The sequence below is a fragment of the Mustelus asterias genome, chromosome 6 (assembly GCF_964213995.1).
Source record: "Mustelus asterias chromosome 6, sMusAst1.hap1.1, whole genome shotgun sequence".
NCBI classification, from domain to species: domain Eukaryota; kingdom Metazoa; phylum Chordata; class Chondrichthyes; order Carcharhiniformes; family Triakidae; genus Mustelus; species Mustelus asterias.
In genome coordinates, this window is record NC_135806.1 from 141,925,475 (window position 1) to 141,986,422 (window position 60,948).

At 45.1% G+C, this 60,948-nt stretch overlaps 1 protein-coding gene across 1 annotated transcript; it reads right to left on the minus strand.

Moving 5' to 3' along the window:
- Positions 1 to 3,984: 3,984 nt before the first annotated feature.
- Positions 3,985 to 49,150, minus strand: paip1 (poly(A) binding protein interacting protein 1). Its single transcript, XM_078215264.1, has 11 exons — positions 48,776 to 49,150; positions 31,403 to 31,572; positions 29,212 to 29,415; positions 27,119 to 27,231; positions 26,265 to 26,376; positions 24,135 to 24,260; positions 23,758 to 23,864; positions 22,809 to 22,926; positions 18,829 to 18,883; positions 10,941 to 11,016; positions 3,985 to 5,419 (listed from the first exon to the last, which is right to left on the minus strand). Exons 1-11 carry the CDS (start codon positions 49,089 to 49,091, stop codon positions 5,329 to 5,331), a joined length of 1,488 nt encoding a protein of 495 aa, XP_078071390.1. The 5' UTR covers positions 49,092 to 49,150; the 3' UTR covers positions 3,985 to 5,328.
- Positions 49,151 to 60,948: the final 11,798 nt, after the last annotated feature.

The following is a 60,948-nucleotide window of genomic DNA, read 5'->3' on the forward strand; positions in this document are numbered from 1 at the left end:
TCCTTTGGGCAATAAGAAGTGTAACAACACCAGGTTAAAGTCCAACAGGTTTATTTGGTAGCAAAAGCCACACAAGCTTTCGGAGCTCTAAGCCCCTTCTTCAGGTGAGTGGGAATTCTGTTTGTGAACAGAATTCCCACTCACCTGAAGAAGGGGCTTAGAGCTCCGAAAGCTTGTGTGGCTTTTGCTACCAAATAAACCTGTTGGACTTTAACCTGGTGTTGTTAAACTTCTTACTGTGTTTACCCCAGTCCAACGCCGGCATCTCCACATTCTTTGGGCAAGCTAGTTCTGGATCCACAGGGCAGCAGCCCCTTGGATCCCATGCCCGCTCACTTTTTCTCGAAGCCTTGCATGGGGAACCTTATCGAATGCCTTGCTAAAATCCATATAAACCACATCTACCGCTTTCCCTTCGTCAATGTGTTTAGTCACATTTTCGAAGAACTCCACCAGGCTCATAAGGCACGATCTGCCTTTGACAAAGCTATGCTGAGTATTCTGGAGCATACTAAACCTCTCTAAATGCTCATAAATCTTGTCCCTCAGGATCTTCTCCATCAGTTTACCAACCACTGAGGTTAGACTCACCGGTCGGTAATTTCCTGGGCTATCCCTATTCCCCTTCTTGAAAATAGGAACCACATCCGCAATCCTCCAATCCTCCGCCACCTCTCCCGTCTCCATCGATGACGCAAAGATCATCGCCAGAGACTCTGCAATCTCTTCCCTCGCCTCCCACAGTAACCTGGGGTACATCCCATCCGGACCCAGCGACTTATCTATCTTGTTGCCAATCAAAGATTCCAGCACAACCTCTTTGTTAAAGTCCACATACTCAATCTTTTCAGTCCACCACAAGCCCGCAGTACCTCCACCCAGGTCCTTCTCCTCTGTGAAAACCGAGGCAAAATACTCATTAAGTACCTCTGCCATTTCTACTGGTTCCGTACAGTCTTCCGCCTTCTATCCCCGTCACTCAGCACTTCGCTGCAGGTTCTATTCCTCCCTCACTGGCCATCATCTCAAGTTGGCACCAACTGCTTTGGCATCAGCATGGTATTTGATCCCAGGCTTAGCTCTCCATCACCAAAACTGCATCCTTCTGACACATCACCTATCTGCTTCCTATTCCCAATGCTTTCCAGACCAACCACCCAAATCAGAAACTTCTCTCATTCTTGGGCGTCAACATCATGGGGGACCTCTCATGGTCCCTCAACTCCTCCTCCCTAGTGAAGAAGGCTCAGCAGCGCCTATACGTCCTGAGGCTAAAGAGAGCCAACCTGTCCCCCCAGCTTCTCTCAAACTTCTACCAGTGCACAATAGAGAGCATCTTGTTGAACTGCATTACGGTGTGGTACGGCAGTTGCCCCATTTCTGACCAGAAAGCTCTGCAGCGGGTAGTCAAAACTGCCCAATACATCATCGACACCTAGCGACAAGCCATCCAGTACATTTATAGAGTCATAGAGGTTTACAGCATGGAAACAGGCCCTTCTGCCCAACTTGTCCATGCCGCCCTTTCTTTTTTAAAACCCATAAGTTAATCCCAATTGCCCGCATTTGGCCCATGTCCCTCTATACCCATCGTACCCATGTAACTATCTAAATGCTTTTTAAAAGACAAAATTGTACCCACCTCTACTACTACCTCTGGCAGCTCGTTCCAGACACTCACCACCCTCTGTGTGAAAAAATTGCCCCTCTGGACACTTTTGTATCTCTCCCCTCTCACCTTAAACCTACACCCTCTAGGTTTAGACTCCTCCTACCTTTGGGAAAAGATATTGACTATCCAGCTGATCTGTGCCCCTCATTATTTTATAGACCTCTATAAGATCACCCCTCAGCCTCCTGCGCTCCAGAGAAAAAAGTCCCAGTCTATCCAGCCTCTCCTTATAACTCAATCCATCAAGACCCAGTAGCATCCCAGTAAATCTTTTCTGCACTCTTTCTAGTTTAGTAATATCCTTTCTATAATAGGGATTATATGAACGGTGTACATGAATTCCTTGGTGTGTCTACATTCTACCCAATTATATCATATCGACATTCTGCCATTATGTTCACTTTGGGGGTGAAATGTTAGCAGTATGGTTGAATAAAGTGCAATGGATGAAGTGAAATATTCCCTCAAGTCTCAATTCAGTGGGCAGCGTTCTCCCCTCTCAACAGGAAGGCCACAAGTCCAAATAAAAACAAAACAAAACTGCAAATACTCAGCAGGTCCAGCAGCATTCAGGTGGCGGGATTATCACAAATCCTGCTGCAGAGAGCATAGACTCCCTACAGTACAGAAGGAGGCCATTCGGCCCAACGACTATGTACTGAACCACAATCTCACCCAAGCCCTATCCCCATCACCCCACATTAATCTTGCTAATCCCCCAGACACTAGTGGTCAATTTAGCATAGCCAATCAACCTAACCTGTACATCTTTGGATTGTGGGAGGAAACCCATGCAGACACGGGGAGAAAGTGCAAACTCCAAACAGACAGTAACCCGAGGCCAGAATTGAACCTAGGTCCCTGGCGCTGTGAGGCCATGATATGGAGATGGTGTTGGACTCACCTGATGAAGGAGCAGCGCTCCGAAAGCTCGTGCTACCAAAGTCCTGTTTGACTTAACCTGGTGTTGTGAGACTTCTCGCTGTGAGGCAGCAGTGCTAACCACTGTGCCACCGTGCCGCCCATCCCCCAGCATTACTAGAGATCCCAGCCACAGACTGTTTGCCCCCTGCCATCTGGGAGGCGCTACAGATGCATTCGAGCCCGTAGGACCAGGCTCAGTAACAACTCTTCCCCAGAGCCGTACACAGCTGAACTCTGTCCTTTAATATATTAAGAAGTCTAACAACACCAGGTTAAAGCCTTTTGGCTACCAAATAAACCTGTTGGACTTTAACCTGGTATTGTTAGACTTCTTACTGTGTTTACCCCAGTCCAACGCCGGCATCTCCACATATTTAATATATTCCCAGATGATGAGCATTGTGCAATACTATTGGAACTATTTTATAATGACTACTTGCAGTTGCTTTTTTATTTGTACCTTGAGAGCCACAAACTCACTTTTCATTGTATTTGTGCACTATACAATGACAAAGTTGAAGTGCAATTGAGTGCTGTGATCAACATCACAGATGTGCAAATATATTTTTAATTCATTGGAACCACATTTCCTTTCAGCCACACCTGAACCATTCTTATTTCCTGTGCCCATATTCTTTTCTCCCTTGGAGAATGGTGTGCAGTGTTGCTCAGGTTTCACACGCTGATTAACAGACAGCTTTAAGTCGCATGAACGCTCCCTGTGCCGAAGGAGTCCCCCGAGTGGGAGTTGAACCTGGGTCTTCCGGGCTCAGAGGCAGGAGTGTTGCCACAGGGGCTCACGTGACACGTTAAATATATTTAAAAATATCAATATAGCATGAAAACACAAGCCAAGGATTACAAACACATCAAAATTTATTTACCAGCAATAGGGGGAAGGGAAAAAACCCACAAGGTTCTCTCATGCATTGTTATATACAATTTAGGAACAGTGTAAACATCTACAATTCAAGTAAATAAGACTGAAAAACGAAGGCACTGCTCAGATGCTGGGACTGCCGCTTGGAGGCTACGCTTTGACCGTACTGGAGGGTGCAACCCAGCTTGGAACTCCTGCCGAGTTCAGATGCGGTTTGGGCTCTGGGCTTTTGATATTACAGTAACTCCGACTACACGCAGGGACTACGCTTTGGAGGCTCGCCTCCGGCTGTACTGAAACTACCGATTTCCCCCAGGCAAGAAGTTACTGGTGGATAGTGCAGTTCAGAGACTCCTTGCTGAGAGGGAATGGGGATTCGTGGGGAGACTGCAGTCACGGGTATCTTGTACTGGGGCGGGGACGTGCAAGTCAGTGGATCAGTTTATTGCCACCGACTTTAAACCATGAGAAAAGAAGCCTTACTACTCTTCGCTCTGAAAGAGCCGGGTTGAGACAAATTAAAACATTTATTCTTTAGTTACAGCCAGGTTTTGCTCCAATCAAAACAGGAAGTACACACATACAGAAGCCAGATACTATATAAACAAATTCCTGAGAAACAGAGACACGACTGAGGCAGAGGGGCTATTGAAAATTCCTGTGCAACCAACCTGGATTTAAGAGCCTACCTACCAGTCCCAAAATGGCCATGAACCCTCACTGCACCGGATGCATCCCTTAGAAATCTGTTACTCCACATAATATATACAACATGCCATATTCACACTTTCTTCCTCCCCAACAACTCAAATTAAAATTGGCAGCACAACATTCTGATGAACTGATTGTTAGGTACGGTATGATTAGTTAGGCAAGGATTTGATGGTCTCCACCTCCCTTTTGGTGGTCTTTACGTCCCTCCCTGCCTGCCGTTCCCACCTGAAGAACTTGCACTTTGTAATAGGGAGCAAGAGTCATGGAAACAACAGGCGTCTGGCAGTGCAAGGTGGTAGTAACTAATAAGCAGGTTTTGGAGCGGAGGGATTTTCAGGAATACATAAAGGAGCAACTAAAATATTACATTATACGAATAAATTTAAGCATATCACATATTCAATTGCTGACTAGTTCCTAATCAGTTAGAAATGTAGTATGGGTCATTAAAGTGCAACTTATTTTGTGGCAAATTGCCAATCTGTATACATGTCCTTTGTCAATTGTGTGTGGACGCAAACATTTCTCCCTCCCCACCACCCTCCATCCCACATCAATGTGCTGTAATTCTCATTGCCTCTCTTGTAACTACCACTTTTGTGTACATGCGTACACCTCTCTATGCTAACCAGCTTGTGTGTGGGGCATGCATCTCTTCCCTCTGTTAACGTATATAACTCGCTCTGAGAGTCTCCTTTCTTCAAGTTACGTATATTAGTTAGGCAAGTAGAAATATTTAGTGTGCTTCACGAAGCAATGCAGCCCATTACAAAGAATTTGTTTTATTTTAGTTTTGAACTTGCAACTTTTACATAAAAATAAAACTATAACAAACTATATTACAAAAGAGTCTCATTAAAAGTACAGCACGTATTAATCGGCAGATTCTGCTTGGGATATTTTTTGCGGTGTATTCGCCATCAACAGTTTTAGGTGTACTCCAACAGAATTTTTCCTGCAATGCTTTCTCAATGGCACAAGAAAAATGAAAATGTTTCTTCGGTTTGTCTTTAAATTACTTGCACATCTTTTGAAATTCAAAAGTTTTTTTTGTTCTTTTTCTTCAAATAAACACTCAAAAACGCAAATTTTTTTTGTCTTTTTTTGATTTCTAACGAATCTCTTGCTCGCCTCTGCACTATTTCCTCTTTTTTTCTGTTTCGGCGCAAAACTTTTCAAACGCTTCCTCCATCTCTGGATCCATTTCGTTTTCCGAGTCGTCCAGATACCTGTTGAGAGAATGTTGGGGACATGACATAACTGTACAAAATGAATCAAAATGCAAATCTCTTCAAATCACCCTGATTTGGAACTATCACCGTCGCTAGGTCAAACTCCAAGAGCCCCCTCCTTAACAGCACTGTGGGGCATACCTACATCAGCTTTATAGAACCTTAGTTAGGCCGCACTCGGAATATAGTGTTCGATTCTGGTCGCCACACTACCAGAAGGATGTGAAGACTTTGGAGAGGGTACAGAAAAGATTTACCAGGATGTTGCCTGGTATGGAGGGCATTAGCTATGGGGAGAGGTTGGAAAAACTTGGTTTGTTCTCACTGGAGTGATGGAGGTTGAGGGGAGACCTGATAGAAGTTTACAAGATTATGAGGGGCATAGACAGAGTGGATAGTCAGAAGCTTTTCCCCCAGGGTGGAAGAGCCAATTACTAGGGGGCACAGGTTTAAGATGCGAGGGGCAAGGTTTAAAGGAGATGTACGAGGCAAGTGTCTTTTTTTTTTTACACGGAGGGTGGTGAGTGCCTGGAACTCGCTGCTGGGGGCGGTAGTGGAAGCAGATACAATCATGACATTTAAGGGGCATCTTGACAAATACATGAATAGAATGGGAATAGAGGGATATGGTCCCCAGAAGGGTAGGGGGTTTTAGTTCAGTTGGGCAGCATAGTTGGTACAGGCTTGGAGGGCCGAAGGGCCTGTTCCTGTGCTGTAATTTTCTTTGTTCTCTTTTGTTCAGATGGACTGCAGCAATTCAAGAAGGTAGTTCAACACCACCTTTGAGGGCAATTAGGGATATGCAATAAATTCTGAAACTGAATGCTGGGCAGCACGGTGGCACAGAGGTTAGCACTGCTGCCTCAGTGTCAGGGACTCGGGTTCAATTCCGGCCTCAAGCCACTGTCTTTGTGGAGTTTGCACGTTCTCCCGTGTCTGTGTGGGTTTCCCCCGGGTGCTCCGGTTTCCTCCCACAGTCCAAAGATGTGCAAGTTAGATTGATTGGCCACGCTAAATTGACCCAAGTGTCAGGGGAATTGGCAGGGTAAATGAGTGGGGTTGCGGGTGTAGGATGTGGGTGGGATTGTGATTGGTACAGACTCGATGGGCCAAATGGCCTCCTTCTGTACTGTAGGAATTCTATGCCGAAGTGCAATTTAGCCAAGCACTCATTTCACACAGGAAATTTGCAGCCAGCGGCTGGATTTGTTCCTTGTCCCTCCCCATCTCTGTAATCTTCCCCAGTTCGATAACCCCACATATCTGTGCTCTTCTAATTCTGGCCTTGAGCATCCCCCATTTTAATCACTTCACTATTGGTCACTGTGCAATCTGTTGCTTTGTCCTCAAGCTCTGGAATTCCCTCCTTCAAGAGGCTCCTGAAACTCCACCCGAGACCAAGCCCATGGTCACTTGCTCTTTATATCAATTGACCATCACCTTCTCAAAGGCAACTAGGGATGAGCAATAAATGCTGGCCAGCCAGAGACACCCATATCCCACAAATGAATTTTTAAAAATGGCTTGGTGTCAAATTTCATGATGCCGTTGCAAAACAGCCCAGCCCCTTTCATTTCCTCTACCTTGCCCGAGGCAGTGATTCACTCTTCCACTCCCACTCCCCTGGCCTCAAGTCCCTCTATCTCTTCAACAGATCAGGAGCAACAAGACTGTTGCTTTGGGAACTATAGCTTATCCATTCTGTGTCACATAGTTCTGTACTAGATATAGTTTTAATTGTATTGAAGTTAAATTATATATAGCATGGAACTAACCCTAGCTTTCAGCACAGATGGTGGCCATGTATCCCATCTGGTCAGTGCTTATACTAGGTTCAATACCATAGCTACCTACTCCCACTTTCCATGCTACTTCCCCAAATCCTCCAAATTGTTTATTTAATTAAGCATCAAGTTAGAATTCCCTCTTTCCCCAAACAACCAAGCCTCGAACCTTGATCCTCTGTAACCTATCACCAGAAATTATTTGGGAGTTCACAATACGAATTGCAGAACCTCAGAACTTTGACTTCATAAACACGGAATCCTGAACAGAAGTTAACCATTATGATGCAAGTTTGGACGAAAAGGCCTTTTGGTCCATTTGGTCTCATTTTTGCAAAAGACCGACTTCTCATCCAATCAAACACCCAGTCTTTCCTCAAGAAACCTTGGCCTTTGCCACTATCCCAGCAGTTGATCATCCTTTGTACAGGAAAGTACATTGGGAGTGTCCCCTGTCAATAGCTTGAATAAAGATTTAAGAATTGGATACAATAAAGTTTAGATAAAATAAAGTTTGAAGAATGGGATGGAAGAGAAATTGATAAAGAGTCAGATGGCTGAAGGGGTTTTAATGTGCAAATGAGCTGAGGGAGAACAATAGAAATAAAATTCTATTATAGGTGTTTTAGAATTTTAGGTGTTAAAACTGCATAAGAGATGAGTTCAAAGTGGAGATGTGAGGATACAGTTCACATGTGCGCTAAAAGCCTAGGTTCTAAATTGAATTGTTTGGATAGGAGATCAAAAGGGAAATGTGATAAAGCAGTAGCTGGAAGCTCTGTAGTGACAGGAGAGGCGGAGAGGGGGAAAAAGAGAAGCAGCTGGAAAAACAATTACAGCCATATCCAGATGGAAAGCAGAACTCCCCCAGAAAACAGAATTCTAGGCTAGAAGCTGCTGTTTGAAAACCTCAGAGACAAACTACACTGAACCGAAGAAAGTTTCCTAAACCTAAAGATCATGTGTGGTGGTAACCATGTGCTGGATTTAGCTCATGGAGTTCTGTACGAAATCACTGTTTTGGGCCAAAGGACATTTCACAGAGTTCAGGGGTATAGGTAGGTGGAACAAGGTTGAGTCTAGAATATTGCGTGTGTGCATAGCCATTATTGTAGTTAAGTGTTTTGTATTGTGGTCTTTCTTTAGTGTGTTTTACTTATTCGTAAACCTTTTATTTGAGTGGTTACAACAAGACTTTTCCTCACTGGTCTGCATATCTGTCCTCACATTATACTAAACTGACATTCCAAGTAACTCGCATCCTGACTCGACCTAAGCCTGTCTAACGTCTACATGGCTCAAGTCAGGAGTGTAATGAAATATTCTCAACTTATCTTGATGTGTACTGTTCCAACAACATTTGAGTAGCTCAACACCATCCAAAACAAAGCTGCCTGCTTAATAGTCCATCAAACATGTTCAGGGTTCACTCCCTCCACCTTCACTCTGGATCCTTACATCTAAAATCAATGGCATTCTGAACACTCCTAACTTTAGAACTTTGAGTACTCTGTCCTCAACAATGAAATATGATAAAAGCGAGTTAGTCAGATTACCAAATATATTCATTTCACAAAGCCAAGTGTAACTTTTACACGCTTAACTCCATCAAAAGAAAGAGTTTGAAATTCACGCAACCAACATTTTACTCCACATTCTAAATCGAATTTCCACAAGAATCAGAATTTTAAAAAATATTCTTTCCAGTTGTGGGTGTTGATAGTTAAGCCACAATTAATTGTGCATCCCCAATTGCCCTTTAGAAGGTGGCGGTGAGCTGCTTTCCTGGACCCCCGGCAGTCCATGTGGTGGAGGTACACCCACAGTGCTTTTTCACAAGTTTCAGGATTTAGACCCAGCGACAGAGAAGGAATGGCAATATAGCTCCAAGTCAGGACAGTAAGTGATTTTGAGGGGAACCTGCAGGTGGTCGTAGTGTTCCTTATGCATCTGCTGCACTTGTCCTTCTAGGTGGTAGAGGTTGCAGGTTTGGAAGGTGCTGTCAGAGGAGTTTTGGAGAGTTGCTGCAGTGTAGCTTGTATATAGTACAGACTGCTGTGGCTGTGCCTTGCTGGTGGAGGGAGTGAACCCTGAACATGTTTGATGGACTATTAAGCAGGCTGTTTTGTCCTGGATGGTGTGGAGCTACTCAAATGTTGTTGGAACGGTACACATCAAGATAAATAGAAACATAGAAAACTACAGCACAAAACAGGCCCTTCGGCCCCACAAGTTGTGCCGAACATATCCCTACCTTTTAGGCCTACCTATAACCCTCCATCCTATTAAGTCCCATGTACTCATCGAGGAGTCTCTTAAAGGACCCTATTGAGTTTGCCTCCACCACCACTGACGGCAGCCGATTCCACTCGCCCACCACCCTCTGTGTGAAAAACTTCCCCCTAACATTTCCCCTGTACCTACCCCCCAGCACCTTAAACCTGTGTCCTCTCGTAGCAGCCATTTCCACCTTGGGAAAAAGCCTCTGAGAGTCCACCCGATCTATGCCTCTCAACATCTTATACACCTCTATCAGGTCTCCTCTCATCCTACGTCTCTCCAAGGAGAAAAGACCGAGCTCCCTCAGCCTATCCTCATAAGGCATGCCACTCAATCCAGGGAACATCCTTGTAAATTGAGAATATTTCATTACCACTCCTGACTCGAGCCATGTAGATGTTGGACAGGCTTTGGTCGAGTTAGGATGCGAGTTACTTGCCTCAGAATTCTCAGTCTCTGACCTGCTCTTGCAACCTCAGCATGGTTCAGTTCAATGTTTGGTAAATGGTAACCCCCCAGGATGTTGGAAATTCAGTGATGCAATGCCATTGAATGGCATGGAGAGATGGTTAGAGTCTCTCTTGTTGGAGATGGTCATTGCCTGGCACACATGTGGCACACATGTTACTTGCCACTGATCAGCCCATGTCTGATTGTCCAGGTCTTGCTGCATTTGGACATGAACTGCTTCAGTATCTGATGAGTCATCAATGGTGAACATTGTACAATCATTTGCGAACACCCCCAATTCTGACCTCATGATGGAGGGAAGGTCATTCATGAAGCAGCTGAAGATGGTTGGGCCTAGGACACTCCCCTGAGGGACTCCTGCAGTGATGTCCTGGAGCTGAGATGATTGACCTCAAACCACCACAACCATCATCCATTGCGCCAAGTATAACTCCAACCAGTGAAGAGTTTTCACCCTGATTCTCATTGATTTCAATTTTGCTAGGGCTCCTTGATGTCACGCTCGATCAAATGCTACCTCGATGTCAAAGGCAGTCCTCTTACCTCACCATTTCAGCTCTTTCATCCATATTTGTATGAAGGTTATAATGTTGACAGACAAGTGACCCTGACAGAACCCAACTGAGTGTCAATGAGTAGATTACAGCTGAATTAGTGCCACTTGATCGCAGCTGAATACTGGCATCAGTGATGCCGAGGACCTTTGGAAGAGACAGAGGTGGATCTCATCCACTCAGCATTCTGGTTGAAGATGGTTGCAATGTTTCACCCTCGCCTTTCACCATCATTGAAGAAATTTGATACAATTGTTAAAATCATTCAACCCCTTGAGACTGCTCTGGCCCCAGACAAATCATGGACTGATCTGTACCTCAACCGAATCTCCCAGCTTTTGCTCCGTATTCCTTGATGCCACTACCTCAGAAAAATCTACCAAAGGCTGAGAGAAGTGCATAGAGGAGGAAAAAATAAATCAAACTTACGCATCTCCATCTTCATCAGAATAACCCTGAAACAGCTCTTCACGATCAATCATTTCCTGGTACTTTTCCAGGTAATCTGAAATCCAAACAGAAAATATCATTGGCAAACTCAAACACATGCTCTCTACTTTGTGTTTAATAAATAGTTTTGCAAAATCTACAATGAAGGTGTTTTAACAGGCTGGGTATTTGGAAAGCTCCCACCCTGAAGGTATAGTACATGAGTAATTTGAGAGAACACTTGTGGTAGTCTAGCGTGCTTGTAAGAGGCAGGTGAATTTCAGACATAATTCCTAAACTTCACCAGTAATGGCAGCTTTCCTCACTTCATGTCTGGGCCTGTTGTAGACTAATTAATAGAGACTGGTTGCTGTGATTAGTCAATCACTTGACTATCAGGATGATAGGTCTAAGAATTTCTATATCACACGTGTAACAGCAGCAAACTTAATACATTTTATACTCTGTGCTCGTAGCACACATACTTTCAAATTCACCATACAAAACTAATCTTATCATCACTAAATTAAATGGTCAAATGCAATGCTTGGAACTATCAAAAGCTCACATGGATACATATTTAATTAGAATTTTATTTAGAATTTATTGACAGAATCAAAGAACACCATTTCCCTCCTCTCAATTTCAATTGTATCATGTTTCATCACTCCTAAAGACTGTTAAAGCATCAGGTTGGGAAAGGTTGAGAGAGGTTTAATCAAACACTTGGAATTCAGTGATCAAACCATGCAGTAAACAGGAGCATGAGCTTCCTTGCAGCCTTTCAGTTAGAGTTGATGCAGATCAAAAGGACAAGAAAGGTAAGTGAAGGGTTAGAATAAGATATGAGAGTAGGAGAGATGAAGAAGCTTCTTATACTGCTAATAATTGGAGCAATAATCGGTTGTCTGAGGTGTTATAAAAGTAGATTTACACAGCCCTTGCAATACCTTTGGCTCCCTTCAGGAATGTTATAAAACAATGCTTAACTTGCAAATCTTAGTGACTGTCACTGTCTACCACTTTCCATACACATACCTCCAAGTGGCCTTCAAATTTACAGAGGTCAAAGTTAAACAGGGCAAGAGATATAGCAGCAGAGTGGATGAAGGTTTTACAGAATCTGTACAGATTCTGTGTAGATTCAATCTGGCTCCGTGAAAGACCATTCAACCTAGTCCCACTCCCCTTGCCTTATCCCCATAACCTCGCACATTCTATTTTCAGATAGCAATTCAATTCCCTTTTGAATATCTCGATCGATCCTGTCTCCATCACCCTCTCAGGAAGTTTGCTTCAGACTTGAACCACCCTCTCTGGGTAAAAATGTTTTTCCTCCCACCATTTTACTCCTTTTGCCAATTATTTTGAATGTGTCCTCTAATTCTTGATGCTGTGATTATGTTATGACTGGATCCAAAGGCAAAGAAACACAGAAAATAGCAGTAGGCCTTTTGACCCAGCTTCTTTTTATTCATTCATGGGACATGGGCGTCGCTGGCTGGCCAGTATTTATTGCCCATCCCAGGTTGCCCTTGAGAAGGTGGAGGTGAGCTGCCTTCTTGAATCGCTGCAGTCCCTGTGCTGCGGGTTGACCCACAATGCCGTTAGGGAGTGAATTCCAGGATTTTGACCCAGCGACTGTAAAGGAACCGGGATGCATTTCTAAGTCAGGACGATGAGTGGCTTGGAGGTGGTGGTGCTCCCATGTATCTGCTGCCCTTGTCCTTCTGGATGGAAGTGGTTGATGGTTTGGAAGGTACTGTCCAAGGATCTTTGGTGAATCGCTTCTCTGTTCAACATGATCATGGCTGATCCTCTATCTCAACATCGTACTTCGTTCTCTGCCCATACCCCGTGCGTCCTCCTTAAATATATTCAATGACTTGCCCTCCACAGCATTCTGTGGTAGAGACCTCCACTGGTTTCACCACCCTAAGTGAAGTAGTTTCTTCTCATCTCAGTCCTAAATGGCCTACCCTGCATCCTGAAACTGTGACCCCCTTGTTCTAAAATATGCACTCGCATGCACACACAAACAGCCAGAGGCAACATCCTTGCATCCCGTGTCCAGCCCTGTCAGAATTCCAAATGTTAGATCCCTTCATTCTTTTCAATTCCAGTGAATACAGGCCCAGTCAACCCAATCTCTCCTCATATGACAACTGACAATCCTGCCATCCCAGGGATCAGTCTGGTGAACCTTTGCTGTACTTCCTCCATGACAAATATAGCCTTTCTTGGATAAGATGATCAAAATACTCCAGGTGTGGTCTCACCAAGGCCCTGTACAGCTGTAGTAAGATATTCTTGCTACTATACTCAAATCCTCTTGCAATGAGGGGCAACATACCATTTGCCTCCCTAACTGCTTGCTGGGCCTGTATGCTTGCTTTCAGCGGCAGGCCTGGGTCAATGATTTTGAGACAGGAGTTCAAAATCTACCATGACAGCTGTGGAATATAAGTTTAATCAAGAATATAACAACTTGTGTGCATAATGAAACTATCAGATTGCTGTAAAAGCCCATCTGGTTCATTAATACCCTTAAGAAAAGAGAGTCTGCCCTCGCCGTCTGGCCTATGTTCAGCTCCAGACCCATAACATTGGGTTCAACTGAAATGACCTACTCAGTTGGCAGCTCACCATCTCATGGGCAATTAGGGATGAGCAATAAGTGTTGACCGGGGCAGCGACTCCCACGTCCTGTGAATGAGTAACAAAGCAGCAAAGAACACCTTATTGTTTGGGAAAGTTTCTCTCCTGCTCCCCTTACCTTCCTCCCTTGGAGAGTGATTCATGCTTGCATTCACTCGCACAGTGATTGGCCACTTTTTCTATCACACACAAGTATGCTGGGCATCACAGCTAACCTCATGATCCAATATCCATCATGACCCAATTTCCACACTAGAGCACCTGCACCACCAGACAATGGTAAGGATCAAGAACCCTGAACAATTCCTAACCCTCCTTCCTTACTCAACCGTCATGCCATGCTGCCAACACAACTGGGACTGGCCAACAGCATCAGCCTGACCCAGGCAATTATCCTGTAAGTATTGGTGCAGATAATTCCTGAAGTAGGCATTTGTGGTGGTTTTAAGATAGGCTGCAGGCCTCTAAGGTTGAAACACACGGAGAGCATTATTGAAAGGATGTTAACACTACAGGCTGCAAAGACAGACTGCCCGTTTGCCTGCACAAATGGCCAATGATGTCAGTGATCGGTCTCAAGTGCCCCAAAACTGCTGCTGAGAAAACACTGGAAATATCAATATACTTCCCTTCCCCCTTTAAATGAGAGATTCCTGCCACATATTCCCCCCGCCCCCGACCCCAGTAGTATTTTCACAGGCGTTAACAGGATTTTCGCAGTAACTTCATTGCAGTGTTAATGTAAACCTACTTGTGACACTAATAAATAAACTTTAAACAATAACAGTATAACAATATCAAAATTAGCAATATGAACAGTTAAACAACAGTCGGTAGCTCAGAGGTTTCGGAGGCCGTCATTCTGTGTGGTTGTAGGTGAACCTCAGGCGTCTGCTTTTCAGTGTTTACTGCAACCCAGGTGTCTTTACTTTAGTTTGGACATCATCCGCTGTTGTCTGATCGGAGTCAAGACAGTGTTGTGAGGTGCTCTCAGCTGAGGTACTGTCTTTCCCAGTTGGCTTGGATGGTGTCAGGTTCTCAGGAAGGTCCAGCTCTTCTCTCGGCACAACTTGATGTGGACTCTGTCAGTTCCATCTCTGGCAGATTGGTTCTTGTTGGCACAAGTTGATCCACATGCCTTCTCCATACTACATGATCTCATGTTTGTACAGTAGAACGATATCAAAATTAGCGTCCATGCTATGATGATGGTAGGTATGCACTTTTCACTTGTGATATAGTTCCTTGCCAGGATTTCCTGACCCTGATCAAAAAAAACAGAAGGTTCACCTCGTTCTCTTGTTGTACAATCTGATCTCACTGTCCTTTCTTAACAATTTCTCTTGTTTTGGATGGTTTAAGCAAATCAAACAGTGTGTAGTTGATGTTTAACCGTGAGCAATGCAGGAGATAGTTGGGTTGTTGATCATGCACTATTTATCTGTACATCATCAGGAATTGGCTCAATCATTTAGACAATGAACCTTGCTCTTTAATTACCTTCAACAAATGTTTCATCGTCTGAACAAACCTTTCTGCCAGCCCATTTGTAGCAGGATGGTATGGAACAGACCAGATGTGCTGAATCCTGGCCTCCTTTAAATAGTTTGTGAATTCTTGGGAAATGAGCCGTGGCCCATTGTCGCTCACGAGTTGTTCAGGGTAACCAAATCTGTTGAAGATTTCACCCAGTCTTTCATCTGTTTTCTCCTGTGTCTTCATAATGGCAACTTCAGGCTGTTTTGAGTGGATGTCGAGCAGAATAAAAAACGTACGCCCTTTGAACGTTCCAGCATAATCTATAAGTACTCTTTGCCATGGCCTCGTCTGGCCAATAGTGGCATATTCTGCACTGTTGCACAAGACGAACACATTCCATCTTCTCTCTGATTTCGGCATTGAGCCCCAGCCATCAAAAATAGCTTCTGGCTATCTCCTTCATCCTTACCATGCCACAGTGGCTTTTGTGCAATTGGCTTAATACATGTTTCCTTTATAATGATGATTCTCATTCCCCAGAAGAGACAACCTGCCTGTACGGATAGTTCAAGTCTTTGGGTTGAACATGGCTTTAACTCAGGGTTTGCGCCCGATGTCTTGCCACGAACCATCATGTCATGACTTCCGACAGTACTTGATCATTTCTGATACAGGATTGATAGGGACTTTAAAATCTTTCTTCATCACGGATATAATCGGTGCGGCCCAATCACTCACATTAATGGGTTTGAGGACTCCCGTTCTGACCAGCCACCTTCATTCTACCGCGACCGTAGGTCTGATTGCACATGGCACTAACCTAGCCTTTAAGCATCTTGCCTGACATTCATCTTTAATTTATCTGAGACATCCTTCATTCTTCCCAGCTCACCATTAAAGACAATGGTATGTTTCTTCACGATCTTCGGTGGACCTGCTTCGGAATCTGTCATGAGATTCACCTTGATCTTTTCTAGCCAGATTCTTCCCATCAGCACTAGATAGTTTCCCTTAACAATGTGCAAGGACAATCTATAGACTGTCCGTTCAACTACATGGTTACATCAATTCAGTCCCTCAATGGAACCACTTCTCCAGTACAGGCTTTTAACACTATCGAGGGTTTCAAGGCAATACTTCAAAGCTATTTTTGATAGTTTTGTTGGTACCAGAAACTTCGGTTCCAGTGTCCACCTCCATTTTCACGGGCTGTCTGTCCAGTAAAGGGATGATGCAGTATCGGTTTGCTGTACCAGCAATAGCCAGTACATTCAATAACAGTTCCTCTTTGGGCTGTGACTAGAGTTCTTTTTCCCTTATTCAACATTCCAGTTGGTGCATTCGGCTTTTACTTTTGGTAATTCTGGCCTGAAACTTTTTTTTCCCCAACAATTCCTGCACCTGATGACTTTGCACTGACAATCGGCTGCCGAGTGCCTAGCGTTTGCACACCTATGGCAACTGAGTCTGTGCTCGGTTTTTGGCCAACACCATATGAATTTTGTGCTCCAACTCAATTGTTTGAGCTTCTTTGGCTGCTAATTCCATGGATACAGCAACTTCCAAAGCTTTCTTTAGGGTGAGGTTGTTTTCTGTTAATAACCGCTAATAAATAGCCTTGCTCCTTAAACCACAAACTAATCCATCTCTAATGGTGTCGTTCAAGACATCCTCGAATTCAATGTGCAGTTCTCCTCTTCAAGGTAGCTACAAACTGTGTAATCGATTCACCTTCTTTGTTGGTTATGTTTATGGAACCTAAATGTTCGGTGATGCCTAATGGTTTCAGTGAACACCCGCAATATTTCCACGACTTCATTGTAGGTTTTCACGACTGGCTTTTCTGGCTGCACCAGATTTTCAGGAGGTTAAATGCTTCCCTCCTCCCCATTATGCTGAGAAAAATTGGGGCTACTACGTCTGCCACTATCTTGTTCGCTTGGACAAAAGTCAAATCTCTCTATGAGCTCCATCACTCTGTATCCTCATTGACTAGTTCCATGGTGCTAAAAACTCCCACCATTTTCTAATGGAAAGGGCCTGCATGAGCGTGATGTGTCACATAATTTTCTGCACTACCTTGCTTCCTTGTCCTCCAAAACAAAGTAAGCCTGAGCTCAGCCTGTTCCCTTTCGTATTTTGCAACCCCTCCAGCTCTAACTTTGTGGTCGCAGGGTACTTGCTGCTCACGGTGCCCCAGGTACTGTTCCAGAACTTTTCGGCAGAGCACGCGGTGAGCTTCTTTCCAAAGATGTTTTCTCCAGAATCTTGTATTATTTTTCGGTTCCTCCAGATATCCCTCTATCACCAGCTTTGGTGCAGCAACGATTTCAATTATTTACTCTTCCATCGGGTGTCTACAATATATCCACTCTTTTTTTTCCTTTCGGAGTGGCTGCAAGTGTGGTCCAACCACCTCGTCGCCAGTTTTCTATGTGGTGGTTTTAAAAGATAGGCTGCAGGTCTTAAGAGGTTCAAACAAATGAAGAGCTTTATCGAAAGGAAGTAACACCTCCAGGCTGCTAAGGCAGACTGCCCATTTGCACAATGACATCAATTATGTCACGTGATCGGTCTCTTAACATGCCCCTGTTCCACTGCAAAGCTGCTGGTGAAGAAACACTAGAAATAACATGAATACACGACAGCATTGAGGCCTATACAATGCAAAGAGCAGAATGGAAGAGGTGGGTTGTAGGAATTCTCCATCAAATCACCCAACAACGCGAGCTAGTTGTTCCAACTAATCAAAGCCTGCATAATCTGTCAACCAAAGTACATAATATGAAGAGAAGGAAATTAAAAAGATGGAGGAGCCAATCAGTTAGATGGTTAGTGTGTGGATCAGATTAGTGCCCACAGCATGGGGTTCAATTCCCATTCCGGCTGAAGCAGTCTCGGGTCTGTCTCTTCACCCTACCCATAGCATTTTGCTGCGGTTTAGCAAATAACCACAAAGAATCGGCCTTTAGGCAGGGTGCTGGAGATGATAAAGACAAACATTTCTTCACTGATGGGAGAGTCCAGAACCATAAAATCAAAGCCTCTAGCATAGATAGGTGAGGAAATGATTCTTCACATAAATAATAATAGTGTGTGGAACACTCTCCTGCAAAAAAACAGTAAGTGCTAGATCAATTAATAATTTTAAATCTGAGATCCACAGATTTTTGTTAGACAAGAATATGAAAGGATATGGAGTCTAGGCGGGTAGATGCATGCAGTTAAGATAAAAGGTCAGCCATGATCTGACTGAATGGTGGGACACACCCAGGGGGGTTAGTAGCCTCTTCTTGTTCCTATGTTAAGTCCTAATTCCTTGTTTTTTACCCCCCAAGTGTCTTTGGTGCCTTTGTGTCCCTAGAAACTATCAAGCTCCTTTCCAACTTGCTCAATAATTGCATATATTTTCAGAATCCTTTGCAGAAGATTTTTCTAGGTTGGCTCTTAACTGGCAGGATTATCTTCCCTTATTTAGGTTTTCCCTACAAGAGGAAAGATCCAATCTTAGTCTATCCATTAATTTGTTTCATTGATTCGAATTGCTGTCACAACTTCTATGCAAATCAAGAGCCCTGGAGGACCCTGTAAAATACAGCAACAGCTATCTGGTACCCAGCTGGATTGTCTGGTCTGGCCCAGGAAATAGGGAAATCCCTGCTCAAGTCCCATTCCACTGTGTCATTTAAAGAGGAGGGAAGGGGTCAGTACGTGAAAAATAACAGACTCATTCTGACCCTAAAGGACTAACCTGGGTCTGCTGGAGTGAGAGGGATACCCTCTGCTGAATAAAATACAGGCTCATTCTGAAAATTAAAACATAGTAAAATGTTACACATTACTCCTGTAGTACACATGATTCACACGAATTCAACATTAATGATTTCAGCAGGTTAATTTAGTGGTATCATTTTCATTGAATACTTTGCTCTGCTTCTTGCGGTTATCCTACAGATCGGGGGGCAAATGCCTTACAGAGATAGTGTTTGGTTATTAATACACATGTAGTCAAGCAACTCCTCAATCAGTAAAATGTTTGCACTTAAAACTTCTGCATACAATGGGGCAAGTCTAGGTAGCTACGCTGTCTAAGTTTACACTTTTATATTGATGGGGTGCAGCCAACAGGAGATACACTCAATAGTAACCACCCCATTGAGCTCGAAGCATTACAGGTCAAGAAAGTGGACAATTGATACTGCTCTGATACACACCAAGAGGCAGGGAGAGGAAACTTCCATCCATTCTGTCAGTGAAAAGGTGATAGATTTACCCACTGAGCAACACTGCCTTGCTGGAGTTTACAAAGTTAGTGCTGCAACTCTTATTTTGAAGTTGCAGGTTAGGAAATCTTCCCTCCCTCAATAATCCACCATTTATGACCAAAGTATTTTGTACACAAACTTATAATTCTTGGTGCACCTCTTGTTGGTGATCTCTTGCACTGTGACACCGCATACTGTTACATCCCTGCAAGTTAATGCCCGAAGACAACTGCAGAGTCTTCTAATTTGAAGAGTAGATACATCAAGCCCAGTGAAGGCATCGAGTATGATCCAAGGAGAATTTTCCAAAGGAAATGAAATCTCCGAGCAAAATGTAGCTTACTCCACTTATTATTTCTTTAATTTATTAGTATCACAAGTAGGCTTGCATCGACACTGCAATGAAGCTACTGTGAAAATCTTCTCATTGCCACACTCTGGCACCTGTTCGGGTACACAGAGGGAGATTTTAGTATGGTCAATGCATCTAACAAGCACATCTTTTGGACTGTGGGAGGAAACCCACGCAGACATGGGCGAACATACAAACTCCACACAGACAGTGACCCAAGCCAGGGAAACGAACCCAGGTCCCTGGAGCTGTGAGGCAGCAGTGCTAACCACTGTGCCCAAGTGGGAGGTGAAGTTAAGGAGCATATCCAATATGACAAAGCTCATGGATTGAAGTCCCAGTAGAGACCTGGAGCAGGCTGCCCACTCTCTCACTCTTTATAATGTTCTATCTTTTTTTGCACTAACAGTGGACATAAGCTCAAGTGGAATATTTGGAAAGGTGAGAGAAAGCTATTTAAGCCAAATTACCCCACTGGGGTATATTTTTTTTACCCATTTATTATATGCCACATCTTAGACTAACAGACACACCTGCTCTCCTCAAGCTATCATTGAGCCCAAGCAAAGCTCCACAGATTCTCCCAGCCTGAATAGGTAACTCACCGAGTACCAGTATTCCAGTCTCAAATCTGCAGCTTTGGTCAACTGGGACTTAATGATGTCAGCGACACAGCACTACATTGCACTGGGACCACTGTCCTTGCGTGGAGATTCATTAGTGTTGTTAGGGAGAGGTTAAACTAAATTGGCATGGAAATGGGCACCAGCACATAGAAATAAGACTGCTAGATCTGGTGCTGGCAATGAGGTGGGTCAAGTAGACCAAGTGACCGTGAAGGAACGTTTGGATAAGAGTAATCTTGATATCATATGGCTTAGATCAGCAATGGAAAAGAGCAAGAACAATCTGATATTGAACTTCTGGGAAGGGATTGCCTTAATTTTCCAAGTTTCGCTAGATATCGACAAGTTGTCAGAGGATTCGAGGGCAGCAAATGTGTCAAGAAGGGCGCAAGAGTAGTCCCAGTAACTACAAGCCAGTTAGTTTATCAGTGATGGGTAAAATTTTGGAAACCATAACCAGGGAAAAAAATTAACAGGCACGTGGAGAGGTTTGAGTTAATGAATAAGAGCTAACATGGCAAAGCATGCTTGACTAATGTAATTGAGAGAAGGTTGCTGAAAGGAATGCAATGATGTCTATATGGATTTCAAGGAAGCATCTGACAAAGTAGAACATAAAAAACTGGTGAACAAAATAAAGGCTTATGCAATAGGACAGCTAGTGAGCGACTGGACAAAAATATTGATTGAATGACAGAAAGCAGCGAGTCATGCTAAAAGTTTGTTTTTCAGACAGGCGGATGGGTGACAGTGGTGTTTCCCAAGGGTCAGTGCTAGGATCACTGCTTGTCTGATATGTGTAAATAACTTGGATCTCGGAATACAGAGTAAAATTTCAAAATTTGCCAATGATACCAAACTGGGAGGAGTGGCAAATAGTCAGGATGATGGTAAATTGCCTGCTTAGGTAAGGCAGGCACGATTGTACAAGGACTAGTAAACGTCAGATTTTAAGAGTTAAGGGAATGAGGGGAAGGTAGGTTAATAGAATGGGCCAACAGATCGCAGATGGGACATAAAAGAGGAGTGAGGTGATGCAGAAGGGATGGGGAGAAGCAATATAGACTTAGTGTCACAATTTTAAAAAGTGTGCAGGAACAGAGGGACCCGGGGGTGTACGTGCATTGACCTTTGAAAGTTACAGAACATATTAAGAGAGTGGTTATCAAAGCATATGGGACTTTGGGCTTCATAAATGGAAGCATTGAGTACAGAAGTAGGGAAGTTACGCTGAATCTTTATAAAGCTCTGGTTAAGCCCCAAGTAGAGACTTGAGTCCAGTTCAGTTCCCCACACTCTCGGAAAGCTGTGAAGTACCTTGAAAAGGTGCAGAGATTTACCAGAATGGTTGCGGGGATGTGGGTTTTTAGTTACAAAGTTAGATTGGAAAGATTGGAGTTTTCCTTAGACCAAAAATAAATATGGGGAGGTTGACAGAGATGCACATTATAACTGTTTAACAAATTATCCGAAAGCTGGCACCTTCAACAGTCCTCACTGGACTGCCAGCCGAGGTTATGTGCTCAAGTCTATGGAGTGGAGCTTCAACCTACTGTCACCTGATTCAGAGGTGAGAATGCTGCCCACTCAGCTGTGGCTAAAAGCAGCTTAGACAAGATGGAAAATCTTCCAGTTAGCTGATGGCACTTGGACTGGGGGACATTGATGGTCTTGGGTGACATTGATGGTCTTGGGTGAGAGATGTAGGGGGTTGGGGGGGGGGGGGGGGGGCGGGGGTGTGTGCAGTGAATGGTGATGACCTGGAACTGTCTGTCTATGGAAGTGGTAAAAGCGGAAACAATGATTTCAAATGGAAATTGGGTGGGAACTTAAAGGAAGTAAACTTGCAGGTCTATAGAGATCGAGTCGGGGAGTGGAACTGACTGAAATGCTCCATAGGGAGCCAACTTGGACTCCATGGGCCAAATGGCCACCTTCTGTGCCATAAACGTCTCTAAGACTCTTACTGCTTTCAATCCCAAGAACAGGAGGCATTAGTTGTGGACGCTTTAATGTACCATGTCAACCATGGCTCCTTAGGAACCACTCTTGACTCAGAGTTGGAAGTTGAGGGTTCAATTTCACTTCAGAAACAGCACTGAGTGTGTGCTGCACTGTCAAAGGCATCATCTGTCAGATGACATGCTGAACCGAGGTCCCAACTGCCCCCTCAGGATGCAAAGGTCCCATAGCATGACTCTGAACAGCAGAAGAAATCTCCCCGCCATCTTGGCCAATATTAATCATTTTATCAATATCACTAAAAGATTATCTGGTCGTTAGAGCTTTGGTGTTGAGAGCGCTTGCTGCGTACAAAATGGATGTCAAATTTCCTAAATTACAACAGTGACTAAATTTCAAAAGTACTTTATTGGCTGCAATGCACTTTGAGATGACCTCAGATTATGAAACTGATCTAGAAATGCATTTGTGCTGCATGCACAGATGAGAGTGTGTGCGCACATGTGTTTAATATATATAATCTTACCATATAATAGTTGGGATCATTTTCAGGTGTAGCTTCATTATACGTTGCTGCTGTGTGAACACGACCCCAGTTACTTGACTGTAGCTGGACCAGTTTCAGCAACATCTGCTTTACATCCCTGAGAATAATTAAGATCAAAAAGCAATGAGTGGTCAGGTTCACAAAACGACTTCACCGGTTCCTGGAGACAGAAGTCCTCTTAGGTATCCTAAGCGTCTGCATTTGATTCAATTGAAATATAAAATATTACACAAGTGCAGACACAGATTTGTAAAACTGGAGATGAATCACAGAGACACTGTAATTAGTGAATGGGCAGCACGGTGGCACAGTGGTTAGCACTGCTGCCTCACAGCACCAGGGACCTGGGTTCAATTTTGGCCTCGGGTCACTGTGCGGAGTTTGCATGTTCTCCCCATGTCTGGTGCTCCAGTTTCCTCCCACAGTCCAAAGATGTGTGGGTTAGGTTGATTGGCCGTGCTAAATCGACCCTAGTGTCAGGGGATTCGCAGGGTAAATGTGAGGTTATGAGAATAAGGCCCGAGTGTGATTGTGGTCGGTGCAGACTCGATGGGCCAAATGGCCTCTTTTTGCACTGTAGGGATTCTATGATTTACTCCGGATATTTCAAATGAAGTTGTTTCCACTCTGTGGGGGTAGAATCTTCCGCCGAGTGTGGGCAAGTCCCCATCGCTATCCCATTTCTCTGTTCTTACGAGTACGTTCTTTCCCTTGTTCTATTGGGAAGAAAATGTAGATCAAGGGAGGAGACCTGCCATGGAGCATTCACCAAGCTAATTCAGCCCTGTAGCTTTTCAGGCAGAAATCTTCAGAACAATCTCAACTACAGTATCCTGTTAATTTATTGATACACAAGGACACGGTTCAACCGTCTGTTAAAGCAATGCACTAGATTACAGACATGCTTCACCACCGCACAAATACTCACCTGCTACAGGTAGAATCTAGAAGAACATTTTCAATTCGCTGAATTATTTCAGCCATGTATGACTTCCCTTGCCCCTTCCAGGCATCTTCTAACACTGATCCCGTCAGCTTCAAAGGAAGAAGAAAGAGTTAGAGAGAATGAGTGTGTGCACGTTCGAGAGAGAGCAAGACTGATACCTATGGGTATAAAGCTTTAGGTGCATCAATCATACTGCCTATTCATACGTCATATCCACATAATATTCATACGTCATATCCACACAATACTGAACGCAGTTAGGTCATCCTTCATTCTCCATACAGAACAACGAGGCAGGAAGGAAGACAGGAAACGCACAAGGCAAAATAGGAAAATTAAAAGTGTGGTTCAGTCCGTACCTTCAGTAATTTGACAGCACAGATGAGGTTATCGTCCACAGGTTGAGAGAACAGTGAATTCAGTAATTCACAAAGTCCTGTCTGCAAAATCTCAGCTCGTGTCGGTGCTCCATTTGGACCCTTAACCTGTCAACCCACAGCAGAAATAAAATTTACACCTTCAAAAATCCCTTTAAGTAATAAATTAATTGGTTCTGCCACAATAAATTTGCTTCGAATACCAAAGCAAAATATTGTGAATGTTTGAGATCTTAAATAAAAACCGAAAATGCTGGAAATACTCTGAATCTGGCAGTATCCATGGAGACAGAAAGAAAGTGAATGTTTCGACTGCAAATTGGTAAGGCCACACTTGGAATACTGTGTGCAGTTCTGGTCACCCTATTATAGAAAGGGTATTATTAAACTAGAAAGAGCGCAGAAAAGATTTACTAGGATGCTACGGGGACTTGATGGTTTGAGTTATAACGAGAGGCTGGATAGACTGGGACTTTTTTCTCTGGAGCGTAGGAGACTGAGGGGTGATCTTATAGAGGTCTATAAAATAATGAGGGGCATAAATCAGCTAGATAGTCAATATCTTTTCCCAAAGGTAGGGAAGTCTAAAACAGGAGGGCATAGGTTTAAGGTGAGAGGGGAGAGATACAAAAGGTTCCAGAGGGGCAATTTTTTCACACACAGGATGGTGTCTGGAACAAGCTGCCAGAGGTAGTAGTAGAGGTGGGTACAATTGTCTTTTAAAAAGCATTTAGACAGTTACATGGGTATGATGGGTATAGAGGGATATGGGCCAAAGTGGGCAATTGGGACTAGCTTAAGGGTTTAAAAAAAGGGCGGCATAGACAGGTTGGGCCGAAGGGCCTGTTTCCATGCTGTAAACCTCTATGACTCTAAGTCATATGATTCCAAAGGAGGGTTATATTGGATTTGAAAGGTGAACGGTTTTCTCTCTCCACAGATGCTGCCAGGCCTGCTGAGTTTTTCCAGCACTTTGTTCTATTCCATACTCCTTATATAGTTTGTGTCACGCAACCAAAATTAATGTACAGTCGCACATCTCCAGATGGCTAAAAAAACAAACAGTTGGATCTCAGCACTTGTCAGTTTAGTTCCAAATAGCACTTGTGTCACAGAGCCAAAAGGTTGTGGGTACAAGGCCCACATGAGAGACTTGTGCACTGCATTGTTGTAAGCACCAAAGGTGTGCAGATTAGGTGGATTGGCCATGCTGCCTCACAGCGCCAGGAACCTGGGTTCAATTCTGACCTTGGGTGACTGTGTGTGGAGTTTGCATGTCCTACACAAAGGATTCGATGGTTCTACAGTTCAGACCACAAATTTGAAGAATCGTAGAGCACGGGGGAGGCCATTTGGCCATGCCTGTACTAGCTTTCTGAAGGAGCTATCCAATTGATCGCATTTATCCTTGGTCTTTCTCCATAGCCCTGCAAGCCTTGTCCTTCAAGAATATATCCAATTCACTTTTGAAAGTTAAGACTAAATCAGTGACATTAAACTGAAGGTTTGTCGACCCCGTCACTATACGAAGTGAATTCCTCCAGCCAACATTCATCTCTCAGCCAACGCCACTATGAAAATAGGCTAACTGACCATTTATAGTATTGAGAGATCTTGCTATAAAAATTGGCAGCCAGTTTCCTACAAAGCATCACTGACTATTCTTCAAAAGTGATCCACTGGCTGGGAAGTTTTGAAACACCTCAGAGGAGAAAGGGTCTTTCTTAACTCCACTGACCACGAGCTAGTGGTCTTGCACTCCTCACGCACTTGGAGTGGGTCTGGCCCCTTCTTAGGTCATGCTGAGGAACATATCTAAATGCCAGACTGACTTTTCTAGGGCCAGAAAAGAACGCAATGGTTCACTGGACCTCCAAAAGAAAAAGATTCAAACAAATTTCTCAATTTCACCAAAAAGAAAATTGGTGTGGCTCAATTTGTTGACACAAGTGGCTTGTGATTTCTGCTACAAGTTAGACTAGAAGTGAATGGGAACAATGATCTTTTTTCCTGTGAATTACTTCCCAGTCAGTTTTACACAAGAATTGAACAAATGAGGGTGGGGAAAAAGCCCACTTAAAACACTTAAGCACGCTGTTCCCGACCCCTCACCTCCAGGTTGAGGTATAGCTCGCCCAGGAACAGCACAAATGAGTGGAACTTCTTCCTGGTTTTCTCATCTCCTTTCACCGCCTCGTCTCTCTTCACATATTCCGTCTGACATCTAGGGGAAAAGGACAGAGCAGTAGCATTCGTAGATGCAAGTGTAGCTGCCTGCTTTCTGGAGCCAGAGTGTCAAACCCACAGGTGGCAGCTGCAGCTCAGTGGGCAGCACACTCACCTCGGGATCAGAAGGTTGTGGGTTCAAGCCCCACTCCAGAGACTTGAGCACATAAACTTATCCTGACACTTCAGTGCAGGACTGAGGGAGTGCTGCACTGCTGGAGGTCCAGCTTTCAGATTAGTCATTAAACTGAGGCCCTGTTGACTCCTATATGTGGACACAAAGTATCTTAAAACTTTTCAAAAAGGGACAGTTCTCCTCAGTACCCTTACCTATATTTACCCCGTAAGTAGTCTCACAACAGGGGCAGTGCTCCAAAAGCTCGTGCTACCAAATAAACCTGGTGTTGTGAGGCTACGTACTGTGCCTACCCCAGTCCAACACCAGCATCTCCACATCATATATTTACCCCAGCTTCAACATATTTTTAAAAAGCTGGTTATCACATTGCAGTTTATGGAAGCTTGTTGTGTGCAAATTGAGATGTCCTGAAAGGCGTTGTATAAACGCAGATCTTTTTTCCAGCTGCACACTAACTCACTGTCTTGTACAACTTTCTTCCAAGCTCCCTGCTCTGTTGCATGAGAAATGTAACACATTCTGAAGGCAAAAGAGAACAGAATATCGGACACAACACAGATGACAAATTAACTTCAAGGCAAATGCGTAACGCAGCACCTACCTTTGTAACAACAGCTGCCGGAAGTTGCTGCTTCTGGGGCTGATAGTTAGGTTCTGGGACAGGTAATTACACAGTCGAGCACCCGTGTACGTGAAGTTGGCTACTGTGGTCGCCTAAAGGATGGAAAACAAGATGGACTGAACCAGGTTCCTCACAGAAGAGGCATCCTTGGAAAATATGGCGACTGTGATTGATGCAGATACATTCAATATAAAACCTGAAAATTCAGGAAATACTCAGCTGGTCAGGCAGCATGTGAAGGGAGAAACAGCTAATGTTTAAAGTTTATTTATTATATCACAAAGTAGGCTTACATTAACACCGCAATGAAGTTAGTGTGAAAATCCCCCAGACGCCACACTCAGGTGCCTGTTCGGGCACACTGAGGGAGAATTTAGCACAGCCAATGCACTCAACCTGTACATCTTTTGGACTGTGGGAGGAAACCGGAGCACCAGGAGGAAACCCATGCAGACACGGGGAGAAGGTGCAGACTCCGCACAGTGACCCAACCCGGGTTCCTGGAGCTGTGAGGCACCAGTGCTAACCACTGTGCCACTGTTTCAAGTCTGTGACTTTTCATCAGGGTGGCAGAGTGGTTAGTACTGCTGCCTCACAGGATCCCAGGTTCAATTCCGGCCTCAGGTGACTGTGTGGAGTTTGCACATTCTCCCCATGTCTACGGGGGATTCCTCCGGGCGCTCCGGTTTCCTCCCACAATTCAAAAAGATGTGGTTAGGTGGATTGGCCATGATAAATGCGTGGGATTATGGGGATAGTGCAGAGGAATGGGTATGGGTGGGATGCTGTATCAGAGTCGGTGCAGACTTGATGGGCCGAATGGCCTCCTACTTATATACAACTGGGAAAAGGGAAGAGATGCAAGGATTTAAACAAGTATAGAGGCCGGGAAAGATAGGGAGATAAAAGGGAATGTCTATGAAAAGGGTGGAAAACAGGAAATATTCTATGGCGAGTAATTCACCTCTCGACTTGTCGAATTCTGCCCATCATCTGCAAGGCACAAGTCAGGAATGTGATGGAATACATCACCTTGACTTGCAACTACATTGCCTTCCTTCACTGTTGCTGGTTCAAAATCCTGAAAGTCCCTTCGTAAAAGGTCGACCTACACCAGACGAACTGTAGTGGTTCAAGAAGGCAACCTACCATTAACTTCTCACGGTCAATTAGTGATGGATACCAAAGGTTAGCCCAGCCAGCAACGCCCATATCCCATGAAAGAAGAAAGGCACGTCTTTATCCCGAGTGTGGTCAGAAAAGGGAGCAGTTGAAGCGAATAACATTGGTTAATTTAAGGGGAAGCTAGATTAATGCAAGAGGCAGAAGGATTCAGCAATGCTGATAGGTTTACATTAAAGGTGGTTAGAGGAAAATATAAAGTGGTGGGTTGAATGACCTGCTTTTGTGCAATAAATTAGACAGAAGGTGGGATTCACAGGACAAAAGCAGCTGGAGTGAAGGTAAATTAACCTCAGAAGGAGCTGATGGGTAGGACTGGTTGCACCATCTGCACCACCTCCTCATGCCTTGTGATCCTTTGTTTTAATCGCTCTTTCAAACAGCATGATCTGCTGAGTGGGCCTTTTCAATGCTATAGCATTCAATGACTATGATTACAATTATAATGCCAAACGGTTAGAGTTATTCACTCAATGTAAATGGTTGCATGGATGGCCTAAGTGGTGGGAACTGTATCTGGACCGATAGTAGTTTGTTATTTATCTCGGGGTATCGACAAGGGAAGAGTTGTGAATGGAGCTGGACACTGGAAGTATCACTGCTGACCTTACAGGATATTCAGTGAGTCACTGATGAAGCCGCTGATGATAGCTAGGGTGAACATGCTGCCCTAAGGAATACCTGCAGTTATACCCTGAGACTGTGATGATTGGGCTCCAAGACAACCGTCTCCCCAGAGGCCAGTCAAAACCCTAGAAACTTCACAAACATAGCCTTGCAATGCCACTTATGCAGAGAGAATTGACATGTGCGCACACTGTAACATCCACAATAGTTCACACATGTATCTTCTTCCCCTATCCACCACTCCCCCCAAACAAATATCTCACCTGCTGGTAGATTATTTCCACCACTTCCTGCAGTGCTTCATCAGTGTTGACCCAGCCATTCATCATCTCCGTAAACTGCACAATCTCCAGCTCGAAGCTACCAGGGTGAGAGGTCAGGAGACTCAGAAAATCGTGGAGACAATCAGCAAGTGTGAGGTCAGAGGGTGTATCAAAATCCACAAGTCCCTCATCTGGTGCTGCTTTCTGTTGAGAGATCCAGGGCAGAGAGCACATGTCAGACAAGGCAGACTGAGGGGAAGGTTAGAAGGCGATAGGCTGAGACACATGGGACACTGCTTTCTGAGGAAGTCAGAAGCAAAAGACTATAGAGATTCCTTCTGTTTAGATTTCCTTTAGTCAGTGAAAGCAATTGGGTGTAAAGGTTCTCCTAGTGTAAACACAGTAAGCAGTCTCCAACACCAGGTTAAAGTCCAACGGGTTTATTTGGTAGCATGAGCTTTCGGAGCATTGCCCCTTCATCAGGTGAGAGCAGAGTCAGGCGTGCCTCGTCCGCATCAAACACTCCCAGGACAGGTACAGCACGGGGTTAGATACAGAGTAAAGCTCCCTCTACACTGTCTCCATCAAACACTCCCAGGACAGGTACAGCATGGGGTTAGATACAGAGTAAAGCTCCCTCCGCACTGTCCCCATCAAACACTCCCAGGACAGGTACAGCACGGGGTTAGATACAGAGTAAAGCTCCCTCTACACTGCCCCCCATCAAACACTCCCAGGACAGCTACAGCACAGGGTTAGATACAGAGTAAAGCTCCCTCTACACTGTCCCCATCAAACACTCCCAGGACAGCTACAGCACAGGGTTAGATACAGAGTAAAGCTCCCTCTACACTGTCCCCATCAAACACTCCCAGGACAGGTATAGCACGGGGTTAGATACAGAGTAAAGCTCCCTCTACACTGTCCCCATCAAACACTCCCAGGACAGGTATAGCACAGAGGTAGATGCAGTATAAATTTCAGAACTTATTTCACAATGGGCCATCGGACTGGACGTAATTCAACATAGATGACAGATGAATCACAATTGATTCGTGCCATGACCAGCCTTTCGAAGCACTTCATAATGATGGATGTCAGAGCCACTGGCTGATAGTCATTAAGGCACGCTACTTGGTTTTTCTTAGGTACCGGGATGATGGTCGTCTTCTTGAAGCAGATAGGGATCTCAGATTTTTGTAGGTAGGTTGAAGATGTCTGTGAATACCCCCGCCAGCTGATCCACACAGGATCTGAGTGCTTGTCCGGGTACCCCATCCGGGCCAGTCGCTTTCTGTGGGTTGACCCTCGAGAAAGCTGCTCTGATATCTGCAATGGTGACCCCAGATACAGGTTCATCCAGGGCTTCCAGGGTGGAGGGCATGAATGTATCACAGCTTGGTATGGCTCCTACTCTGCCCAAGACTGCAAGGAACTACAAAAGGTCGAGAATGTAGCCCAATCCATCATGCAAACCAGCCTCCCATCCATTGACTCTGTCTACACTTCCCACTGCCTCAGCAAAGCAGCCAGTATAATTAAGGACCCCACGCACCCTGGACATTCTCTCTTCCACCTTCTTCCGTCGGAGAAAAGATACAAAAGTCTGAGATCACGTACCAACCGACTCAAGAAAAGCTTCTTCTCTGCTGCTGTCAGACTTTTGAATGGACCTACCTTGCACTAAGTTGATCTTTCTCTACCCCGTAGCTATGACTGTAACACTACATTCTGCACTCTCTCCTTTCCTTCTCTATGAACGTATGCTTTGTTTGTATAGTGCGCAAGAAAGAATACTTTTCACTGTATGTTAATACATGTGACAATAATATATCAAATCAAGCTGACAGGAGAGCCAAGTCCTTCACTTTTGATGCATCAATAAAACAAACCTGATGAATAGGAAAGGTGAGCAAGAACAGTACAATGAGCTAAATTAGCCTCCAGCTCTGCTACATGATCCTTTGACCCTGTTGGCTCAATCAAGGTCAAGGTGGGAAAGATCACAAGTCATTCCAGCCACAAGAAAGAGACATTGGCTGGCCATGACATGTGAACTCGGTGAATTTAACCTTCACTCCAGCCAAAGAGCAACCAGGAATGAGCGAGAAACATCAGAACAATATTTAATTCTGGCTGTGCCTTTAGCAGGGGAACACGCTACTAAACTATACCCTATCTGCATACTCACCAATGATGTTGCCATAAAGCCTGATGGGTAGAACTCTGGTGCACTGGCTGACAGTTTCGATTGGATGGTGAATGCTTCAAACCTCTGTGGTTTAACCATGGCAGTGTTTGTGCTGTGTGACAGATACTGGTCAGGAGATCCCAATGCTGTCTGCCCTCGGCTGCTGCTGTCTGGAAAATTACAAAAGGAAAAAATGGTCTTGAATATTTTTCTTCACCTCCTGCCAGCTTCAGCACCCCTAATAAGCCTACACCAAATTTTCCACTTCCACACAAAGAACACAGGTATAGCACGGGGTTAGATACAGAGTAAAGCTCCCTCTACACTGTCCCCCATCAAACACTCCCAGGACAGATACAGCACAGGGTTAGATACAGAGTAAAGCTCCCTCTACTCAAGGGAGGAAATTGCCGGGGCCTTGAGAGAAATCTTTGTATCCTCACTGGCTACAGGGGAGGTCCCAGAGGATTGGAGAATAGCCAATGTTGTTCCTTTGTTTAAGAAGGGTAGCAAGAATAATCCAGGTAATTACAGGCCGGTGAGCCTTAGATCAGTGGTAAGGAAATTATTGGAGAGGATTCTTCGAGACAGGGTTTATTCCCACTTGGAAATAAGTGGACGTATTAGTGAGAGGCAACATGGCTTTGTGAAGGGGAGGTCGTGTCTCACAAACTTGATCAAGTTTTTCGAGGAAGTGACGAAGGCGATTGACGAGGGTAGGATAGTGGATGTTGTCTACATGGACTTCAGAAAGGCCTTTGACAAGCTCCCTCAGGGCAGACTGGTGCAGAAGGTGAAGTCGCATGGGATCAGGGGTGAGCTGGCAAGGTGGATACAAAACTGGCTCGGTCAAAGAAGACAGAGGGTAGCAGTGGAAGGGTGCGTTTCTGAATGGAGGGCTGTGACAAGTGGTGTTCCTCAGGGATCAGTGCTGGGACCTTTGCTGTTTGTAATATATATAAATGATTTGGAGGAAAATGTAACTGGATTGATTGGTAAGTTTGCTGACGACACAAAGATTAGTGGATTTGCGGATAGCGATGAGGACCATCAGATGATACAGCAGGATTTAGAACAGTTGGAGACTTGGGTGGAGAGATGGCAGATGGACTTTAATCCGGACAAATGAGGTAATGCGTTTTGGAAGGTCTAATACAGATCGGAAATATACAGTAAATGGCAGAACCCTCAGGAGTATTGATAGGCAAAGGAATCTGGGTATACAGGTACACAGGTCACTGAAAGTGGCAATGCAGGTGGAGAAGGTCGTCAAGAAGGCATACGGCATACTTGCCTTCATCAGCCAGGATATTGAGTTTAAAAATTGGCAAGTCATATTGCAGCTTTATAGAATCTTAGTTAGGCCGCACTTGGAATATAGTGTTCAATTCTGGTCATCACACTACCAGAAGGATGTGGAGGCTTTGGAGAAGGTACAGAAAAGATTTACCAGGATGTTGCCTGGTATGGAGGGCATTGCTGTGAGGAGAGGTTGGAGAAACGTGGTTTGTTCTCACTGGAGCGACGGAGGTTGAGGGGAGACCTGATAGAAGTCTACAAGATTATGAGGGGCATGGACAGAGTGGATAATCAGAAGCTTTTTCCCAGGGTGGAAGAGTCAATTACTAGGGGACATAGGTTTAAGGTGCGAGGGGCAAGGTTTAAAAGAGATGTACGAGGCAGATTCTTTTTACACAGAGAGTGGTGGGTGCCTGGAACTCGTTGCCAGGGGTGGTAGTGGATCAGGTATGGTAGTAACTTTTAAGGGCGTCTTGACAAGTACATGAATAGGATGGGAATAGAGGGATATGGTCCCCGGAAGGATAGGGGGTTTTAGTTCAGTCGGGCAGCATAATCGGTGCAGGCTTGGAGGGCCGAAGGGCCTGTTCCTGTGCTGTAATTTCCTTTGTTCTTTGTACACTGTTCCCGTCAAACACTCTCAGGACAGGTACAGCATGGGGTTAGATACAGAGTAAAGCTCCCTCGACACTGTCCCCATCAAACTCCCGCAGGACAGGTACAGCACGGGGTTAGATACAGAGTAAAGCTCCCTCTACACTGTCCCCATCAAACTCCCGCAGGACAGGTACAGCACGGGTTAGATACAGAGTAAAGCTCTCTCGACACTGTCCCCATCAAGCACTTATATGGCAGGTACAGCACAGAGGGTGCCTGTGAGCTGACTGCCTGTGCACCATACAGTTCCAAGGACAGGTAAGAAGTTTCAGTGTTCCTGTTCACCCACAAATATGTCAGAGGTGAACTGGTGCGACGACAATAATCTCTCCCTCAACGTCAACCAAACGAAGTCAATGACTTCAGGAAGTGTAGCAGAGGTATTGGCCCCGTCTACATCAATGGGGGCGAAGTAGAAATGGTCAAAAGCTTCAAGTTTTTAGGTGTCCAGATCACCAAGAACCTGTCCTTGTCCCCCCATGCGGACGCTATAGTTAAGAAAGCCCACCAACGCCTCTACTTTCTCAGAAGGCTAAAGAAATTTGGGATGTCAGCTTCGACTCTCACCAACTTTTACAGATGCACCATAGAAAGCATTCTTTCTGGTTGTATCACAGCTTGGTATGGCTCCTGCTCTGCCCAAGACCACAAGAAACTACAAAAGGTTGTGAATGTAGCCCAATCCATCACACAAACCAGCCTCCTGTCCATTGACTCTGTCTACACTTCCCACTGCTTCGGCAAAGCAGGCAACATAATTGAGGACCCTATGCACCCCCAACATACTCTCTCCCACCTTCGTCCGTCGGGAAAAAGATACAAAAGTCAGATGTCACGTACCAACCGACTCAAAAACAGCTTCTTCCCTGCTGCTGTCAGACTTTTGGATCTTGCATGAAGTTGATCTTTCTCTCCACCCTAGCTATGACTGTAAGACTACATTCTGCACTCTCGTTTCCTTCTCTTTGAGTGGTCTGCTTTGTATAGCAGGCAAGAAACAATATTTTTCACTGTATCCCAATGCATGTGACAATAATAAATCAAATCAAAAACACATTGATCTAATCAGATCCTGATGTTCTGATTCAGTATTTACCCAATAACCTGCATTTAAATAGCACCTTTATCATACTGAAATGACTCAAGGTGCTTCACAGGAGCATTATAAAACAAAATTCAACACAGCCATCCAAATAACGAGACAGGAGAGCCATTGTAGGGTCCCTTGAACTCCCAGATGAAAAAGGCTGAGCAGGATAAACCATGATGTGGAGATGCCGGCGTTGGACTGGGGTAAACACAGTAAGAAGTTTAACAACACCAGGTTAAAGTCCAACAGGTTTATTTGGTAGCAAAAGCCACACAAGCTTTCGAGGCTCTAAGCCCCTTCTTCAGGTGAGTGGGAATTCTGTTCACAAACAGAACTTATAAAGACACAGACTCAATTTACATGAATAATGGTTGGAATGCGAATACTTACAACTAATCCAGTCTTTAAGAAACAAAACAATGGGAGTGGAGAGAGCATCAAGACAGGCTAAAAAGATGTGTATTGTCTCCAGACAAGACAGCCAGTGAAACTCTGCAGGTCCACGCAACTGTGGGGGTTACAGATAGTGTGACATGAACCCAATATCCCGGTTGAGGCCGTCCTTGTGTGTGCGGAACTTGGCTATCAGTTTCTGCTCAGCGACTCTGCGCTGTCGTGTGTCGCGAAGGCCGCCTTGGAGAACGCTTACCCGAATATCAGAGGCCGAATGCCCGTGACCGCTGAAGTGTTCCCCAACAGGAAGAGAACAGTCTTGCCTGGTGATTGTCGAGCGGTGTTCATTCATCCGTTGTCGCAGCGTCTGCATAGTTTCCCCAATGTACCATGCCTCGGGACATCCTTTCTTGCAGCGTATCAGGTAGACAACGTTGGCCGAGTTGCAAGAGTATGTACCGTGTACCTGGTGGATGGTGTTCTCACGTGAGATGATGGCATCTGTGTCGATGATCCGGCACGTCTTGCAGAGGTTGCTGTGGCAGGGTTGTGTGGTGTCTTGGTCACTGTTCTCCTGAAGGCTGGGTAGTTTGCTGCGGACAATGGTCTGTTTGAGGTTGTGCGGTTGTTTGAAGGCAAGAAGTGGGGGTGTGGGGATGGCCTTGGCGAGATGTTCGTCTTCATCAATGACATGTTGAAGGCTCCGGAGGAGATGCCGTAGCTTCTCCGCTCCGGGGAAGTACTGGACAACGAAGGGTACTCTGTCCACTGTGTCAAGTGTTTGTCTTCTGAGGAGGTCGGTGCGGTTTTTCGCTGTGGCGCGTTGGAACTGTTGATCAATGAGTCGAGCGCCATATCCTGTTCTTATGAGGGCATCTTTCAGCGTCTGGAGGTGTCTGTTGCGATCCTCCTCATCCGAGCAGATCCTGTGTATACGGAGGGCTTGTCCGTAGGGGATGGCATCTTTAACGTGTTTAGGGTGGAAGCTGGAGAAGTGGAGCATCGTGAGGTTATCCGTGGGCTTGCGGTACAGTGAGGTGCTGAGGTGACCGTCCTTAATGGAGATGCGCGTGTCCAAGAATGCAACCGATTCCGGAGAGTAGTCTATGGTGAGCCTGATGGTGGGATGGAACTTGTTGATGTCATCATAGAGTTGTTTCAGTGATTGTTCACCATGAGTCCAAAGGAAGAAAATGTCATCGATGTATCTAGTGTATAGCATCGGTTGAAGGTCCCGTGCGGTGAAGAAGTCTTCTTCGAACCTGTGCATGAAGATGTTGGCATATTGAGGTGCGAATTTGGTCCCCATGGCTGTTCCGTGTGTCTGGATGAAGAACTGGTTGTTGAAGGTGAAGATATTGTGGTCCAGGATGAAGCGGATGAGTTGTAAAATTGCATCTGGAAACTGGCAGTTGTTGGCGCTGAGCACTGAGGCCATTGCAGCAATGCCATCATCGTGGGGGATGCTGGTGTAGAGTGCCGAGACATCCATTGTGACGAGGAGCGCTCCTGGTTCAACTGCTCCATGTGTGCCGAGTTTCTGTAGGAAGTCTGTCGTGTCGCGACAAAAGCTGGGGGTTCTTTGTACAATGGGTTTCAGGATGCCCTCGACATAGCCGGAGAGGTTCTCGCACAGGGTCCCATTGCCCGATACGATGGGACGGCCGGGTGTGTTTGCCTTGTGTATCTTCGGGAGGCAGTAGAAATCTCCAACGCGGGGAGTACGTGGGATGAGAGCACGGAGGGTGTTCTGAAGGTCCGGATCAAAGGTCTTAATCAGAGTGTTGAGTTGACGGGTGTGTTCTTTGGTCGGATCTGCAGGTAACAACCAGTTCTTCATCCAGACACACGGAACAGCCATGGGGACCAAATTCGCACCTCAATATGCCAACATCTTCATGCACAGGTTCGAAGAAGACTTCTTCACCGCACGGGACCTTCAACCGATGCTATACACTAGATACATCGATGACATTTTCTTCCTTTGGACTCATGGTGAACAATCACTGAAACAACTCTATGATGACATCAACAAGTTCCATCCCACCATCAGGCTCACCATAGACTACTCTCCGGAATCGGTTGCATTCTTGGACACGCGCATTTCCATTAAGGACGGTCACCTCAGCACCTCACTGTACCGCAAGCCCACGGATAACCTCACGATGCTCCACTTCTCCAGCTTCCACCCTAAACACGTTAAAGAAGCCATCCCCTACGGACAAGCCCTCCGTATACACAGGATCTGCTCGGATGAGGAGGATCGCAACAGACACCTCCAGACGCTGAAAGATGCCCTCATAAGAACAGGATATGGCGCTCGACTCATTGATCAACAGTTCCAACGCGCCACAGCGAAAAACCGCACCGACCTCCTCAGAAGACAAACACTTGACACAGTGGACAGAGTACCCTTCGTTGTCCAGTACTTCCCCGGAGCGGAGAAGCTACGGCATCTCCTCCGGAGCCTTCAACATGTCATTGATGAAGACGAACATCTCGCCAAGGCCATCCCCACACCCCCACTTCTTGCCTTCAAACAACCGCACAACCTCAAACAGACCATTGTCCGCAGCAAACTACCCAGCCTTCAGGAGAACAGTGACCAAGACACCACACAACCCTGCCACAGCAACCTCTGCAAGACGTGCCGGATCATCGACACAGATGCCATCATCTCACGTGAGAACACCATCCACCAGGTACACGGTACATACTCTTGCAACTCGGCCAACGTTGTCTACCTGATACGCTGCAAGAAAGGATGTCCCGAGGCATGGTGCATTGGGGAAACTATGCAGACGCTGCGACAACGGATGAATGAACACCGCTCGACAATCACCAGGCAAGACTGTTCTCTTCCTGTTGGGGAACACTTCAGCGGTCACGGGCATTCGGCCTCTGATATTCGGGTAAGCGTTCTCCAAGGCGGCCTTCGCGACACACGACAGCGCAGAGTCGCTGAGCAGAAACTGATAGCCAAGTTCCGCACACACAAGGACGGCCTCAACCGGGATATTGGGTTCATGTCACACTATCTGTAACCCCCACAGTTGCGTGGACCTGCAGAGTTTCACTGGCTGTCTTGTCTGGAGACAATACACATCTTTTTAGCCTGTCTTGATGCTCTCTCCACTCCCATTGTTTTGTTTCTTAAAGACTGGATTAATTGTAAGTATTCGCATTCCAACCATTATTCATGTAAATTGAGTCTGTGTCTTTATAAGTTCTGTTTGTGAACAGAATTCCCACTCACCTGAAGAAGGGGCTTAGAGCCTCGAAAGCTTGTGTGGCTTTTGCTACCAAATAAACCTGTTGGACTTTAACCTGGTGTTGTTAAACTTCTTACAGGATAAACCAGGCAGAGTGGAACATCGCAATCAGGGCCATGCGAGTGGCCTGGACTTTGCGAGACAGACTGCCAAGCCTTAATGTTAAATAATCCACAGGTATTTCAGCCACTTATATAGCTCTACATAGTAACATCAGTGCTAATGAAACCACTCACATCACAGGGTCATTGTCAATGAGTAGACAGCTGCAAGGTGACAGGTGTGTACGTGCATCTGATTTTCCTTTGTTTAGGCTACTGACTAATAGCGATTGTTAATGTGATTCCAGGCAAGTGTCGAAAAGTACATTTGATTTGATTTATTATTGTCATGTATTAGTATACAGTAAAAAGTATTGTTTCTTGCGCGCTATACAGACAAAGCATACCATTCACAGAGAAGGAAACGAGAGAGTGCAGAATGCAGTGTTACAGTCATAGCTAAGGTGTAGAGAAAGATCAACTTAGTGCAAACTAAGTCCATTCAAAAGTCTGACAGCAGCAGGGAAGAAGCTGTTCTTGAGTCGGTTGGTACGTGTCCTCAGACTTTTGTATCTTTTTCCCGACGAAAGAAGGTGGAAGAGAGAATGTCCGGGGTGTGGGGGTCCCTTATTATGCTGGCTGCTTTGCCGAGGCAGCGGGAAGTGTAGACAGAGTCAATGGATGGGAGGCTGGTTTGCGTGATGGATTGGGCTAAATTCACGACCTTTTGTAGATCCTTGCGGTCTTGGGCAGAGCAGGAGCCATACCAAGCTGTGATACAACCAGAAAGAATGCTTTCACTGGTGGCATCTGTAAAAGTTGGAGAGAGTCGTAGCTGACATGCCAAATTTCCTCAGTCTTCTGAGAAAGTAGAGGCGTTGGTGGGCTTTCTTAACTATGGGTCTTTTTCATAGTCAGCATGGGGGGAACCAGGACAGGAATTGCTGGACAGAATAGATCAATATCCACCTCGTTCTCCTTCCACCATGTTGGTAGTTAGTTGAAGGATACAACAATAAGAGTTATTGACTCATCATAATCTATCTCCATCAAGTAGTCCCACATTTCTATTTACACCCAATTAAAGAAGTTGGTCAAATGTGGTCAGAAACAGCCAAACTTTCCCCTCTGGTACGACAGTATTTAATTACTCAGACTAATTCACATATTTTAGACAGGTTTTCCACTCACTAACATAAAGTATACTTCTGGGAATGTTTCATAGAAACTGGAAGCAGGAGTAGGCCATTTGGCCCTTCGAGACTGCCCCACCATTCATCATGATCGTGGCCAATCATCGAATTCAATATCCTGATCTTCCCTTCCCCCCCATATCCCTTGATCCCTTTAGCCCCAAGAGCTATATTTAATTTCTTCTTGAAATCAGACAACGTTTTGGCCTCAAATCTGTGGAAGTGAATTCCATACATTCACCACCCTCTGGGTAAAGAAACTTCTCCTCACCTCAGTTCTAAAAGGTTTACCCCTTATCTTCAAACTATGACCTCTAGTTCTGGACTTCCCCACCATCGGGGACATTCTGAATCTGCCCCGTCTAATTCCTGTTAGAATTTTATAGGTTTCAATGGGATCCCTCTCACTCTTCTAAACTCCAGTGAATATAATCCTAACCGATTTAGTCTCTCCTCATATGACAGCTCTGCCATCCCAGGAATCAGCCTGGTAAGCCTTCGCTGCACTCCCTCTATAGCAAGGACATCCTTCCAGATAAGGGCATCAAAACTGCACACAATACTCCTGGCATGATGTCACCATAGAAAGCATTCTTTCTGGTTGTATCACAGCTTGGAATGGCTCCTGCTCTGCCCAAGACCGCAAGAATCGACAAAATGTCGTGAATGTAGCCCAATCCATCACGCGAACCAGCCTCCCATCCATTGAATCTATCTATACTTCCCACTGCCTCGGCAAAGCAGCCAGCATAATTAAGGATGACACACCCTGGACATTCTCTCTTCCACTTTCTTTCTTCAGGAAAAAGATACAAAAGTCTGAGGTCACGTACCAACCAACTCAAGAACAGTTTCTTCCCTGCTGCTGTCAGACTTTTGAATGGACTTACCTTGCATTAAGTTGATCTTTCTCTACACCCTAGCTATGACTGTAACACTACATTCTGCACTCCTTTCCTTCTCGATGAACGGTATGTTTTGTCTGTATAGCGTGCAAGAAAGAATACTTTTCACTGTATGATAATACATGTGACAATAATAAATCAAATCAAAACCAACACCATACACAACTGCAGCAAAACATCCCTATACCTCTACTCAAATGCTCTCGCTATGAAGGCCAACATGCCATTTGCCTACTTTACACGCTTACTTTCACCAACTGATGCATGAGGACACCAAGTTCTCCGAGTATCCACCTCTCAATTCATACCCATTCAAGTAATAATCTGTCTTCCTATTATTGCTACCAAAGTGGATAACCTCACATTTATCCACATTATACTGCATCTGCCATGCAGATGCCCACATACACAGCCTTTCCAAATCACACTGAAGCATCTCTGCATCCTCCTCACAGCTCACCCTCCAACCAACTTTGAATCTTCTGCAAATTTGGAGATAATACATTCAGTTCCCTCTTCCAAATCATTTATATATAATGTGAACAGTTGGGACCCTAGCACAAATCCCTGCGGAAACCCACTAGTCATTGCCTGCCAATCAGAAAAAGACCCATTTATGCCAACTCTTTGCTTCCTATCTGCTAACCAGCTTTCTATCCATCTCAAGACATTACCATGTACTTTAACTTTACACAGTAGTCTGTTATGTGAGGCCCTGTCAAAAGCCTTCTGAAAGTCTAAATAAACCACATTCATTGATTCACCTCGGTCAACTCTACTAGTTACATCCTCAAAAAATTCCAATAGATTTCAATTCAAATAGAAAGCACGAGTTCCCTTTTGTAAATCTGTGCTGACTTTGTCTGATTATACCACTGCCTTCCAAATGCTGAGTTATGAAATCCTTGATAATGGACTCCAGCAACTTCCCCAGTACCGACGTTAGGCTCACTGGTTTATACTTCCCTGTTTTCTCTCTACCTCCCTTTTTGAATAGCGGGCTTACGTTAGCTACCCTCCAATCTGTAGGAACTATTCCAGAGTCCAAAGAATTTTGGAAAATAACCACCAATAGATTTACTATTTCTGGGGCCACTTCCTTAAGTACGCTGAGATGAAGATTATCAGGATCTGGAGATTTATCCACCTTCAATCCCATCAATTTCCCCAAAACAATTTCTCTACTAATGCTGATTTCCTTCAGCTCCTCATTAAAACTAGTTTCGCTCAGAAGGTCTTTGCTTCTTTTATGTTCCTCTCGAAGACCCTGAACCATATATCTTCTGACGTTGAACTGAGCTGTCGTCATCTCTGCCAATGTAACCCAATGTCAGTTACTTTGGTGGTTGAGGTGCGATGAAGGGAGCTGCATTTAACATTTAGTGGCAATCCTTCATCTAATGGGAAGGTGCCTGGTTTCCAACTCAGGAGCTCCTTGAACTCAGTAATCGTACAGAGCATCCCATATCCTGATGGAGCTTTGCAGAGATTCGCCAAAGGAAGAAGCAATAACATCGTAATAAAAAAAGAGGTGCAAATACTCAGCAAGTCAAGTGGAGGAGAAACAGAACAAACTTTCCAGGTCAATGACCTTTCTTCAGAACATCCCAAAGATTTTTTTATTTTATTTGTTCATGGATGTGGGCATCGCTGCTTGGACCAGCATTTACAGCTCATTCCTGAGATGAATTAAAATTTAACCACATTGCTCAGGAATCACATGTTGGCCAGACCAGGACAACAGATTTCCTTCCCTAAAGGAGGAGTGAATCATATATAGGTTTTTACGACAACCACTTCATGATTATTAGACTTTTAATTCCAGATTTTTAAATTCGTCTTCCACCATCTGCCTTGGTGGGATTTGAACCCAGCTCTGGATTACTAGCCCAGTGACGATACCACTATGCCACTGCCTCCCCTTTATTAATCAATCAATAGCCAAACACAATCATACTCTCAGAATCAGACCTTATAACCAATGTCCCAGACATCAATACCAGCATTCCTGGGTAGGTCCTTCTCGGTCAGTGGGACAGGGCCAGATGAGATGGCAGCAAAGTGGTATACAGCTGGAAGGGAGATGCCCTGAGAATGCTCAACATGACATCTTATGGCAACAGATTAAAACAAGCAAGGACATCTCCTGCTGATTACCACCTCCCTCCGCTGATGAAGCAGCACTCCTCCATGTTTAGCACCACCTGGAGGAAGCAGTGAGGGTGGCAAGAGGACAGAATGTACTCTGCACTGGGGACTTCAACGTCCATCACCAAAGAGTGGCTCAGTATCACTACTGGCCAAGATGGTAGAGCCATGAAGGGCATATTTGTTAGACTGGGATCAGATCTAAGCCCTGCAGTCCTGCCACAACCAGTCGTGAATGGTTGTGGACAATCAACAACAGGAAGATGTGGTTCCACAATTATCCCATTCTCAAAGATGGGGGAGGCCAGCATATCAGTGCAAAAGACAAGGCTGAAGCATTTGCAGCAATTTTCAGCCAGAAGTGCTGAGTGGTTGGTCTATCTTGGCCTCCTCCAAAGGTCTCAAGTATCCAGGGTGCCAATCTTGAGCCAATTTGATTCACTCCACGTGATATGAACAAATGATTGAAGAGGATGGGTACTACAAAGGCTACGGACAACATTCCAGGAATAGTGCCGACTACCTGTGCTCCGCAAGCCAAGCTGTTCTGGTACAGCTGCAACACTGGCATCCACCTGATAAGTAGAAAATTGCCCAGCAATGCTCTAAAAAAGGACAAATCCCACCCAATCACCACCCAATCAGCTTTCTCTTGATCAAAGTGATGAAAGGTGTCATTGGCCGTGCTATCAGCCAACACTCACCACCTTCACTCTATAGAGAAGGGCAGTCTTTTTGAGTACATTCTGCCTCAACTATCACCCCATTCATTATCTCACCCATCTTCTCCATCTCGATCAATAGTTTGTCAGGATCTCTTCCTTAGTAAACATTTGATAAACAAAGTGCTCATTAAGCATTCCAGCCTTGTCCTGCGCCTCTTTGTCCCGAATGAACCCCACCAACCTACTAACATGCCTGTGGAAGTATTTCAGGTTTCTTTTTATGTCATCATTCCATTCTCAAATTCTCTTTTTGCCAATTTTACTTTCCTCTTCAGCTCCCCCCTCAACTTACTGCATTTTACCGAGTTTTCACTTTACCATTTCACCTAACACTCTCCTTTTTCGTTTCATTCTGTTCTCTATCCCACTTGTTATCCAAGGAGTCCTGGCTTTGGTTTCCTTACCTTTTCCCCTTGTGGGAATGTACTGAGCCTTACCTGACACACACACTCCTTAAAGATCACCCATTTTTCATCAGTTTTTGCTGTGGCTCAATTTTACCTTGCTCTCTCTCGTCCCATTGAACTTAGCCCTCTTCCAATTTAGAAGTTCTACTTTAGATTGCCCCTTACTCAACATTATCTGCTCCAGGAGCACACAGCTTGCAAATTTACTCTTTTAGTGCACCACGAGTCAGTTTGCCAGCTCATCAGTGAGAAAGCTGTCATGAAAAAAATACCTCAAAATAATCTAACCATCATTAGCTCCCAAGGTTGCACCTCAACATTCCTCCCATCTTCCCCAACATCCAAGAGAAACATCTCTCTACTCCTTCTCTTCCTCTACATTCCACTCTTACCTGACATTACCGACAGGTATCCATACACAACCCAGCTCCACCTCGTAATCTCTCTGCACTCCTCTATTCAGTGTAGTCAGATTGCTTATCTGACATTCCACTCTTTGGCGATCTACAATTTCCTTCTGCTAAATAGTGGGAAGAATGAAGAAATCGCACCACTGTTCCACACCATGACACAAACTGTTCTCATAGCGACTGCTTCAGGTTGAAGTCGATTTTGCGTAACCGTGGTATGCTAATTGATTCTGAGCTGTGATTATGACCCGAGCAAAAAGAGCATGGGTGTAATATCACGGACCTCCGCTCTAGTGTGGAATCACAGAACGCTTACAGATCAGAAGAGGCTATTCGGGCCATGGTGTTAATTCTGGTTCTCTGTAAGGGTAACTCAGCTAGTCTCACTCTTCTCCCTTCGGCCCTGCAAAATCCTTTCCCCAATTGAACCTGCCTCCCCGGGTGCATAAGCAGTCCATTCCCAATCCTAACCACGATCTGCATTTAAAAATTTTTTTTTTATGTCTCTCTCATTCTTGGACCAATTTTAAAATAGATACTGATTATTCACCCTTCCACTAACAGGAACAATTTATCTCTATTTTCTCTGTCCAAGCCCCAAGCGATCTTGAACATCTCTATGAAGCCTCTCAAAATGCCTTTGAAGATACCTGCCCGAATTTCACAAATCTCCCGCTTTCAGAAGTTTCTCATCCCTGGAGCCATTCTGGTAAATCTTTGCTGCACCCCTTCTAAGGTTTAGTGCTCAGAATTAGATCCAATACTCTAATTGATTCCAAGCTAGTTTTTTAAAGGCTCACTGTAACTTTCTGGCTTTTGTAATCTGTGACTCTACTTAGAAAGATGGAAGAACCACTTTCTCAAGCAGCCTTGTCACCTTCAATGAATTGTGCACAGTCCCTCTGTTCCTGCATGCCCTTTAGAAGTGTGTCCTTTGTTTCCTCATTCTTCCTACCAAAACGTTTCACTTCACATTTCTCTGCACTGAATTACATTTGCCAAGTGCCCATCCATTCCACCATCCTGTATTCTTTAAGTCGATCACTATTCCCGAGTCCACAACACTTCCAAATTTTGTGCTCCCTGCAAGTTTTGAAATTGTGCCTTGCACACTTACATCTAGGTCATTGATATACATCAAGAAAAGCAATGTTCCTCATACAGATCCCTTCCTCCAATCTGAAAAACAGCCATTCACCACAACTCAGTTTCCTGTCACTCAGCCAACGCTGTATCCCTGCTGCCACTGTCCCTTTTATTCCATGGGTTTTAACTTTGCTGACAAGCCTGTTGTGTGGTACTTTATCAAACAATGTATTTTCCATGGAAACTTTCTAGATTCAGTTGCTCTAATGTTCTTGGGACCTTCCACCGCTCTGTAAACCTCTTCTGCCTGCATCCGATCCCACACTATATCCCATCCATCACCACGTCCTCACTGACACACATCCACTCCAAGACTTCCGATTTAAATGTCACATCTTTGTAACTTGCACTAAATCTCCCAAACACTCCATATTGCCCAGCTATGGACTCTTGTGCAATTTTTCCACCATGCCCCATTATCGTTTGAGCCTTCAGTTGTCTAGGTCAAGCTCTGGAATTCTCTCCCTTAACCATTCTGCCTCTCCATTCAACTCTTCTCTTTTTTAGACCTTCCTTAAAACCCAACTCTTTGACTAAGCCTTCATTCAGCTCTCCTAAAATCTAAAGAGGTCACATAATTCAAGAAAGCATTGAGAAATCAATCACCCAATTCTTTTTCACAGCCACTATTACAGTCCAGCGAGTGCACTGACTACAGGCTGGGAACGTCTGCAAACTCTCAGATAGATTTAAAAAGTTCAATCCAACAGAGGACGAAACAAGCAAACAGCTAAACCAAGGCTTTGAGACCTCGAAATAGACACTTCAATTAAAGCATTAAAAGACACAAGAGAATGCGTAAATTTATTCATGTTGTGAAATATATTATTTTATTTTGGACATTAGGAATTTCAATAATGAGCAAAAATGGCAAGGCAAACATTTTAGCCAAAAGGTTTTAGGAGAAACTTGTTTACTTCATCAACAAACTATTAGCACATGTCCATGTCACATTAATATATCAAATATTTACATAGGAAATCTTACTTCAAACATTGACATTGATGTTAGATATGACAATGTGCACAGCATAAGCATTTTTTTTAAAAAAACAATAACACCAAACGTTAAGTGCAACTGAGTGCTGTACAACAGGTGAAGAGCTTTGGCGCCAAGTAATTCCTGTCACTTTGTTCCATCCTGAGTTTGTTTCCACATTTATAATGAAAACTGCAAATGACGACTGTTCCTACGCAACTGCACCCAGAAGATGCAGCAGAGTTCCCAATGGCAGGATTGTGCAGTTAACATTATACGACAAGTTTACATATAGACTGTAAATGTGGTCACAGCAGTTAATGTAATGGACACATAGGACTGAATAGACATATTCCCCAGTCCAAATGTCTCCCAGTCTGCTCTTCTGTAACCGCAGCTAATGGTGTCAGCCATGGTTCAATGAGTACCACTCTCCCCTCTAATTCAGAAAACCATGGGTTCCCTAATCTAGAGCACAAAATCTAGGCTGACATTCTCACCATATTTCAGGAGCCATTAAACCAAAGCCCACGCTGCCCTCTTAGGCGGATGAAAAAGTTCCCATGGCCCGATATGTGAGAAGGGTTCTTCCCCAAGCGCTGCTGTTTGTGGGGCTCGCTGTGTACAAATTCAAATGGTGCTTCACCAGATGCAAAGCACTTGGGATGTTCTTTATTAAGGTCAAGTTTAAAAAGCGTTTTAAGCAAAATTATTTGAGCAACAGAAGTTAACTGACATTATTTACCGGTTTCAAACTTATGTTTTTATAAACTGCAGAGTGCATTTGAAATTCATTCATGAAAAGTTACTTCAGTGACAGTTGACAAGATGTTTGAGCTATATAGCTATATACTGGTGTATATTCACATTAATTTACCCAAATACTCAACAATGAGTGGCCTATTGAAATAAATTACCTGCAGATATTTAATCATGCAGCTGAATATCTAACAATATACCCATGATAATATAGTCATCTTAATGTCAGTAGTGGGAGAACTTTTGAGACACAATGATGCAGGAAAACACTGGTCAATATATGACAACAAACATGCATTTATTAAAGGTAAACTTATGGCTAACTTGATTGAATTATTTAATGAAGCAATAGAAGGGTGGATGGGGAGTATATTGATGTGTGTAGAGATTTTGGAAAGACCATTGATAAAGTACGACATCACAGTTGTCAGAAAAATTAGAGTGCACTGAATTAAAGAGACAGCAGCAGTGTGGATTTAAATTAGCTAAGAAGCAGAGAGGAAGGCACATTGGTGAAGGATTGTTCTTCAGACTGCATGGAAGTATGCAATGGTGTGCCCCCACAACTGGCATTAGGACTACCCTTTTTAATATATATTAACAGCCTGTATTTGGATATACAGAGCACCAACATAGCAAGTAAACAGAGAGGCTAGTAACATACTTGAGGACATGGACAAATTGGAATTTTAAAAATTACTTTGTGGGACATGGGTGTCACTTGGTAGCCAACATTTATTGCCCATTCCCTAATTGCCCAAGGGCAGTTAAGGGTCAATCACATTGCTGTGGCTCTGGAGGCACAAGTAGGCCAGACCAGGCAAGGACAGCAGACTTCCTTCCCTAAGGGACATTAGCGAACCAGATGGGTTTTTCTGACAATTGACAATGGTTTCATTATCATAAGTAGATTCATAATTCCAGATTTTAAAAAAATTCACAATTCCACCATCTGCAGTGGCGGGATTTGAACTGGGGTCCCCAGAACATTAGCTGAGTTTCTGGATTAATAGTCCAGCAAAATCCATGTAATAGTCCAGCAATATCCATGGGCGGAACAGTGGCACTGCTGCCTTACAGTGAAAGAGAACTAGGTTCAATTCCGACACCAGGTCACTGTCTGTGTGGAGTTTGCACGTTCTCTCTGTCTCTGCACGAGTTTCCTCTGGGTGCTCTGGTTTCCTCCCAGTCCAAAAATATGCGGGTTAGGTGGATTGGCCATGGGAAGTTACCCCTTAGTGTCAGGGAGATTAGCAGGGTGAATACGTGGGACTATGGGGATAGGGCCTGGGTGGGATTGTTGTCGGTGCAGGCTTGATGGACTGAATGGCCTCCTTCAGCATTGTAAGGATTCTATGATTCTAATAATCACTAGGCTATCGCCTCCCCGTAAAATTCAATGCACCTGAACCCTCAACACATTCCCCAGATATGAATGTACCTGATTAGATTCTCCAGATATTAATGGATATTAATGTTCTTGATTCTAACCGTCACCTGGATATTACTACAACTAAAACTCTTACAGCATGTATATGTGTATATAAAATATTAACATACCTAAATCCCTTATAGTCTCTCAAGATTCTAAGTTGCATGGATATAAATGCACCTGAACAACATGGAATCTCTACAGATTCTGTACATTAACCAGATATCAATGCACCTTATAATCAGCTGATGAAGGGTCACCCTGACTCAAAACATTGCTTCTATTCTCTCTCCACTCTTGCTGTCCGCCCTGAGATTTTACAGCATTTTGTTTTTGTTCAAGATTCCAGCATCCGCAGTAGTTTGTTTTTATCAATGTATTTTAGCCTCTTACAGCCTCTATAGATTCTATACATTCCCTGGATTTGACGAACTCCCCACAGATTTATAGAGATGTACCTGCCTCTCCCTATAGATTCTATACGTTACCTGGCTGTACATACATCTATAGGCCTTTACCTGAGTACTCGGCAGCGGGCGGGCTGCTCCGGGGCTGCCTCAGCGGTTCCTGCTGCTGGATGCCGCTCTTCACATGGACCCCGTTGCCCTGCACGATAGCCGCCCCGTTGGCGGTGCCGACTCCGGCCGCCAACCCCAGGCCAGGCCCAGGCCCCGGGCCGGCGCACAGCCCGTTCTCCTGCGCTCCGTCCCCGTGTCCCTGGGCGCGGCCGCCGGGGCCCGGGGCCTGCGGGGTGGGAGCAACGCCGAAACCCCGGCCTCGGCCGCGACCCGCTCCCGGCGCCCGGTCGAAAGCGGTGGGTTTGCCGCCCTCCATCGTCCGTTACCGTTCAGCGCCTCCACTTCCGGCGGAAGTGGCTCGCGCCCCGAGGCCCCGCCCCCCCCGGGGCCGCATCCGGTTCAAAACAAAACAACCGGAAGTGCGCAACAATCCCGGCAACCGCCGCACCGGCACTTCCGGCGGCCGGCGCCAAGGAGTGAACACAGCAGGTCCTCCCAGCCCCGCCCCCGGCCCTCCTAGCCCCGCCCCCCGGTCCTCCTAGCCCCGCCCCCCGGTCCTCCTAGCCCCGCCCCGCCCCCTGTCCACCCAGCCCCGACCCCCTGGCCTCCCAGCTCCCCCATCCCCCCCATCCCCCCCTCCTCACTACTGACCCTCTGACAGTGCAGCACTCCCTCAATACTGACCCTCTGACAGTGCGGCACTCACTCAGTACTGACCCTCTGACAGTGCGGCACTCCCTCAGTACTGACCCTCTGACAGTGCGGCACTCCCTCAGTACTGACCCTCTGACAGTGCGGCACTCCCTCGGTACTGACCCTCTGACAGTGCGGCACTCCCTCACTACTGACCCTCTGACAGTGCGGCACTCCCTCACTACTGACCCTCTGACAGTGCAGCATTCCCTCGGTACTGACCCTCTGATAGTGCGACACTCCCTCACTACTGACCCTCTGACAGTGCGGCACTCCCTCACTACTGACCCTCTGACAGTGCAGCATTCCCTCGGTACTGACCCTCTGACAGTGCGACACTCCCTCAGCACTGACCCTCTGACAGTGCAGCATTCCCTCGGTACTGACCCTCTGACAGTGCGACACTCTCTCAGCACTGACCCTCTGACAGTGCGGCACTCCCTCAGCACTGACCCTCTGACAGTGCGGCACTCCCTCAGCACTGACCCTCTGACAGTGCGACACTCCCTCAGCACTGATCCTCTGACGGTGTGGCACAACCTCAGTACTGACCTTCTGACAGTGCGGCACTCCCTCAGTACTGACCCTCTGACAGTGCGGTACTCTCTCAGTACTGACCCTCTGACAATGCGGCACTCTCTCAGTACTGACCCTCTGACAATGCAGCACTCTCTCAGTACTGACCCTCTGACAGTGCGGCACTCCCTCAGTGCTGACCCTCTGACAGTGCGGCATTCCCTCAGCACTGACCCTCTGACAATGCAACACTCCCTCAGTACTGATCCTCTGACAGTGCAGCACTCCCTCAGTACTGACCCTCTGACAGTGCAGCACTCCATCAGTACTGACCTTCTGACAGTGCAGCACTCCCTCAGTACTCAGGTTGAGGACAGCACATAAATTAAAGAGAGTTTATCAGTAATCCGAGTATCAGACAGATTAGGCAAAAGCAAGACTAAGAGCGAGGGAATCCCAGATTAAACTGCATTTATTTCAATGCAACGGGCCTGACGGGAAGGCAGATGAACTCAGGGGGTGGGGGGGCGTCAGTAATCTTGTGGGGGTGGGGCAGTGTCTGTGGCGGCCAGGGGGAGGCATTATCCGGCCCGGGCGCGATGTAGCAGGGGAGCCGCATTCTATCATTTGTTTCTGCGCATGTGCAGTTGGAGGCACTGATTGGAGCTGCAGAGTTTCATAAGAACACAAGAACATAAGAAATAGGAGCAGGAGTAGGCCATCTAGCCCCTCGAGCCTGCCCTGCCATTCAATAAGATCATGGCTGATCTGAAGTGGATTAGTTCCACTTACCCGCCTGATCCCTATAACCCCCAATTCCCTTACCGATCAGGAATCCATCTATCCGTGATTTAAACATATTCAACGAGGTAGTCTCCACCACTTCAGTGGGCAGAGAATTCCAGAGATTCACCATCCTCTGAGAGAAGAAGTTCCTCCTCAACTCTGTCCTAAACTGACCCCCCTTTATTTTGAGGCTGTGCCCTCTTGTTCTCGTTTCCTTTCTAAGTGGAAAGAATCTCTCCACCTCTACCCTATCCAGCCCCTTCATTATCTTATAGGTCTCTATAAGATCCCTCCTCAGCCTTCTAAATTCCAACGAATACAAACCCAATCTGCTTAGTCTCTCCTCATAATCAACACCCCTCATTTCTGGTATCAACCTGGTGAACCTTCTCTGCACTCCCTCCAAGGCCAATATATCCTTCCACAAATAAGGGGACCAATACTGCACACAGTATTCCAGCTGCGGCCTCACCAATGCCCTGTACAGATGCAGCAAGACATCTCTGCTTTTATATTCCGTCCCCCTTGCGATATAGGCCAACATCCCATTTGCCTTCTTGATCACCTGTTGCACCTGCAGACTGGGTTTTTGCGTCTCATGTACAAGGACCCCCATGTCCCTCTGCACAGCAGCATGTTGTAATTTCTTTCCATTTAGATAATAATCCAATTTGCTATTATTTCTTCCAAAGTGAATAACCTCGCATTTGTTAACGTTATACTCCATCTGCCAGATCCTCGCCCACTCACTCAGCCGGGTGTGTTAAGCCCCGCCCACAGGCTTGTACAGTGCGATTCGGAATCGCTGATATTTTTGCAGGCAGAGTGCGTATGCAGGTGCCTGAGAACGGGTCTAAAAGTCAGATCTGAAACACTCCCAGTTTCAAGTAGGAATAGGTAGGAAAAGGGATGAGGTCCTGAAGTGTGAATATAGAGAGTTAGGCAGAAGGCTAACGTGCAGGACCTCGAAGGTAGTAATTTCTGGACTACTGCCGCTGCCACGTGCTAGTGAGAGTGGGAATAGGAAGATTAGGCAGATGAATGCGTGGCTTGAGAGCTGGTGCAGGGGGCAGGGATTTAGATTTTTGGATCATTGGGATCTTTTCTGGGGAAGGGCTGATCTGTTCAAGAGGGACGGGTTACACCTGAACTGGAGGGGAACTAACATCCGGGCGGGGAGATTTGCTAGAGCCACTCAGGAGGGTTTAAACTAGTTTGGCAGGGGGGTGGGATCCAAAGCAGTAGGGAGATAGAAGAGAAGTTTGAGGTCAGCACAGAAGTTAAAGATAACACATTAATTAGTAAAGGCAGTGTCAGTAATCCTAGTACCAGACAGATCAGGCAAAAGCAAGACAGAGAGCAAGGGAAGTCCAGGTTAAACTGCATTTATTTCAATGCAAGGGGCCTGACGGGCAAGGCAGATTAACTCAGGGGGTGGGGCGGGGGGGTGCATAAGGGGTCAGTAATCTTGTGGGGGTGGGGCAGTGTCCGTGGGACTGGGATAGTATCGCAATTACTGAAACATGGCTAAGGGAGGGACAGGACTGGCAGCTCAATGTTCCAGGGTACAGATGCTATAGGAAAGATAGAACAGGAGGTAAGAGAGAAGGGGGAGTTACACTTTTGATTAGGGAAAACATCACGGCCGTACTGAGAGGGGATATATCCGAGGGTTCGGCCACTGAGTCTATATGGGTAGAACTGAGAAATAAGAAGGGGGAAATCACTTTGATAGGGTTGTACTATAGGTCCCCAAATAGTCTGTGGGAAATTGAGGAGCAAAACAAGTGTGGAATACAAAGAAAGTAGAAAGAAACTTAAGCAAGGAGTATGGAGGGCTAAAAGGGGTCACGAAAAAGCATTGGCCAGCAGGATTAAGGAAAATCCCAAGGCTTTTCATACATATATAAAGAGCAAGAGGGTAGCCAGGGAGGGGGTTGGCCCACTCAAGGACAAGGGAGGGAATCTATGCTTGGAGCCAGAGGAAATGGGCGAGGTATTAAATGAATACTTTGTGTCAGTATTCACCATAGAGAAGGACTTGGTGGATGATGAGTTTGGGAAAGGATGTGTGGTTAGTTTGAGTCATGTTGACATCAAAAAGGAGGTATTGGGGTTCTTGAGAAACATTAAGGTAGACAAGTCCCCAGAATACTGAGAGAGGCAAGGGAGGAAATTGCTGGGGCCTTGAGAGAAATCTTTGTATCCTCATTGGCTACAGGAGAGGTAAACACAGTAAGAAGTCTCACAACACCAGGTTAAAGTCCCAACAGGTTTATTTGGTAGCAAAAGCCACTAGCTTTCGGAGCGCTGCTCCTTCGTCAGGTGGAGTGGGAGTTCTATTCACAAACAGGGCATATAAAGACACAAACTCAATTTACAAAATAATGGTTGGAATGCGAGTCTTTACAGGTAATCAAGTCTTAAAGGTACAGACAATGTGAGTGGAGAGAGCGTAAAGGTACAGACAATGTGAGTGGAGAGAGCGTAAAGGTACAGACAATGTGAGTGGAGAGAGCGTAAAGGTACAGACAATGTGAGTGGAGAGAGCGTAAAGGTACAGACAATGTGAGTGGAGAGAGCGTAAAGGTACAGACAATGTGAGTGGAGAGAGCGTAAAGGTACAGACAATGTGAGTGGAGAGAGCGTAAAGGTACAGACAATGTGAGTGGAGAGAGCGTAAAGGTACAGACAATGTGAGTGGAGAGAGCGTAAAGGTACAGACAATGTGAGACAGGAGAGGTCCCAGAGGATTGGAGAATAGCCAATGTTGTTCCTTTGTTTAAGAAGGGTAGCAAGGATAATCCAGGTAATTACAGGCCGCTAAGCTTTACACCAGTGGTAGGGAAATTATTGGAGAGGATTCTTCGAGACAGGATTTATTCCCACTTGGAAATAAGTGGACGTATTAGTGAGAGGCAAGATGGTTTTGTGAAGGGGAGATCGTGTCTCATGAACTTGATCGAGTTTTTCGAGGAAGTGACGAAGGTGATTGATGAGGGTAGGGTAGTGGATGTTGTCTACATGGACTTCAGTAAGGCCTTTGACAAGGTCCTTCATGGCAGACTGGTGCAGAAGGTGAAGTCGCATGGGATCAGAGGTGAGCTGGCAAGGTGGATACAAAACTGGCTCGGTCAAAGAAGACAGAGGGTAGCAGTGGAAGGGTGCGTTTCTGAATGGAGGGCTGTGACAAGTGGCATTCCTCAGGGATCAGTGCTGGGACCTTTGCTGTTTGTAATATATATATAAATGATTTGGAGGAAAATGTAACTGGATTGATTGGTAAGTTTGCGGAAGACACAAAGGTTGGTGGATTTGGGGATAGCGATGAGGACCATCAGAGGATACAGCAGGATGTAGATCAGTTGGAGACTTGGGCGGAGAGATGGCAGATGGAGTTTAATCCGGACAAATGTGAGGTAATGCATTTTGGAAGGTCGAATACAGATAGGAAATACACAGTAAATGGCAGAACCCTTAAGAGTATTGACAGGCAAAGGGATCTGGGTGTACAGGTATACAGGTCACTTAAAGTGGCAATGCAGGTGGAGAAGGTAGTCAAGAAGGCATACGGCATGCTTGCCTTCATCGGCCGGGGCATTGAATTTAAAATTTGGGAAGTCGTTGCAGCTTTATAGAACCTTAGTTAGGCCGCACTTGGAATATAGTGTTCAATTCTGGTCGCCACACTACCAGAAGGATGTGGAGGCTTTGGAGAGTGTTCAGAAAAGATTTACCAGGATGTTGCCTGGCATTAGCTGTGAGGAGAGGTTGGAGAAACTTGGTTTGTTCTCACTGAAACAACAGAGATTGAAGGGTGATCTGATAGAAGTCTGCAAGATGATGAGAGACATGGACAGAGATAGTCAGAAGCTTTTTCCCAGGGTGGAAGAGTCAGTTAGTAGGGGGCATAGGTTTAAGGTGCGAGGGGCAAGGTTTAAACGAGATGTACGAGGCAGATTTGTTACACAGAGAGGAGTGGGTGCCTGGAACTCGTTGCCGGGGGAGGTAGTGGAAGCGGATACGGTAGTGACTTTTAAGGGGCGTCTTGACAAATACATGAATAGGATGGGAATAGAGGGATATGGTCCCTTGAAGGGTAGGGGGTTTTAGTTCAGTCGGGCCGCATGGTCGGTGCAGGCTTGGAGGGCCAAATGGCCTGTTCCTGTGCTGTAATTTTCTTTGTTCTTTGTTTGTTCTTGAGATTACAAATAGCTCCAAGAAAAATAGGGTGGTAATAGTAGGGGATTTTAATTTTCCCAACATTGACTGGGATAGCCATAGTATTAGAGGGTTGGATGGAGAGAAATTTGTTAAGTCTGGTCAGGAGGAATTTCTCATTCAGTTTGTGGATGGCCCGACTGGAGAGGGGGCAAGACTTGACCTCCTCTTGGGAAATAAGGAAGGGCAGGTGACAGAAGTGTTAGTGAGGGATCACTTTGGGACCAGTGATCATATGGAGAGTGATTGGTCTGGCCCAAAAGTTAAAATTCTAAATTGGGGCAAGGCCAATTTTGATGGTATGAGGCAGGAACTTTCAAAAGTTAATTGGGGGAGTCTGTGGGAAGACAAAGGGACGTCTGGTAAGTGGCACGCTTTCAAAAGTGTGTTAACCAGGGTTCAGGGTAAACACATTAGAGTGAAAGGCAAGGCTGGCAGAAGTAGGGAACCCTGGATGACTCGGGACATTGAGGCCCTGCTCAAGAAGAAGAAGGAAGCACATGACATGAATAGGCAGCTGGGATCAAGTGAATCCCTCGAAGGGTAAAGTGGGTGTAGGAGTAGAGTTCAGAGAGAAATCAGGAGGGCAAAAAGGGGACACGAGATTGTTTTGGCAGATAAGGCAAAGGAGAATCCAAAGAGCTTCTACAAATACATAAAGGGCAAAAGAGTAACAAGGGAGAGAGTAGGGCCTCTTAAGGATCAACAAGATCATCTATGTGCGGATCCATTAGAGATGAGTGAGATCCTAGATGAATATTTCTCATCAGTATTTACTGTTGAGAAAAGCATGGATGTTAGGGAACTTGGGGAAATAAATAATGATGTCTTGAGGAGTGTACATATAACAGAGAAAGAGGTGCTGGAAGTCTTAAAGTGCATCTCGGTAGATAAATCCCTGGGACCTGATGAAGTGTATCCCAGGACATTGTGGGAAGCGAGGGAGGAAATTGCGGGTCCCCTAGCAGAGATAGTCACGGGTGAGGTGCCTGTAGATTGGAGGGTGCCAAATGTTGTGCCTTTGTTTAAAAAGGGCTCCAGGGAAAAGCATGGGAACTACAGGCCAGTGAGCCTCACATCTGTGGTGGGTAAGTTGTTGGAAGGTATTTTGAGAGACAGGGTCTACAGGCATTTAGAGACGCAAGGATTGATTAGGGACAGTCAGCATGGCGAGTGGATAGTGGTGAGATTTATGACTCTAGTTCGCTAGATTACACTCTTTACTACAGTTATAGGTCTGCAGCTGATATCTCAGACATGTACAAACATGCAAGCAGATGCTTGAATGACTTAAGTACCTGACAGTGTATATATTCCGTGCTCCGTGCTAGTGTTCCAGTAATCTGCTACTTACCAATAAAAGCTAGCCGCAGCACCAAGTGAATTTGCATTGCTAAAACATTGACATATTTTTGGGACATCAATCCTTGGCTCTTACAACAACCAATTGCATTTATATAACTCATGGACTGTGTACAAACATCCCAAGGCATTTCACTGAGAAACAAGTAAACAGATAGAACCACAGAATCCCTGCGGTGCACAAGGAGGCCATTTGGCCCCTTGAGTCTGCACTGCCTCTCCGAAACAGCATCTTACCCAAGCCCAGGCCCACCCCATCCCTGTAACCCTACACATTTACCATAGCTAATCCACCTAACCTAATCTTTGGACGCTAAGGAGCAATTTATCATGGCCAATTCAACTAGCCCGCACATCTTTGGACTGTGGATGGAAACTGGAGCACCCGCAGAAAACCCATGCAGACACAGGGAGAACATGCAGACTCCGCACAGACAGTGACCCAAGGCTAGTATAGAAGCTGGATCCCTGGTGCTCGCTGTGAGGCAGCAGTGCTGACCACTATGTCACTGGACGAAGAAAATATATAAGAGGTTACAGAAGGCCTGAACTTTAAGGTGGTTTTAAAGGAGGAGATGGAGAAGTGAAGAGGTTTAGAAGGAATCTGAGTGTGGGGTCTGTCAATGCCTTATTAATTACATTGTTAGGGTTTAATGGTAATTACATGGTTAAATAGCTGATGGGTAGTTTGTTTTGTGCTAAACAGTATTATTGGGGATAGCTAGGACACTGGGTTTGGAGGTCCAGACAGTGGGTGGTTGAGTTGAGACGGCCATCCGACCCAACTGTCTGCACCTCTTCCATGGCTATATTTGTAGTTTGGTGTCCCTGGATTGGGAGCATGTGGTGTCCGCTGGTACCCTTGAGGCCTTCTGTGACTGGTGGGCACCTGTTATGATGATGGAGAAAACACCCTGGACTTATACACATAAATATTGGACTTTAAAAAGACCTGAGTTTTAGATTTTTAAAGGACACACAGTGAATGTATGGAAAGACACGACAGAAATGGCTGTAGCGTGTTTATCTGACGAACAATGGAACTCCTCCCTGTGGTTCCAGACAAGGTAATTCTAAAAGAATCAAAAGAATGATCACCATCTCCAGTAAAGATAAAGGTTCATATTGGCTATCTCATCTCAAAGATCCTGGATATAATTGCCTAGGCAGACGAGTGGACTCCAGTTCGAATACACAAAGACAGGAGTTAATGACTAGCTGAGAATGCTGCCTAGTGTCTGCCTGTCTGTGTGTGTGTGTGTGTGCTGTGAGAAGTTTGCCACACTGAAAAGCATACAGAAATCAAGGCAGGGCCCCTGCAGTAATAGTCAGCTTTTTGCAGAAATTTTTGAAACTCTCACTCTGACTGTGAAAGTTGATCAGCCAGCAGAATGATTGCAACTAGAAAAAGAACTGAAGTCTCTTGACTGAACTACAGAATACCTAAACCTTAGAGGATCAACTATTTGTCAGCAGAAGTCAACTATTGGAATCAACCTGCATCGGAACACAATGTGCCATCATCTCCTCCTCGCAACACAAGGACTGTTCCATATTACTTTCATTTGTATTTACTTACTATTGGACTCAAATGGTGTGAATGTAGATGCATGTATTTTATCATTTCTCCTTACCTTTTATTCATTAATAAACCAACTCTTTCTTAACTCAAGAAAGCCTGGTTAAATTGGCTCCATTTTTAAACATAATTATTGGGTCTGGAAAAGGTATCCAAGGGAAAGGAACTTTGTTAGATTAAACCTTTATTGTTACCAGCAGAGGGTAGGCTGACTAAAGATATGGAAGTCATGATGTGGAGATGCCGGCGTTGGACTGGGGTAAACACAGTAAGAAGTTTAACAACACCAGGTTAAAGTCCAACAGGTTTATTTGGTAGCAAAAGCCACACAAGCTTTCGGAGCTCTAAGCCCCTTCTTCAGGTGAGTGGGAATTCTGTTCACAAACAGAGCATATAAAGACACATATAAAGATAATTGAGTCTGTGTCTTTATATGCTCTGTTTGTGAACAGAATTCCCACTCACCTGAAGAAGGGGCTTAGAGCTCCGAAAGCTTGTGTGGCTTTTGCTACCAAATAAACTTGTTGGACTTTAACCTGGTGTTGTTAAACTTCTTACTAAAGATATGGAGCCAATCATTCCTCCTCACCTGGTTTGTAACAATTTTGGAGGGTATCCCAGCCAGTCAGTGACAAATTGAGGGGTCTCACGCTGATCAACAATTTTGGGGAACCTCACCTGGGGCTGGTCGTAACACACCTCAGAAGATGGAGTGCATTCGTAGCCCCAGAATGACATTTTAATTTTGTTTATTAAGTTTCCTTTCAATCTTTATCCTTTTGTTAAAGTGTCCCTCCAAGGGGATGTTTTCCATTTTAATTACTTTAGAACAAAGAACAGTACAGCACAGGTGCGGGCCCTTCGGCCCGCCAAGCCTGCACTGATTATGATGCCTGCCGAAACTAAAACCGTGTGCTCTTCCAGAGTCCGTACCCTTCCATTCCCATCCTATTCATGTATTCATCTAGATGCCTCTGAAATGCCGCTATCATATCTGCTCCCACCACTTCCCCGGGCAGCGCATTCCAGACATTCACCACGTTCTGTGTAAAAATGTATTGATTTGTTTTAAAAGAGTAACACTGGGGTGGGTTGAAGTCATGTTGACCGTGAACTAAGCCAATAAACTCTCTCCTGTAAAGAAAGCAGTTGTGTCTTAGCTTTAGCTTTACCAAGTCGCGTGGATCCGAGTAATAGGGCCGAGGCAGCTGAAGACATGATTCTTTCTGATAGAGCAAAGGAAGAGAGTTGGATGCTGGAAGGATGGGTTGTCGAGCTGAAGGAATTTACAGAGCTAGGAAGGGTAACGTTTATGAAGAGACTACAAATCCTATTCTCTGTTTTAATCTCCTCCACTTTGCGGGTCAGTTATGAGCTTGTTTTGCGTCACAAATGAAGACCAATTTTACTCGTGTTTTCGATCTCTTTGTTCAAAAACACTCTTCAGTGTTTTTCTTCACTATATATTCTCATTCCATGCTTTGTCTCCCTAAATATATTGCCTCACACTTAACCGCGTTAAATTTCATCTTCCACCAGCCTTTCTATTGTTTCTGACCTATATCTGTCTTCAATCCTGTTTGAGTTTGATCTCTAGGGTACATCATCACTTCCAGCCCATATCCAATTCAAGCAACCCACATTGATCCTTATTCTGTTAACTGGGACGTAACCATTTTTTATCCATGCTGCTACATTCCATCTTATACTAAACACTCAGGTTTTTTCTAAACAATCTTGACAAACATATCTTGCCTTGAACTAGTTCACTATTCTTAATTATCCTTTACATTTTTAAATTACAAACTCTAAAGTGCCAACTTTAACATAAAATATAATTGATTGAAAATAAAAGCACTGAATCTGACAAGAACAGGGCAAAGTGCTCAAGGCAGGGCTGAGCTTCCCACCATCTTAAGGTCAGAAATCTGGATATTTGTTGATAATTGCACAACGTTCTGCACCATTCGCAACTTCTCAGATATTGAAGCAGTCCATGTCCAAATGGAGCAAGACCTGGACAATATCCAGGCTTGGGAATGATAAGTGGTGAGTTACATTTGTGCCACACAACTGTCAGGCAATGACCAATTGCAACAAGAAAGAATCTAAACATTTTCCCTTGACATTCAATGGCATTACCATTGCTGAATCCCTCACGATCAACATCCTGAGGCTAACCATTGACAGAAACTGAACTGAACTAGCCATATAAATATTGTGGTTTACAAGAAAGCCTGTCCGCCATCTACAAGGTACAAGTCAGCAGTGTGATGGAATACTCTCCATCTGCCTGGAAAACAGCTTCAACAAGATTCAAGAAGCTTTACACAATCCAGAGCAAAGCAACCGTCTTGATCAGCATACCATCCACCCACTTAAATAGGTGCAGGAGTCTAGAACTAGGGGTCATAGTTTGAGGACAAGGGGTAAACCTTTTAGAGCAGAGATGAGGAGATATTTCTTCACCCAGAGAGTCGTAAATCTGTGAAAATAGTTGAGGTCAAAACATTTTGTGATTTTAGCTCTTGGGGCTAAAGGGATCAAGGGATGTGGGGGGAAGAACAAAGAGAACAAAGAACAAAGGCCCTCCAAGCCCGCACCGACCATGCTGCCTGACTTAACTAAAACCCCCTACTCTTCCGGGGATCATATCCCTCTATTCCCATCCTATTCATGTCTTTGTCCAGACGCCCCTTAAAAGTCATTACCGCATCCACTTCCATTACCTCCCCCGGCAACGAGTTCCAAACACCCACCATCCTCTGTGTAAAAAATCTGCCTCGTACATCTCCTTTAAACCTTGCCCCTCGCACCTTAAACCTGTGCCCCCTAGTAATTGACTCTTCCACCCTGGGAAAAAGCTTCTGATGTTCCACTCTGTCCATGCCTCCGTAATCTTGTAGACTTCTATCAGGTCACCTCTCAACCTCTGTCGTTCTATTGAGAACAAACCAAGTTTCTCCAACCTCTCCTCAAAGCTACTGCCCTCCATACCAGGCAACATCCTGGTAAA

Bases quoted from the DNA above. Each gene is read 5' to 3' on its own strand.
- paip1 (XM_078215264.1), bottom strand. From the start codon at position 49,091: ATGGAGGGCGGCAAACCCACCGCTTTCGACCGGGCGCCGGGAGCGGGT. The intron at 22,927-23,757 runs GTGAGTATTTGT...AATTATTCTCAG, and splicing joins CTAGATTCTACCTGTAGCAG to GGATGTAAAGCAGATGTTGC. The intron at 5,420-10,940 runs GTAAGTTTGATT...TTCTCTCAACAG, and splicing joins TCTGATGAAGATGGAGATGC to GTATCTGGACGACTCGGAAA.